This window comes from Erpetoichthys calabaricus, chromosome 11, assembly GCF_900747795.2.
Source record: "Erpetoichthys calabaricus chromosome 11, fErpCal1.3, whole genome shotgun sequence".
Taxonomy (NCBI): Eukaryota; Metazoa; Chordata; class Cladistia; order Polypteriformes; family Polypteridae; genus Erpetoichthys; species Erpetoichthys calabaricus.
The window spans coordinates 29,154,827-29,217,330 of record NC_041404.2 but is presented as its reverse complement, the minus strand read 5'-3'; the positions used below and the strand labels follow the sequence as shown (position 1 = coordinate 29,217,330).

Below are 62,504 nucleotides of genomic sequence, written 5' to 3'. Positions count from 1 at the left end.
GAGATGTCATAATGTAAAAGGTACTGGAACATTGGAGAAGTTTATTCTCAGCAATTCTTTTTCGTATTAATTTGTTTTGCTTCTTAAATAAAAGCACTAACAACAGTAAAACATTTGGGTGTGGTGTTTATCATTCTTGACATGGTGTGTATATATTTAGGGGGTGAGATGCAGGAGATAATAAATAGAAGGTTGAGGAGATCAGAAACTTGTGGTGACCCTGGTGACAAAATCAGAAAATGACATATTACATTTACATCATTTAGCAGACGCTCTTATCCAGAGCGACTTACAACAGTGTTTGTTAGTTTTTTTCGCATACCCCTTGGGGTCAGAGCGCAGGGTCAGCCATTGTACAGCACCCCCTGGAGCAATTACAGGTTAAGGGCCTTGCTCAAGGGCCCAGCAGAGTAGGATCTCTTTTGGCACTGACGGGGATTCGAACCGGCAACCTTCGGGATACCAGCGCAGATCCTTAGCCTCAGAGCCACCACTCCGCCCCTTATTTTGTATATTTTGTAAATACTTCGTGCATTCTTCCTGATGGCAGCCCTGTAATGACATCAACAGCTATCACTGTTACAAAGAGTATGATTTTCAGTAAAGTTGTTTCAGTATTGGGTACACATGGGTCAATTAATCATTTTATAAATGTCAGACAGATGGACCTTGTTAAAGAAATCTATGACAGCGACACATTCGATTTTTTAACATGGTTTGCTTTAATATCACGTTGTAGAGTTTTAAAGCTAGCTATCAATCAAACAAAATTCATGTTCATGGTACACATCCTTTAAAATTGTTTTAGTGTAAATATGGCAAATATGGCAAACTCGTGTCCGATTAAATTCTTCCAGCCAAACAATGCAGCAATTAATATGTACTGCTATTAAAATGTGCAGTTATGACATAGTGTAAATACTATAATAGCAAAAAAAACATTGTACTGCTTATTCACTGAGAAAGTTACAGTCCTCACAAAGCAAACACTCTTAATTTTTTACAGATAAAGTCTCATAGCAAACACTAAAACGATTCTGATGGAAACAGTCCATGCAGCCGTGACACCCCAGTGGGAATTGGGGACACCAGCCTGGACTCGAGTTGACTAGTGTGACCAGGATGATGGTGCATGACAGGGAGACACGGACACCAAAAGGGATGGGTTTTTGCAAAAATTAAGTGAAATCTTATTTACAGGCGCACATGCACTGGTTAAATGTACAAATTGCACTTGTTGACTGAAGGTCTATATTGCACATTGGGAGAATGATATGGAGCAGCTTTATTCTGAGTTCAGGGTCACGATTGCTTTTGGATAAAAGCTGTTTTTAAGGCGGTTTGTCCTGGTTTTCATTGCTCGGTATCTCTTGCCCTATGGCAAAAGCTGGAAGAGGCAATGACCGGGATGTGATGAATCCTGTGAAATGTCTATTGCTCTACATTGGGAGGTGCAGACTGCGCCTTCAATTTCGTTGTTCCTTTGTAAAAGTGACAATGACAATAAAGATATCTATCTATCTATCTATCTATCTATCTATCTATCTATCTATCTATCTATCTATCTATCTATCTATCTATCCATATTATCCATATTACTAACCGAGAATGCTAAACCGGATGATGGACGCAGGCACATCCGGCAATGGGCCGTAGCTGCAAAAAGACGTACTGCGCAGGCGCAAAAAGAGTCCGCGAGAGTCGGCTGAGGAGCCGAGAAAGGTGGACAAAAGAGGGCGAGAGAGGCGGATGGGGGGCCGCGAGAGGCGGACAAGACCACAGAAAAAAGGAGTGAGCACAGGAAAAATGGAGAAATGAGGCGCAAAGAGCACCGAAAACCATCTTAAATGACCTTACAAGTTCTGAGCTGGAATTACCTTTTACACTTAAACGGCGTGTACAAAGAAATTTTCAAATAAACCTTTACACTGTGCCACACACTTTATTGTTTGCTTTCTATTTGCATCATCTACACCTTCACACTATTCTATATCTCATTCATACATCACGCTCTTTGTCATTCCCAACACCAGGGGTTGGCGAGCGAAGCGAGCAGGGGGCGGAGCCCCCTAGTCTATCTATAAAGAAAACAAAAATAATGTCCTGCGGCAAATATCAGTCCAATACTGCAGAGGACACACAAAACAGTTATAAATGTTAAGTTATAAAATAAGAATCAACTCTCGGCAGCAGCCAGCTTCCCCTACCTCTTTATATCTTAAATCATTCTTGAGGCAGATTGAACACAAAGTGAAAAATTAAGAAAAATGTACAAAGTAATTGCAACACAAAAACCGACTTAATCAGTTTTAACGTGAAAAGATGCCGACGAAAGAAGAGAAGAAGCAGACCGCTAGGGTGGAGAAAAGACGAGCTGCTGAGGAAGCAACAAGCGCACCAACCTCTGAGCAAATGAATGCTAAACGTACGTATAAGTCTGGAGTATTCTCTGCACAAACCGTTACTGGTTATCATATAATACTGTTTACATTCTGAAGAAGAAGAAGAAAAAAGCTTATATGTTACACGAGTCTGAAGTTAGCTAATTATTTGCAGCTCCTTATTCAGTTCCAGTTAATTCTGACACTTTGTGCAAACTTTGTCAAGCTGCTGTTGAGCTTTTCCTGGTCCAACATGGGTACCTGGGCCAAAGGGACTGGGATGCACTGTGAAGTTTGAATGGCACTGTAAAATGAATAAAAGAAGATAACAGGAGATTTCATTGAAGGATGTTATGAAACACATGCTAGTAAATGGCATATATAATGATGTGAAAAAATCAGTCCATTCTTGTTCAGATTTATGCTTTTGTTAATCAGAACATAACTGACAGTGTCATCTAGTTTTCATCTTTAATTGGCAGGTTTCTTGCTTTAATAAAAGCAAGTCACGGCCAAAAATATTGGCACTCTTGCACTTGTTTTAGAAAATGCAAATGCTTTGATATTCACATGTTTACTTCTTTTCTTTGCATTAGAATGACGTAAAAATGCAAAGAAAAAAAAAAGGCTAATCTGAGATCCTTCCTTGCAGAACTCCAGAAGCTGACGGTGCGACATTATTGGCATCCTTAGTCTAATATCTGGCTGCACAGCCTTTGGAAACAATACATGAAATTAACCACTTCTTGTAAACATGAATGAGTTTCTTATACAATACAATTTATTTTTGTATAGCCCAAAATCACACAAAGAGTGCCGCAATGGGCTTTAACAGGACCTGCCTTTTGACAGCCCCCCAGCCTTGACTCTCATACTGTCTGAGAGGCGGAGTTCAGTCAGCAGGAGGACGGACTTAAATGCTGTCTTGTCTTCCGCTGAGCGAAGTACTGTGGGTAGCAGATACCAGTAGAATAATAAATAATAATTATTCTTTGCATTTATATAGCGCTTTTCTCACTACTCAAAGCGCTCAGCAATTGCAGGTTAAGGGCCTTGCTGAAGGGCCCAACAGAGCAGAGTTCCTTTTGGCATTTACGGGATTTGAACCGGCAACCTTCCGAATGCCGTGTATATCCCTAGCCTCAGAGCCACCAAAAGCATAGCCGTTTTCACTGTCTGTTGAAGTATTTGCAGTTCACAAAGTAAGAGAGTACCTTAGAAATAGTGTACGTCAAGCAACGTAAGTTCTGTTCATTTGTTTTTTGGTTTGTATTATAATAGTTACGCTTGTAATTTCATTAACACCAAAACGTTTCTCACCTAAAGGCACCTTGCCTTTAGTTATAAGGTGCCACCTAGTGGCCAACTTCAGTATTGCAACTTTAAGATTAATATTTGTGTAAGATTTGCAACGTGATTTTCCTTTATGTATAATTTGAGAACTAAAAATAGATCTACTTTATTTTTTATTGTAGACCACACACCCACACTGTCATATATACAGTTATATGTGCAAATTAAAGGTTTTGATTTGAAATTTACGTTCCAAGTGTTTTAATGGACACTACTGCGAATGCCAACTATTCCTGCACAACCAGAAGAAGTCCTTTAGTTGTTTCTCTATTTCAAATACCCTTGTAGAGGAAAAATGGAAGAAACTTTGGGAAATTCAGTTCAAGGAGAGACCCCTTTCCAGGTAGGTTGGGCGTGCAGTGGGTGTCAAAAAGAAGGGGGTCAATACAATACAATTTCTTATGCCTCTCTAATGCAATTTTCAGTGATATCAACAATTTTTTTATTCTTTTTGTTTGCTGTTCCAATGTAAACAAAATAAATAAACTTGACTACTAAAGCATCTTTACATTTCTAACATTTTCTGGGAAAACTGCAGGTGTGCTAATATTTTTGGCCATGACTGTATGAACTTGCAGAAACCATTTGTGAAAAAATAACAACATTAATTTATATAGCACATTTTCATACAAAAAAGTAGCTCAAAGTGCTTTACATAATGAAGAAAATAAAAATAAAAGACAAAATAAGAAATTAAAATAAGACAACATTAGTTAACCTGCGGTGGGATGGCACCCTGCCCGGGATTGGTTCCTGCCTTGTGCCCTGTGTTGGCTGGGATTGGCTTCAGCAGACCCCCGTGACCCTGTGTTCGGATTCAGCGGGTTGGAAAATGGATGGATGGAACATTAGTTAACATAGAAAAAAAGTAAGGTCTGATGGCCAGGGGGGACAGAAAAAACAAAAAAAAAACTCCAGACTGCTGAAGAAAAAAATAAAATCTGTAGGGGTACAACTACAAATCAGCAGCAAAATATGATCAACTCAATTGAAATAATGCAATGTGTTAGCATCCCTGAGTGATTAAACACACTAAATTAAAGAAAGGTTATTTTCATGTTTCTCCAAATTCTTTTGTGACACAGTCAACCAGAAATTATATTTATGTTTAGCCTAAAGCTGTCTGTCACATTCCCCATGCATTTTAAGGAAGCAACACTTTTAGAAGTTCAGGTCTGGACAGATTGTCGTGAATGACTAGTGTAAAGAGAGACGGAACGAATGAAAAAGGTTTGAGGTGACACCGTGACCCTGTATATTATATGAAAACAAGAATTAAATGGTTTTCAGAAAAAAAAGAATGTCTTTCATAACATGACACTAAGACAGGCTGGCAAAAATACCAACACTTCCTGTTAAGTGCAGGCCAGGCAGGAAGAGGAGGGTCCAGGAGAACAGACACCAGGAGTGATGTCAGAGGTGGTCAGGCTGTAAGTCATTTGGTCTGTAGAGGGAGGAAGAGAAGAGGAGTTAGTATACACCGCCACCTTGTGGATCGGTATTGAATTACTACCACCAGAGCCTTTAAGCTGTCCCTGAGGCTCACATGTGCGACACTACTTACTGTCATCTCAGTGAATCCGACGGATTTTCTACTGGTAATTTGCCATTTTATTCTTTAAATTGGTTATCCATCCTTCCTGTGAAGTATAACGCATTTGGAGCTTTCTTCTACCAAACCGGAGTGGTGGCTCTGAGGTTAAGAATCTGTGCTGGTATCCCAAAGGTTACCGGTTCGAGTCACTGCCAAAGGAGATCCTACTCTGCTGGCCCTTGAGCAAGGCCCTTAACCTGTAATTGCTCCAGGGGCACTGTACAATGGCTGACCCTGCGCTCTGACCCCAAGGGGTACGTGAAAACTAACCAATTCCTAATACAGGAAATTGTATAAGGTGAAATAAAAGAACAAAAAACAGAAGCTATCTTCTCTAATTCAGAGTCCTTTGGGTATACTATATAACAGTGTACTCTTTCTGTCAACTTATCTAAGACATACAGTACATTTTGATATCATTTATTAACTTTATTGACTTGATGAAGTCTCCTATTCACTGCACATCACTGCAGAATGAAGGCATTAAAAACTTGTTTGGCCACTGTTTAGCCATGGTAGGGCCCTGGGGTGACCTTATCCACCCCTTTCTCCTCTTTATTATATAGATCTTAACACAATGCCACAAATCCCATTCAGTTACCACACTGTCGGGATTAACTGCTGCTGTACTACAACACTTCCCCCATTCATTTATATTTTATAGTCTGAGGCAATTATATAAAAGTCTCAGAACTGGCTGCAGAGAAAGTTATAGATAATATTAATGCATTATATGGCCAAAATAACACAACCTAGACAACATTCAATTGATCATAATGAAACAGTCAGGTGGTGATCAGCCATAGTTGACTAGTCTCTGGTCCTGCTTGGTGTTTTAGTAAAGTGACAGAAACAGGCAGCCTTGGATGGAAAATGGCACACATGGGGCCTTTCAGCCTACATCACCCTCTTACTGTTACTCTGTATCGCCTGACTCACCTCCTAAATCACAGCCTCAGTTCCAGCCCAGTCCAATTGCAGCCTGTATTCCCCAGGCCAGCTGAGCTGGCAAGCATGTGCCTGCATTGGAGTTTCAGCTGGGGCACCCTGCATTCAATAGTCTTATCTTGATATGGTAAGTTGTAAATGTCCCCAAGCAAGGTCTGGCTTACACAGCTTCCGCGCACTTTAAAAACGAGATATTTGAAGGATGCACAAATGTAGTTTCAAATAATTAATTCATAGACTGGTGCAGATGGTGCTTTTCTTATCAATGAACACATGGTTGGAAGTAGCAAAAATAGTCTTTTTCAACTTCCTTGCACTTTAAACTTAGATAGTAAGACAATGGTTCAAACATTTATATAGTTAGAACTGAAAAATAAGAAAATAACATCAGCCTATATGCTAAATATCATTCTGTCTTACAGCCACTGATTATACCACCACCAAGATGGAGAAGGAGAAGATTGCTCTGAACCCAGCAATGTGGCCAAGGGAGGTCCATGACATGCTTGCAGTGTCCAGGATAAAGTTGGACAAACCAGCATCCACTCTTATTTTGATTAAAGCTATTTCTCCATGGAGCTTCATAGAAGTTTTGTCTGGGGGTAGCTCTGTGATATCATGGGAATTATAAAGTTGCTTGTTGAAATCGGGGTCTTCTTACTGAATGGCAAAACCCTTCAGTATTTATACTTTCTTACTGACTGACGCACTAGCAGATTGCAGTCTTTCGATGCTGCCGGTAAAGTGCATTCTGTGCTCCATTAGAATATTTATAACATCACACGTCGCAACACACCTGTTTCTTACTGTTTTTTCTAGCCTAAAATGCACAAAATATACATAAATGCTTTCAGAAATTATTTACATGTATATGTAAAATGTATGACTTCGTGGGGGTTACGAGGGCGTCCCCTAGCTGATGTAGTTGTATTCTTCTACTCTTTCTGTTCAAAATTTGTTAACACCTAGTTCCTTTTTTATTTATTCATTTCCCAGCACTGGACCTAATTCTTCTCTGTCTGTAGACGCTGTCGGCATGGACTTCCTTTGGATGACCCACTTTCTCTCGTTTCTATTTTCTGACTCACTTGGTGTAGTAGGCTGTGGGCATCAACATCAGCGCAGGAACCAGCACTGGACGGGACACGAGAACATGAAGGCGCTTGTATGGCACACTCCAAAAGGCACATCAATTATACACGCCATTATTATTATCTTTATTATTACTTGGCTGACGCTTTTATTGTAGCAATTTACAATATGTCAAATTGTGGCCCAGACAGGTGAAGTGACTTGCTTATGGTCGGACAGTGTCAGGGATTTAAACCCTAAAACTCTCAGGGTTTTGAGGTCCCAAGCCTTAACCACCATGCAACACTGCATGTCTAATATTTAATTATATTAACTTCTGGATCATTTACTCGTTTTTATTTAAATTTCCATGCTCCGTGAACAGCTGAATTATTTTGAAAAGCCAATTTATGCCTTAGGGGTATGCGGGGCCTAGGGCTGACCAACCCCACGCGGGGCCGGTTACGTCAAACGCTGTTACCGTCCGGTATGTGTGGACTTTATAAACCTATAAACCGCGCGAATTTAATAAAAAAATAAATAATGCTAATATACACCGTGTTCTCTCATTACAGTATTCAGCTATTTTGTTTTCAAGATAACAAGCGGACTTTATCAAAATGTATCTGGAGAATATAACTTGACAAATCTACTCGAACGGACCAGGCAGACCTCAAAAGATCCCCACCGCGGGGCCTGGGGCGGTCACCCCACTTGCCACCCCCAAACGCCGCTCATATTGGCAAGTACTGTTAAAGTGGAGACCTCAAATTGGAGAACTTGTCAGCAAGAGCGGGCGAAAACGCCTGTGTACCCTGTGATGGATTTGGATGGGTGGTGAAACGTTTCGACCATTGATCAGGGATGATTTGAACCGGTGAAAGCAAAGGCATATACAGCGCATCCGAAAAGTATTCACAGCGCATCACTGTTTCCACATTTTGTGAGGTTACAGCCTTATTCCAAAATGGATTAAATTCATTTTTTCCCTCAGAATTCTACACGCAACACCCCATAATGACAACGTGAAAAAAGTTTACCTCAGATTTTTGCAAGTCATTATGTGGTGTTACGTGTAGAATTCTGAGGAAAAAAATGAATTTAATCCATTTTGGAATAAGGCTGTAACATAACAAAATGTGGAAAAAGTGATGCGCTGTGAATACTTTCTGGATGCACTGTATTTCTAAATTAATGCCAGTAAAAGGAAACACCTCTTCTTTCTTAAACGTTGCAAGAACCTTACACAATGGGGATTTTCTTTGGCCTCTGGAGTGGTGACATAGTTCCCAGAATTGGACCAAATTGAAAACCGGTAATATTTTCTTAAGTTACTTAGCTTCCAATGACCGTTTACAAATATATGATGATGTCAGATGATCGTGACGGTTCTCCTGTACAATATATTAACAACAGCAAAGAGGAACAAGCATTTAGACAATCAACATCCGCCGAAGCTCTCCAAACGTGAAGGTAACGCTGCTTGAATTCTTCAATGCGATTTTCAGAGGACTTAAAATGTTACAGTGAAGATTGAGGTATTTGTGTAAAAGGCGCTATATAAAGGTGGTGCACTAAGTACCTTGGCAGCCTCCCAGTTCATAACACCTGGGTTTGTTTCCAGTCTGATCGCAGTGTTTGTCTTTGCTTCGTGTTTGCTCTCGGTTCTGCGGTTTACGCGTATTGTGCAGTCATCAGGTGTGTGTGTGCGAGCTTTGGGATGTCCGCACCCAGAATAATGCAAGGCTGGGAGAGTGAACCAGTACATAAAGACAGATTGATTCTTTGATTGATAACGTAAAAAAAAATGATAATCCAAAAAGAAATAACGTCCAACCTTACCGAAATATTTAAATTTTAAACTTACAGAAGCTGTTTTTATACTTTGGAAATACTATATAATTTAATCAATAGACAATATCTTTAATTTCCCTGTATATGAAGGCATGCTATACAATTGTAAGATGAAAGGCTGTATAATTGCGTTTAGAAGAAAAAAGCATTATTATTATTATTATTATTATTATTACGGAATTTGAATGTTGCATTACTTCGAATACAGAAAACAATAGGTCACATGTACATGGTAAATCAACTAAAAAGTCACGACTAACCCGAATTAAACGGATAAAGTGACGTATTCATCGTGCATGCGTTATTTCTGCATTTTGATTCACAGTTCATCTATCCGTCCATTTTGTAGCCCGCTCGTCCAGCTCAGTGCTGCCTGTTTCAGTTGCATCAGGTGCACTGCACTTCATCACACATTTGGGATGCCAATTAACATGAAGTTAACGTCCTTGGAATATAGGATTAAAACCGGAGATTGAGATGTCTTTTTGGTCATCGACTTTTCTCACTCCTTGTACTCCTAAATTACATAATAGCTATCCATTTACTAACGGGCTTAATCCAATAATCCATTCCTGGGTGCGGAGCAGCAGCATCGGGCGAAAGATGAGAACAAACCCTGGACGGGATGCAGGTCCGCTCCGGCCTCCCTCTCTTTGGGCCAGTTTAAAATCGCCAATTAAACGTGTCGTCCCCAGCATTTAGTGAGGTAAGTTAACTTTAGTGTGTTCATTGAGTAGGACAATATAAAAGAATTGATTGTGTTTAATTTATCTTAGCCGTCAAGCACTGAACGAGTTTCCTGAAAACACGAGTTCAGTTTCTCATATTTGAAATGACGAAATAATAGGGGTTTGACGTTGATGAGTTTCGTAATTCCCAGTATTAATGTATTGATTTCTAATTTTGCTTATTGTGGTATTTAAGGTAAATAGATCAATTGTATAACTACCAGACACAAGTCACAGATGGCATACAGTGAATCTCAGTATCCGGTTACTGACAACTCTAACTTCAACAATTTTATTATTGTGCTGAAATAACAAAGCTTAGAATGTCGTTAGCTTCACAAAGTTCATTGTGTAATCAACTTCCTCCTTTTATCCCATTTTGTTTTTACTGTGATTCACTCTTGAGTGGAAGCAGAACAACTGGTCTTTACTTTTGATTTGCCACTCTGCTTCCGCTGAGCGTTTGTACGCTTGGACCAAGTAATCTTTCTGATAACAATATTTACATTGAATGTATAATACAGCTCATAAATCAAAGGAATATCTCATTGGCTCATTTGCTGATTGGTTTTAAACTGTTTCCTAGTCACCAGTAACGTGTAGATGGCCGTTTATAGCACTACTGACCAAAGGGAATTGATTTTGTAGTGATACTGTATGATATATACATTATATGTGTGTGCATACTGTATATACACTAACATTCAAAAGACTGGAATCACCAGACTAGAAATTTTTATGTTTTTGATACTGCTCTTCTTTTTATTACAATGCCATTAAATTGACTTAAAAAATACAGGCAAGACATTCCTAATGTTGCAAATGGGTAATGGGCATGGTGGTGGCAGTGTTCTTCTGTGGGGTTGTGAAATGACTGATTGTGATAACTGCTATTTCTTCCACTTGCATATAACACTTTACCCTTGCCTATATTAAATTCTATATTGCTTTCCCCACTTTTCACAAACGTAAACAATGTCATTAATATGCATTATAGAAGCACCTGTCCAAACACAGTCACTGGATCAGGGTAAGTGCATTCAGGACTGAAGTCAGGAAGCAATTCTCTACATAAAGAGTTATGGAATACGAGAACAAACTACCGAGACATACAGGCAGAAACCTTGACAGCCTTTCAGATGTGTCGGGATGAGACTGGGACAGCTTAGCAACTAGATAAGTAAACAGGACTGAATGGTTTCCTCTTATTAGACACATTTCTTGTGCTCTTATAAATCACAATCTGTAAAACCTTTGCCCCCTAGTCTGGACCTGCATGTCCTTTACATGGTCACAAGGAGCCAGAGACCATCCTAGCGGGAACCACCCAAGAAAACAAGGTATACCCCCATTTGATAAAATCATCTAAATATAACAGTTAAACTAACCTGCATGTGTTTGACACAAGAAAGGAAGCTGAAGTACCCACATGAATGCAGAATGACCATGCAGACAGTGACCATGGTGGGAGTTGACCCCAGGCCCGGGAACTGCACAGTGCTTCTTAACTAACACCAAAGTGTTGTGAATTTCCCATTGGGATTAATAAAGTATCTATCTATCTATCTATCTATCTATCTATCTATCTATCTATCTATCTATCTATCTATCTATCTATCTATCTATCTATCTATCTATCTATCTATCTATCTAAAGTAATGAAAAGAAGCCCTTCAGCCTCTCTCTGCCTGCATATTCCCACAGGTATCCAGATTTTGTCTCTGCCTTTCAGAACTGTCTGTTTTAGGCACCCATCCTCCTCCTCCTCCTCTTCTAGTTGCTGGGTTATACTCCATATTATTTAGGACATGTTTTCTCTATAGGGTGGCACAGTGGCACGGTGGTAGCGTTGCTGCCTTGCAGTTAGGAGACCCAGGATCGCTTCCCGGGTCCTCCCTGTGTGGAGTTTGCATGTTCTCCCCGTGTCTGCATGGGTTTCCTCCCACAGTCCAAAGACATGCAGGTTAGGTACTTTGGCAATCCTAAATTGTGCTTGGTGTGTGTGTGTGTGCCCTGCGGTGGGCTGGCGCTTTGCCTGGGGTTTGTTCCTGCCTTGCATCCTGTGTTGGCTGGGATTGGCTCCAGCAGACCCCCATGACCCTCTGTAAGGATATAGCAGGTTGGATAATGACTGACTGACTGACTGTTGTCTCTATAGTGGCGTGCAAAAGTATTCAATCCCCTTGAAAGTCATCATCATTTTCTGCATGACAAAAGATGTGTTACACATATTTATTCATTCAGTATTTTTAATGTGAACTCAAAATAAACCATTCTCTATAGATATTTAACTATGGGTACGGGTACTTCAGCTTCCTTTCTTGTGTCAAACACATGCAGGTTAGTTTAACTGTTACATGCAGATGATTTTATCAAAAGTGAGTATGCCTTCTGAATGGATAAATGTGTACAAATATTTTGTCATGCAGACAATTATGATGACTGTCAAGAAGATGGGATTCTTTTATATGCAACTGTAAATGTCAACAAATTTCCCACTGGGATAATACTGTCTACCCAATCCTAAAACACTCGACTTTCTGAAGACTTTAGCTCCGTGGCGTAGCTAGGAGAGGGTGGAGGTGGCAGTCCGCCCCGGGTGGCACATTTTTGGGGGCGGCATTATTGGCCAAAAGGCTCAGTACAATTCGTCTGTAAGCAGCAGGGTTTGGAAAAATATCACTCATGAATGAAAAAAGTAAAAATCTCTGATTTTTATCCACAATTGCTTCAAAAATAATTTTCAGACTGTCCTTCTGTGACGGCAGCAGTTGAAATTTATGAGGCAATAACAAAAATATTAGTGTAATATAAACATTACACTGATAATAATTTCTAGGAAGATAAACAACTTATTAAAAATTTATAATTGCGTTTCGTCATCAATCCGATTGCGTTCTTGATCTGTGCAGAAGACATCCCCACCTAAAGTATCACTTGTACACTACACTGGTTCTGGTTAAAACTAATAATTAGAACACAGCTTATCAGTGCGTCTATACTATATTCTTGTCTAATTGTTGCTTATAAATAATTATATATGAAAAATTATTGCTGTTTCTCCATATATGAATAAATCTATGCAAAATTGAACTTAATTTGTCTCCAAGAAACTGTCAAGCAGAGGCCTGGTGTGTTCATTTTAATTTTCAATTTAAATAGGTTCACATATTCAGATATGTTGGAGGGCGGCAAATTGAAGCAGCACCCCACCCCGAGTGGCACAAACTCCAGCTATGCCACTGCTTTAGTTCTTATTCTTTGTTCTGTTTTCCACAAAAGCATCACATGGTAGCCACAAGTCACATCATAAAGAACCGATGACACTGAATAGTGCACCTTCATTTAGTGCAGCCCAAGTTAAAGTATGTCCATCCATCCATCCATCCATTATCCAACCCACTATATCCTAACTACAGGGTCACGAGGGTCTGCTGGAGCCAATCCCAGCCAACATAGGGCGCAAGGCAGGAAACAAACCCCGGGCAGGGCGCCAGCTCACCGCAGGGCACACACACACACACACACCCACACACCAAGCACACACTAGGGACAAATTAGGATCGCCAATGTACTTAACCTGCATGTCTTTGGACTGTGGAAGGAAACTGGAGTACCCGGAGGAAACCCACGCAGACACGGGGAGAAAAAGTAGGTACACCCTCTTTTAATTATTTTACATATCCGGATATAGCTAACAATCTTGTAGCTCTCACCAAGTGCTCAAGCCATATAAACTTCTCATCAGGTGACAAGCGACACCAAAAAGGTTTTACTTTCTCATTACTTATTCAACAAAAAGTAAACTAGCAAATAATCGGGTAAGTGAAAGAGATTATATCAAAATAATCAGGGCAACAGGTCAAGACCTGAGTCCCTGCTACATCCAGAAGATTGGGAAAAAACACTAAGGGTAGAGCAGCACAGGGACATTTGTATCCATATAACTCCATTATGGGGCTCCTGTAACTATCTGATTAGTTAGATTGTGTGGTTCTTGTAGAGGGCCATGATTTGAACACACCAGACCCCTACTTGAGAGTTTCTTGGAGAAATTGTTTATGGATAAGTCCAAAGTGTTGGCACCATTACCTAAGGGGGCTTAGTGGGTTGGATTCATGTCTGTTTCCCAGATGTCCATAGGTGACATTCTTTCTTGTAACTATGTTTCTTTCAGACGTTCAAATGCCACCTATTAACGAAATCCCGGCTGGGGACCCATGTGAGCCAAGCTCCAGGAGTCAGGTAAAGTTCGACCTTTCCCTACTGTGATAAGTTACAAAAAAGAATGAAGTTTTTCAAAAATTAACTTCCCTTTAATTGGTCTTTATGATCTGGCTCAGTATTAAGTGACACTCTTTCAGGCAATGCTGACTCCTAGCACAGGAGGAGTTGTGCTGGCCGAGGATGACACTTTGACCTGAACTTTGTTTTACACGACTCGTTTCATGAATCTCTTCTCTTTTTCATCTAGTAGTTACGCCCCACACCTCAGCTCCTCAGTTACAATTCTTTTTATAATATTATATTATTTTAAGGACCCCATTTAAATTAATACATTGCAACTCAATGAGTCCTAAATACTATTATGGATGTCTGCACTTTGTTAAATGTTTCTTGGGGTTAATACATTTTTCTTTGTGGACTTTCATTTTTATTTTTGAGACATTTATACCATGTAAAATTTAGCTTCACTTTTGTTTTGTTTTGAAACTTATTTTATCACTATATTTTGAATTTACTTTGACACCATTTTGTTTTTTTAGTGTGCGCTGCTATTTTGAGTACCTGTTACAAAGATGCGATGGTTCTTTGTCAGGAGTTATGGCCCTGTAAGTGTGACATCATAGATGCAACGATATTCAAGCCATCCAAGTTTGTGGATATTCTAAAAACAAATTGTTATTAAGTGATTCTTTGGTGTTGTGATTTCCACCTGCTCATTCAGTTTATAAAAGAGAAAGGTCTCAAAAATATAAGTTAGACCTGCAGTTCCACACAGTTCTGAGGCAAAAGTGTAGGCCTCACCAATCCACAGTAGCCATGCCCTAACAAAAGCTGAAGGCTTATGGCCTGTACAGACCCAATGATGGGGATAAGGCTTTCAAGTAAAGAAAAATCAAAAAGGGAGGAAGGAAAGCTGTCGAAACCTCTGACCTTCAACCTCCAAACAAAAGAAGATTTATTTAATGTTAAAAGATTTATTAAGAATTTGTTAAAAATTACAAAAGAAAGGCAATAATAAAGAACAAACAGGTTTTCAGTCCATTCAATATACTGTAAGTTCTTTGTTTCATTGATAATGAAATGCTGAGGCAGTGTCATGTCACTGTGTGTCTTCTTCTTCTTTTTCTTCTTTCGGCTGCTCCCATTAGGGGTCGCCACAGCGGATCATCTTCTTCCATATCTTTCTGTCCTCTGCATCTTGCTCTGTCACACCCATCACCTGCATGTCCTCTCTCACCACATCCATAAACCTTCGCTTAGGCCTTCCTATTTTCCTCTTCCCTGGCAGCTCTATCCTTAGCATCCTTCTCCCAATATACCCAGCATCTCTTCTCTGCACACGTCCAAACCAGCGCAATCTCGCCACTCTGACTTTGTCTCCCAACTGTCCAACTTGAGCTGACCCTCTAATGTCCTCATTTCTAATCCAGTCCATCCTTGTCACACCCAGTGCAAATCTTAGCATCTTTAACTCTGCTACCTCCAGCTCTGTCTCCTGCTTTCTCGTCAGTGCCACCGTCTCCAACCCATATAACATAGCTGGTCTCACTACCTTCCTGTAGACCTTCCTTTTCACTCTTGTTGATACCCATCTGTCACAAATCACTCCTGACACCCTTCTCCACCCATTCCACCCTGCCTGAACTCTCTCTTTCACCTCTCTTCCACAATACCCGTTACTCTGTACTGTTGATCCCAAGTATTTAAACTCATCCACCTTTGCCAATTCTACTTCTTGCATCCTCACCATTCCACTGACCTCCCCTTCATTTACACACACGTATTCTGTTTTGTTCCTACTGACCTTCATTCCTCTCCTCTCTAGAGCATATCTCCACCTCTTCAGGGTCTCCTCAACCTGCTCCCTACTATTGCTACAGATCACAATGCCATCAGTAAACATCATAGTCCACTGGGACTCCTGTCTAATCTCATCTGTCAACCTGTCCATCACCATTGCAAATAAGACTGCCACTCCCAACTTCCTCATACAATATCACAACTCCTCTCGAGGCACGCTGTGATATGCTTTCTCCAGGTCCATAAAGACGCAATGCAACTCCTTCTGGCTTTCTCTAAACTTCTCCATCAACACCCTCAGAGCAAACATTTCATCTGTGGTGCTCTTTCTTGGCATGAATCCATACTGCTCCTCACTAATCATCACCTCCCTTCTTAACCTAGCTTCCACTACTCTTTCCCATAACTTGATGCTGTGGCTCATCAATTTTATCCCCCTGTCGTTACTACAGTCCTGCACATCCCCCTTATTCTTAAATATCTGCACCAGTACACTTCTTCTCCACTCCTCAGACATTATCTCACTTTCCAAGATTCCATTAAACAATCTGGTTAAAAACTCCAATGCCATCTCTCCTAAACACCTCCATGCTTCCACAGGTATGTCACCTGGACCAACAGCTTTTCCATTTTTCATCCTCTTCATAGTGGTCACTTCATGATTCACTTTCTCCACATCATCCAACTTCTTCTCTCTCTCATTCTCTTCATTCATCAGCCTCTCAAAGTACTGTTTCCATCTGCTCAACAAACTCTCCTCACTTGTGAGTACGTTTTCATTTTTATCCTTTATTACCCTAACCTGCTGCACATCTTTCACAGCCTTAGTGTCCAACCTCTCATATAACTCATCATACAACTTTTCTTTAGCCTTTGCCACCTCTCTCTTCACCTTGTGCCTTATCTCTTTGTACTGTTGTCTACTTTCTGCATCTCTCTGACTACCCCACTTCTTCTTTGCCATCCTCTTCCTCTGTATACTCTCCTGTACTTCCCCATTCCACCACCAGGTTTCCTTTTCTTCCTTCCTCTTTCCAGATGTCACACCAAGCACCCTTCTTGCTGTCACCCTTACTACATCTGATGTAGTTTCCCAACTGTCTGGTAATTCTTCACTACCACCCAGTGTCTGTCTTACCTTCCCCCTAACCTCAACCTTGCAGTCCTCCTTTTTCAACTTCCACCATTTGATCCTTGGCTCTGCCCTCACTCTCTTCCTCTTCTTGATCTCCAACGTCATCCTAAAGACCACCATCCTATACTGCTCAACTAACACTTTCCCCTGCCACCACTTTGCAGTCTTCAATCTCCTTCAGATCAGCTCTTCTGCATAGGATGTAATCTACCTGTGTGCATCTTCCTCCACTCTTGTACGTAACCCTATGTTCCTCCCTCTTCTTAAAATACGTATTCACCACAGCCATGTCCATCCTTTTGGCAAAATCCACTATCCCCTGACCTTCTTCATTCCTCTCCTTGACACCATACCTACCCATCACCTCCTCGTCTCCTCTGTTCCCTTCACCAACATGTCCATTGAAATCTGCTCCAATCACCATTTTCTGTCCCTTGAGTACACTGTTCATCACTTCATCCAACTCACTCCAAAAATCTTCTTTCTCATCCATTGCACACCCAACGTGCGGAGCATATGCACTAACAACATTCATCATCACACCTCCAATTTCCAACTTCATAATCATCACTCTGTCTGACACTCTTTTCACCTTCAAAACACTTTTGACATACTGTTCCTTCAGAATAACTCCTACCCCATTTCTCCTCCTATCCACACCATGATAGAACAATTTCAATCCACCTCCGATCCACCTGGCTTTACTCCCCTTCCATTTAGTCTCTTGAATGCACAATATATCAACCTTCCTTCTCTCCATCATATCTGCTAACTCTGTCCCTTTACCAGTCATACTGCCAACATTCAAAGTTCCTACCCTCAGTTCCACTCTCTTTACCTTCTTCCTCTCCTCCTGCCTCTGGACACGTCTCCCCCTCTTCTTCTCCTTTTCTTCTTCTTCTTCGGCCAAATGTGTCACTGGGATTTAATCACCAAAGAGGAAATGAAACTTGATCTTGCAATTTTCTGAGTAAGACACTCCCACATCCACCATGACTACGTGACTGTTCCAATGTGCAACTACAGTTTTTCTCTGGTACTTTATCACAATGGTGGAAACAGTAACCACAATCTCTTGATAATTAAAAAAAAACTGCGAAATAATAAAGTATTTTACAAAACTCTTTGCATTTGTGAGTGTTGCAATGAAAACCATCAAAGGAAGAAGTACATGCTGCAAAACAGTATAGACCATTCAAACAGTAACACAAAGCAATACAACAGTAACACATTCAAGCATTCGCTGGACATTCACAAGCAAAACTCTAACAACACCACTCACTGAGGCAGAGCAGAATCCATGGTAAGTTTCATAGCACAATTCTTGTTTCATACATTTATTGTAATCCACCATAAACGTCACTGACTAAACCCATGTGTAGACACAGAAGGTCCAACATGTTGAATGAAAAAAGAGAAGACACATTCACTGAAATTAAATTTTACTGTATAGGGCATTTATTACTTGTTACACTTCCTTTATTTTTCTAAACACATTTAGTTATCATCTGAACGCCCCCTGCCACATGTAAGCTTTAAAAGTTGGAAGAAGTGGTTCAACTTTAGTTTTTGACAATTGGTTATATGCATTTCCCAATACAGGATTCACCTTTTTCAACTCATTACATGCTTTTCTTGCCCTCGTGCTGCTTAGCAAATCGGTTAATTTTGCCACCATAATGCACTAAAATCATCAAAATATTTCACATATACCTCAAACATTAGCAAAGCTGGTCATGTAACTAAATCACTTTGTCACTCATAACAAAATGACTGAAAAATCAGTGACCACAAATAGCATTCCAGAAAGTAGCATGATATGCTTGTAGTATCTTTCTTATACCTTAATCAAAGTCAATGCCAAAGCTAAGTCAATGTCAAAGATTTTAATCAGTAATGTAGTACTATAATTATTGTAAAAATATATATACAAGCTCATATAAAAAATAGAAAAAGGAAACCAAAAAATAAACCAGAGATATATTTAACACAGTGAAATCCTACTGAAATAATGAAACCTGTCCTCTGATCTGTATTTTCATCCACATCACATCTTATTTCCCCTCTTACCATACACCTAGGAAAAACCTTTTTGCATGCCAGGCCAATCCATCCTCACAGTCTTCTACAGATATGACCAAGCACCCAGCATTCATTGCATTCAAGAGGAACATATGATCACGTGAATGGTGATCATAGACCTTCCATCTCCAAGAGGCAAAGAACTCCTCTATGGGACTAAGGGATGGTGAGTAAGGTGGCAGAAATAGTAGCTTCATCTTAGCATCTGCTATTAACCAATCCATGATAGCAATGGAACGGTGCAATGCCATATTGTCACATATGATGACAAAACTGATGATTCTACCTCTCTTGCCTTATTTGATTAGCTATGGCAAGCCTAGCATAGAGCCCATCCAGGAAAATGTTGGATGGCACAATAACTGGTTTGTGTAGATACTGCTATACAAATTCTGATATTGGCTCTCATCTGACCAGGAACATTCATGGTTGTTCTTCTTCCAACCACATTCCTCCCTCAGCAGTATGTTTTGGTCAAGTTGAAGCCAGCCTAACCAAAAAAGACACATATGTGGGGGATGGTTGCCTGGTTTCAAGCTCCATAACTCTAAAATACAGAAAAAAACAAAACATAACACACAAGACAATTACCTACAGTCACATTATTCCTTAGTTGTTCAAATCAGTATTGTTATGTTATGGACATCTTACCTGAACATCTTGACATCTCAGTTCTTTTACATATTCAGAAATTCTTTCAATGGGGACATTGTACAACTGATTTATCATAGTAGTATCATAGATAGACTTTTGAGTTGTTATGTGTACATTTTGTAGTGTTCTCTACCAATAGTCTGTTATGAATTTCTCGTAGTATTGTGGCATTGTTGCCAATCACTATACCAACATAGACACATTCTCTTCAGCAGTGAAAATATTTCCTCTTCCTTCAGTGGGTGGTAGTTATTGGGTCCTACATTAAAGCAGAAACACGAAAACATACTATGGTAGGCATCGTGATTGATGTTCAGTCATAAGCTCCTGTAGAAAACACAACTAACCTGTTGGTATGCGGAAAATTCTTACTATGGATGCAACTATGGAGCATGATAGATTTGGCTATAGTCGCAGACCAGCCTCTCTCTTGGGTTAACTGTGATTTAAAATACGATCAATCACTGTTGCCCTAATCTCATCTGAGAGTACAGTTTTTGACCTTTTCTCTACCTTTCACCATGCTTGTGTACACCTCTCTCTCTGCCCTTGGTGTTCTTCTTCCTCTGTCACCCACTTGTCTGTCTCTGACAAGTCCATTTTTGTGGGTTAAAATCAGCTGAACAACGTCCTTGTTCACTTTCTCATGACTTGATTTGAACCTAGTTTTGTAAAATGTGACTTGCTTATATGGAATGTTGATTGTAAAGAAGATAAAGAAAGCTAAAACAACACACATGGCTACAGTAGGAGTAACCCAGGAAGGTCAATGGCTGAAATTCTTATTAGCTGAAGTTGATCTGCTTTTATATTTGTTTTACCATATTTCGTTTGTATTTTCAAAATTTACTATGGTGGTTTGATTGTGGAGTATTTTTGTATTTTGTAAATTCATGTAGAACTCAATGTTCTTTTGAAATTAAATTGATAAATTTTAAAAACAGAGGGTTGGCGTTTTCAAATGCTTTATGGATATTCAGTGTTTTTTGTGAAGGAGTTTGAATGAGATGTATTTTAGAATTTATGATCATCAACAACATTTTGTAGAGTAGGAATGAATAGTGATCTATGACTTTCTGCACACAAACTGAATGTTTTGTTTACTGGGTGAGGAGTTTTGAAAAGGTGGACCCTGTATTGAGCAATGTGTGTGCCAGTTGTCAAAAAATGTAATGTGTCGAGTGTCGGCCACTGTAGACTCAGAGGTTTCTCAAGTGTGAACTGTTGCATTCAATGATTTCATAATCACACAACATATCATTTCTCATACCTGCTTATTCTAGTTCAAGTTCATAGCTGGAGGGACTAGAGCCTATCCTGGTAACAGAACTGGACAGACTGTCAATCCATCATAGGGGCCACTGACACTCAAACCGGTTTGGCATTACCATCACCCTATCAGAACTTTGAGGATGTAGGAGGCAAACACACCACAGACACTAGGGAAACATGCAGACTTCACAAAGACAACACCTTGACATGGAATTCAGACAAAGAGCACAGGACCCATGAGGTGGTAACACCACCCGCTGCACCTCCATGACAATCTGATGGATATGTCAATAAAATTAATGCAAATATTTTAGAGTTCAGGAGGCTAATGAATTTCACACTTTTTCTTTCAAGTTGACAGAAATGTGTAATTCTCAACTTCACGAAATACAGTGGATTCAGAGAGTATTTAGACCCCTTCACTTTTTTCACATTTTATTATGATACAGTCTTGTGCAAAAATTGTTCAAATTCATATTTCTGTTCACCAAGCAACACTCAATACCCCAAATGACAAAGTAAAAACAGGATTTTAGATATTTTTGAAAATACAAAAATAAAAAAGGAAACATCACCCTGACATAAGTACTTAAACACTTTGTTATGACACTTGATATTTGGTTCAGTTTTATCGCATTTCATTGCTCATCGTTGAGTTATTACTAGACCTTGTTTGAAATCCACTTGTGGTTGATTCAATTGACTGGACATGACTGATAATGGCACACACCTGTCTATATAAGGTTGCACAGCTGAGCAAAAACCAAGCCATGAGGTCGAAAGAACTGATGCAGAGCACAGAGATGGGATAATGTCTAGGCACAGATCTAAGGAAGGCTACAGCAAATTCCTGCGGCATTGAAGAGAGTTCCAGAGTTGAGGTGCTATAGCACTGAAGGACCTGCCTCCCAAGGTGAAGAGTCTGGTGCGTGGGACAGTAAGGAGATTACTCCTCGAGGACCTGAGAGAGCGACAAGGAGTGCAAGGAGCTAGTAGCTGAGTGAGGTAGATGGGGGCAAGGTTATGTAGGGCTTTGAAGGTGAGAAACAGAATCTTGAATTTAATCCTTGATGGAACCGGTAACCAGTGAAGCTGGGAGAGAACAGAGGAGATGTGAGCAAAACGCTTTGTGTGGGTGAGGACTCTAGCTGCAGAGTACTCAATATATTGTAGCTTCTGTATAGATTTTGCAGGGAGACTAATGAAGAGGGAATTACAGTAATCAATACGAGACATTATGAAACAATGAACCAGAGTTTGAGCATCAGACAATGACAGAAATGGACGGAGGCGGGCAATGTTACAGAGATGATAGAATGAAATTTTGGAAAGAGACTTAATGTGTAACTCAAAGTTAAGTGATGAATCAAACAAAACACCAAGATTTCTGACAACAGGAGCAGGTTTGACAAGTGTACCATCAACAGAAATAGAGAAATTGGATGCCTTAGAAAGTTGGGATTTTGGACCTACCAGTAATACTTCTGTTTTATTGGCATTAAGTTTGAGAAAGTTATTTTCCATCCATAGTTTAAGATCAGTGATGCATTCCGTGAGTGTGCTGGGAGGTGAATCTGTAGGGGAGTCTGTACTAAGATATAACTGTATATCGTCTGCATAACAGTGGAAGTTAAGGCCATGTCTGCGAATAATCTGACCCAAAGGAAGGATATAAAGTAGAAAAAGTAATGGCCCAAGGACTGAACCCTGAGGGACACCATGCGACACAGGTGAGGTGGTGGATTTATATCGGCCGAGTGTGACAAACTGTTGCCTATTAGAAAGATAAGATGTGAGCCATTGAAGGGCTAAGCCAGAGATGCCTACAGCAGAGAGATGTGACAGGAGGATTTCATGGTTAACAGTGTCAAATGCTGCACTTAATTCAAGAAGGAGGAGGATATTAAGAGAACTGCAATCTGCAGACCGGAGAAGATCATTGACTACACAGAGAAGAGCTGTCTCAGTGCTGTGTTGTGTACGAAAGCCAGACTGAAAAGGCTCATAGAGTGTATTATCTACAAGAAAAGTATGGAATTGTGTAGCAACCACGCGTTCCATCACCTTAGCCAAAAAAGGAAGATTAGAGATAGACCTGTAACTGGAGAGAGAAGAAGGATCCAGGTCAGGTTTTTTAAGGATTGGGGTAACTGCAGAAATTTTGAGGGCAGTAGGGACAGAACCTGAACTGAAACTTGCATTTACCAATGAGGCAATAGGAATATTAATTATGGATGAGCATGTCTTAAGCAGAGAAGTGGGGGCAGGATCAAGCAGACAGGAGGAGGCATTAGACTTATTAATAAGTTCAGAGATGGCAAGAGAGTCAACAGGTGAGAAACAAGCGAGTCTTAATGATGGAGATGGCAGATCAGAATGAGTGAGTGACTGTGGTGTGGAGGGGAAACTGTGATAGATTTGATCAATTTTGGTATTAAAGAAATGTAAAAAAATACCTGACACTGTTCAGCTGTATTGGGGCATGCTAGAGGAGGGGGTTAGAGGAGTTTATTAACAGTTCTAAAAAGAGTTCTAGGCCTAGACTTAGCACCATTTATGACAGAGGAATAATAGTTGGAGCGAGCAGTGTTAAGGGCATCCTTATATTTAAGTATGTGCTCAGTGTAAAGCTGTGAATGAACTATGAGGCCCATTTTCTTATAAAGCTGTTCAAGACGCTGGCTAGTGGCTTTCATAGCTCTGAGCTCACCTGTGTACCAGGGACAAGAGCAGGAGGCTGGAACATGCCTAGTCCTTAAGGGAGCAAAGTTATCTAACAGTTGGGAAAAGCCAAGCAAAATGACACCTTTTATTTGCTATCTAAAAAGATTACAATATGCAAGCTTTTGAGGCAACTCAGGCCCCTTCTTCAGGCAAGATACACAGCTGTTATAAAGGGAAACCATGTTTTCAGGAGAGGGAAGACTATGCAATTCAGAAAGAGACGAAGACAGAAGGGGAACAGCAAACAAATCAGAATTAACAGGCCTAATGTTGCGATAGGAGACAGACTTTTTCTTGACAGATGTAGTGGTAATAATGCTAAAGTTACATGCAATAATCTTATGATCAGAAATACCAGAGACTGAACCGGAGACAGAGACGTTATTCAAGCCATTTGAACAAAGCAAGTCAAGAATATGACCCTGAGTATGAGTGGGGAAATCCACATGCTGTGTCAAGTCAAAACAATCCAAAGTTGAGATAAATTCAGCTGTAAGAGAACAGTTGATATCAACATAAATATTAAAATCACCAAGTAAAATTACAGCAGGGCAAAGAGATGAGATTACAGTGAGAAGTTCAATAATTCAGACAGAAAGTTCACCACAGATTTGGGACGGCGATAAACTAACAACAGCAGTACAGCAGGGGAGGAAACCATTTTAACAGCAATATATTCAAAAGATGTGACTTTAAAAAAGGAGAGTTCCTTCATTGTCAAGGTAGATCTATAAACCACAGCCAGGCCACCTCCTTTTCCTGTTAACCTGGGTTTAGATATGTGGCTATAGCCTGGAGGAGACAGCAAGTTTAAATGTAAATAGTTATCAGGTTGTTGCCAAGATGGTTATACTATCACACTGAGGGTTTTTTTTCAGTGGCAGGAACTAGGAGACTAGTCAGGCCTGTTTCCAAATCCTGCTTTGTAAGTCATCCGCCATCCCAGCCTGGGGAAAGTGGGATGGTTTGTTAGTCCTGACTGCAACAATTTCCAGGTGCATCTTTCAAAAAACAAAAAGGCAGCCCAAGCAAATATTTTGTTGCGCTTTATTTTACCAGTAGACACATGTGCCTGCTAAGATTTGGTTTCATGGATGGATACATGGAGGAACAAGTGGATGGACTGCTCATTTTCTACAGTAACACTAAATAAATATAAAAGACAATGTCAACGTCAATGTCAACTTTATTTATATAGCACATTTAAAACAACATCGGAATGCTGTGGCCAAAGTTCTTTACAATAATAGAATTAAAGAAAAACATACAATTAACATGAATAACATAAATTGAAATAAAATAAATGAACATAAATAAAATAAATAGAAGTAATGTTACATAATCACAATGAGGAAACCATCAGTATTACTGAAGGTCACGGAATGCAAGTGAATATAAATAAGTCTTTATTCTTGTTTTAAACAGTTCAGTATCTTGAGATCTCCTTTTCTTCAAACTCAATGTTACATGGTCAAAAGTACAGTATATGCAATGTTCAACATTTATTTCTGTAGCACATTTTCATTAAAGAATGTACAGTAGTTCAAAATTCTTTAGAAAATGTCAAAGAAAAAGTTGCAAGAAAAGAAATACAAATCAGAAATAAGAAGAAGCATGAATAAAGTATGTGAGGGTGGTGCAGGATATTTATGAGTACAGTGTGACTTCAGCAAGGGTGCAATAGGAATGACAGCCTAGTTCAAGGTGAGAGTGGGATTACATATATCAAGGATCGGCTTGGAGCCTTTTCCTCTTTGCAGTGGTGATGGGTAAGTTGACAGATGCTGTCAAACTGGATTCCCCGTGGACTATAATGTTCGCAGATGACATTGTGATCAGTAGTGAGAGTGGATAGCAGGTTGAGGTGTACCTGAAGAGGTGGACTAGAGAGAAGGAGAATGAGAATCAGTAAGAGTAAGATGGATCACATGTACATAAATGAGATGGAAGATGGTGGAAGGGTGGGACTGCAGGGAGAAGAGGTAGTGGAGGTAGACAAATTTAAATACTTGAGTTCAATAGTCCAAAGTAAAGCAAAATGCAGCAGAGAGGTGAAGAAGAGAGTGCAGGCAGGGTGGACTGGGTGAGAAAGAGTGATTTGTGATAGAAGAATATCTGCAAGAGTGAAAGGGAAGGTCCATAAAATGGTAGTGAGACCAGCTATGCTGTATGGTTTGGAGGCAGTGGCACTGACGAAAAGGCAGGAGGCAGGGGTGGAAAAGACAGAGTTAAAAATACTATGATTTTCTCTCAGAGTAACAAGGGCAGAGAGGATTTGGAATGAGTTTATTAAAAGGACAACACAAGTACGACAGTTTGGTGACTGAGTGAGAGAGGCTAGATTGAAATGGCTTGGGCATGTGCAGAAGAGAAATGAGGGGTACATCGGGAAAAGAATGTTAAGGATGGAACTGCCAGGCAAGAGGAAAAGAGGAAGGCCAAAGAAGAGGTTTATGAATGTGGTGAAGGAGGATATGAAGGCAGTCCGCGTGGCAGAAAAAGATGTAAAAGGCAGGGATAGATGAACGGAGTATCCGCTGTGATGACCCCTAAACTGGAGCAGCCGAAAGTTAATGAAGAATTATGATACCAAAAATAGTAAATGAGAACAAATGAATACACACTTAAATGTTCTTAAGTAGTGTCCTATTACTACTTAAATGGGTCTTGCCAGTCAGAGACGACTGCACAGTATTTTGATCAGGTGGCGTTGGTACAAAACACCATTACAGAAAAAAATGGAAAAGAAAGAGGAGAAAAGTAGAGATTAATAATAATTATAAATCCATGAAGTACATGATGTTTCCTTATATATTTAATCTATTAGAAGCAGAACTATAATATAGCTATGAAAAAGCTAAATTAAAAAATGGGTTTTTAGGAGTTTTTTTTTAAATGTTCTACAGTATTTGCCTGTCATATCTCTGTGTCACGTCCGGCACCAAATAAATAATATTGCTGAGGCCATGGAAGCAAAACATAAAATTCTGCAACCACATCAAAGCCAAAAAACAAGATGGTATCACAAAAGTAAAAATGATAAACAACCAGAAAAACAAGTGCAATAAGTTTAGAATTGATATGAACTAGTATAAGGATAGATTCATCACAGAGGGTGCATAGCCTAGCACGTGTAGAAATGACTGACCCTCTAACAACAAAACAAGTGAAACTATGCCACAGCACGTTATTCTAAATATGGGAAACGGAGGCCATGTTGTCCATTTTGGGGAAATGAGGCCAGTGCTCTTCTCCTGGCTCCTTAAGAGGGGTGTTACACACAGTTTCTAACAGGGGCAACCTCACACAATTAAAGTTTTAAGGTCTACACCAGGTTCATGGATGCCTTGGGTCTCTAATTACAGCTCTAGAATTGTGTTGCAGATGCCAAAAGGGCCAGCCCTCACCTCAAAAGTGATTCAATTTAATTTTTGAACATATTATTTACTTTCCTGTACATAATTACACTTGTTAACACTTTTATTCTGTGTTTCTATGCATTCTTGTTTGTTTTTTTCCCATTCTCCAGAAGGTCAAAGAATGTTTGAATCCTTTCAAGTTGTCCACACAAGATCTGAACTCGGTCTCAGAGCGTCTCTTAAAAGAAATGGAAAAAGGACTTAAGAAGAAAACACATGATAGTGCAACAGTGAAGATGCTGCCCACCTATGTGAGACACACACCAGATGGCACAGGTATGAAAGTATTCATGAAATTGGAGCTTTGTTGTTGGCTAAGAAACAACCTAGGCTGTAAAGTCCAAGTCACTCATATGGCCTAGGACCAACCCAAATAAAAACATATCAGTTGCCTCTGTGTAAGTGAGTAATATTCACAAGACACATAAAGGTCAACTAAGTTACCTTTCTGTGCTGTTCTCATTTCTTTTGATGACAATTTCTGTTTTGAATTGTTTCACTGAAGGAACTAATGTGTCTGATTCACATTGTAATGTGATGTACAGAGTCTACAGGTCTTTCCCATTGTTTAGTAATTTTAAGGTTAGTTGCCATTTTCCAAAGCTGCAACCATGTTGTTTACTGGTTTGCAATGCCAATCGTTACAGTGGCCATGCAACAGTGTGCATCATCTTACTCCCCCTATTAAAGATGGAGGCACATATTTCCTAGTTAAACAAGTGCTCTATTAAATTTTCAAAGCAAATAGTTTACAAATGGCTCTTCTAGATCAAGTTTGGAGACTGTGATATCTGTTTTGTATTCTGGTTTTGACACACAGTTTATATGATATTTTGGCTCTGATCTCTGCAGGATTATTGACTGTGACTAGAACACAATTATAGCAACATTAGAACAATTGTGCCGAGAACTGGGTGATAGCCTATCAATCAGTTTATCTCCCTTTAGAATTTAGTTCCATCTCCTAGTTAGTATTTAGCTCTTAATAAAATAATATAAACACAGCTGTTTAACACAGCTTAAATTTAACTTGTGAAAATAAATTTGAACTGAAATTTGAACTGTGTTCAGGTATGTCTGCATTTGTACTAAATGTTTGGTTAGCAGCATTCTCTCCCTCTACTTTTTTGAAGAAACTTTTTCACTTCTTGCTCCATAATCTGATATTTTAATTAAAGTGCTTTAATTACTGATTTTTATTTAAGAAAAAAATTATTTCACATAATTTTGAATATGTCAACTCCTCAATAAAATGTGACAGCATTAAAGGTTAAATCCATAGATTTTCTGCGCCTGCTTTATCTGGGTCAGCATCTCAGAAGTATCTTCCTGTCACAACCAAAAGACACACAACACACAGGTTTTATATAAAGCCAAATATGCAGCCGAGGTGCCAAGAACTATTGCAGCAACAAGGGGACAAGCAAAAAAAGAGATTTCATCCTGTTAGGCTATCTCACTCACCTATAAAATATGGGTCTCAAGTGAAGGTCTTAAGAATGAATTCACAAGGTTGTTTCATTCACCTTAATGTGAACATATGTGAGTGCTGGTCAACTACTGACTAGCTCCTAAAGAGAAAAAAAAGCACAATGGGCTTAAAAAAGGCACAAGAATATTCAAACAAGACTGCAAAAATGTAAAACATGATGGCAATACAAGGAAATTAATAAGCAAAATGTATTGGCACTGTTGGGAAACGTTTTTTAAAATAAGTATGCTAAGGAGGTATCAAAAGACATAAACTGTCATTTACAAAAAGATCAGCAGAGCTGACAATCTTATCATTTTGGAAAAAAAGTCATCACCATGAAATCTTAAATCTTCGATAGTTAGGACACTGCAAGACGACCAAGGAAATAATACAGAATTAAAAATAAAAGATGCACAATAAAATACAAAATCAAATTTGACCAAATGACACGCCTGACAGAAATTCATCCATTAGACAAATGCTATCCAACAAAAATATGCTGATGATAACAATCACATTTTGTGTTTTTATTATGAAGAAGATCGTGTCAGACTTACTCATCTGAATGTTTAAAGCATTTGGATTGTTGATTTACATGTTGTCTGCATCAATATCCTCACCTATGGTCACAAGCTCTGGGTAATGACTTGCAAGATGAGATTGTAAGTACAATACTGAAGTGAGGTTCCTAGATTGCTTGCTGGGCTCACTTTCTGTTAATGGGAGGTGCTTGGAAATGTTGTGCTTTGCAGTAAAGCATAAAGGATTTTAAAAGGTAACTAACCAAGAGAAAAGAAGTGGCCAAAAGACAGAAACAGGTCAAATACCAGGAGGTGAAGTTACAGCCACCAAAAAACAGAATGCAATGCAAGAATCAGAGTTGAAAAAACAAGAGCAAAGGTATTAAGCCAGATATCATTAATCAAAGTAATAGCAAAGAAAGATTCATAACTTCAGAGAACATATCCTTAACAATAGAGGCTCAAAATGGTAGTGAAAATTATCCAAAAAAATCATAAAACACAATCATCACATGAATCATTAATGTCACTAACAAAATACATGATGAAGAAAATCCCCAAATTGAGTGCAAATTCATACCAAAAAATGCAAAAGATGAACTAAGTCAAAATACCCAAGAGGAAACATGGGAGGACCTCAGAGTAGAGCAACTGCTCCTTTGAATTGAAGAGTCAGTTGAGGTGGTTTAGGGATTAGTTAGGATGCCGACTGAGTGTTTCCTATGGGTCCAAGACATGCCACAAAGATTATATTTCTTGATTGTCGTAGGAATTTCAGAGTATTACCCAAGAAGGTCTGGAGAAAATAGTTTGAGAAGGAGAAAAATGGCTGAGCCCAGCAAAGCAATTGGCTACTATGACCCTTAGCAGGGAAAGTAGAAAGAAAATAATAATAATGATATCTGACTCTCCACTCACTGGAGACAATGAGAGAAATAAAAAGGATAGAAAATTGGGATTTATCATGACTAATATTGCCCATTTATCCCTGTGATGTGCTGGCAAAGAGTAACCTTAGCCACCTGCTCATTTGACAATGGTGTGGTAAATATGCTATTGGTGCTTTTTCGGCCTGCAGTCATCAGACTGTGTAGTGTCTCTTCTCATTGTGTCTGTCTTCACTACAACCTGTTACAGCAAATACATGGGTATAGGGGCAATGTTTCTTTAGTATCATAATGATGATGATGTACTTTATTAACTCCCAAAGGGAAACTGTCTTTTCGCATGACCTTTGGGATTCAGAGAGCAGAGTCAGCCATTGTACAATGCCCCGGGAGCAATTTTCAGGTTATCTATCTATCGTACCAGTTTGCTTAAGAAATTAGCTCTGTGCTAAAAGCAGTAAAATGTCAGTTCTCCTAATTCTCAGTTCCGAGTGCTATATGCAATAATGTTCATGTATTTCTTCTTGTGTGTACCCACAGAGACAGGAGATTTTCTGGCACTAGATCTGGGTGGTACAAACTTCCGAGTTCTTCTTGTTAAAGTGAATGCAGATGGTAAAAGTACTGTGAAGCTGGAAAGTGAAATCTGTGCAATTCCTCAGGAAATCATGGAGGGCACAGGCGAGGAGGTACATGTTTCCTTTGTTGTTTATTCCATTCTCAGTGAGTCATCTTTGATCCGAAGTATGGAACTGCTTGTCAGAATCAGAAAAGAAATTACATATTTTCCAGTACTTAATGTACAGGAATTTAATGTGGTAGCTTTGGAGCTACTTATAATACAACACAACAATATGTATAGTATACCGTATGTGACATAAATTAAACAAGATTTTAAACAGTTGCAGAATACTTCAGCTATAAAGGAGATGTACAAATGATGTGCAAATAAAAGCAAGTGTCTGTATAGTTTATGCAAACGCACACTCACACACACATGCCAACACCTTCATATATGAAAGAACATGCAAATAAGCAAGGAAAACAGGCTAAATAACTGATTTACAAGGGTTATGGCTTTGGGGAAAAAAACAGTTTAGGCATCCATTAGTTTTAGTTTTAATTGACCTAATTGACTAGACAATGTTATTTTAGAAGAATTAAGTGGATAGGACTGGCAAGCTTTGTTGGGCTGAATGGTCTGTTCTCATCTATATTGTTGTAATGTTCTAATGTTCTGTAAAAGTGTTTACCAGAGGGACCTAGAGCATTTATATTTTGGATCAAGTGATGACCTAGGTGACATGAGTCTGTGGTGGTCCTTTTGACAATTATTTTCTCTGCGGACCTCACAAAATATAATCATTTATTTTCAGAGCAGGCTGTTGCTGAACCAAACCAGACAACATAATGTGATCACACTTTCAATGTCCAAGGAAGATTTTGAATCTGTGCAACCATCCTGCTCATGATATATACACTAGTGAAACTCCACTATGATATTTGATCATTTTCCTTTATTTGTTTGCAAGTAGTAAGCCTCATTCAGAAGGTAACTGCACTACGTATTAGTGCATGGCATCTGACACTGAATTGAATTAAGAGGGTTTAAAAGTGGTTTGGTGACTGTATTAAGGGTTGTCTTATATGCCGGTAGTGTGACATAGCAGAGCTGTGCAAAGGTAATTGTGTTATGACCCAGCCTGACTATCTCCATGCAAAGTATGACTCAATCCAAACCTCCAACCAGAAAAGCATATGAACAAAGCAAAGTGGGAATGTTTGGTGCCACAAATGGTAGCTTCAACAATCCCTATTGCAAGTAAATGCTGCAATTCTTTATCCACTTGGAAGAATAAAGTGAGATTGTTTCAGAAAAAGCAACAAGTGTCTGCTTCATGCAGAGGCTTTGTACCATGCTGCTCTCATCCCAACTAGGTGAACCTTCTTTACGTGCCTGAGTGCAATATGTCTGGTGACTTGTGACATGGCAATGAAGGCCATTGCATTCAGGTAAGATCACATTCAGAAGGTTTAAGGAACTTGCAACCTGGGATTCTCCACCATTGGCTGCTGTCTGTTTCAGTTCTCCAGTCAGAGGAAACATTTAGCTTTATATGGAAAAATTAACCTCATAACATTAAACTTTTCACATCACAGTTGAAGTGTTACACGTTTTCTTAAGCATGTCATTCAGTCTGGTCCCATATATTTAATAAAATGTAATCACTGCAGACTCAATCTGATTAGTGTATTGGTTTATGTATTTGGATGAAATGATCACGAGCGCTCAATAAACACACAAAGCTCTAGCGTGTGGTGGTCAAGCTCCTAAAATTGTCCAGAGTTTGTTTCCACATGAAGTAAGTCTTGGATTGTATTAATTTGAAATAATTTGTCACTTTCTTTTCGCAGCTCTTCAACCACATTGCAGACTGCTTGGCTCAATTTCTAGACTCAAGAAATATCAAGGACAAGAAGCTACCTTTGGGTTTCACTTTCTCCTTCCCTTGTAAGCAAATCGACTTGGACAAGGTTAGCATCTATTATCCCGGCTGAGCCTGTGTGCCCAGTGTTTTCAAAATCACAAAGTATTATTTAAAGTGAAAGGACTGGAGTCAGGGACGCATTACTTTGAATTGGAGCTGAAGGTACTGACAGAACACTCCAATTGACAGTGCGCTAAATCCATGACTTAGTGTCTGTCCAAGCTGGAGCACGATGGAAACAGCTCAAGAGTTTGACAATTGCAATGCTTATTAAAGCATAACAGTTTTTGTCCAGTTCAAAAATGTCTGTTGAATTAAATATAAACTGGGGTTAGAGATTTGGTGATATTTGGGGACACTAAATTGTATTCTAGAAGGACAAATTTAGAACTTTCAGAGGTGTTCCCCATCCCTAAAATGTTACTCTGAAGGTCTAAAGCAAAACCTGCTGAGCTTGAACTCAGAGAATGAGCCGCTGACTGGGTCGTAGTGTGTCCAGAGGTGTAGGTGAAGAAGAATAACTGAGTGGTGACTTACGAGTGGGAGACATTAGCACAGTACTGCGATTTTGAATGTTGGGCAAGTGGGTAAGCCATGGCACCTGACAGACTTAAATCTGCAAAACTCAGCAGCAGTAAGAGTTTGTTTTGTCCTTTGTTTATTTCATACTTTCATTTGCTTCCTTTTATTGTCCACTTCTGTGTATTACATATAATAAAATTATTATTTTTGTTAAACTTTTGGAGCTTTTTTATCCAGTGTTCTAGATTATGTTGGCACTCAAGGTTGCTCCTTTCACTGCACCCATGCATTTTTTTCTTAAAGGTCCCTATATTATAAATGCTGTGAATTTTATCTCTTTCAGAGTGTGCTGATACGCTGGACAAAGGGGTTCCAGTGTAGTGGAGTAGTTGGCAAAGATGTAGTGCAGTTGTTAATAGAAGCCATTCAAAGAAGAGGGGTGAGTTTTCACTTTTTTAAAATAGTAAATAAGTTGTATAATACTTGTCTAAGAAAGACAAGAAAATAATTCCCAAACAAAAATATGCAGGAAAAAAATGGAAGAAATTTTGGGAAGGGCAATTCAGAGAGAGACCCCCCCCCCCACCACCTTCCAGGTAGTTTGGGCATACAATGGGTGTGAACAAATTTGATAAATACATAAGACAGAATACAACTACTCCTCTTCACAGAGCTAGATTGCCAATCTATCCTTTCCACCTCAGAAATACAATACAACAATACAAAACACTAACAGATATGGATACAGATTTGGTAAAATTCATCCAAACAAAGTAGAAACAAATTTACATTAAAGAAAAACAATATCAGTCAATTAGCTAATTGCAGAACTGCTGCCAGGAATCAGAGACAAGCCAGACACAGTCAGAGTCCTGCAGACCTCGACCAGCAAGCCGCCTCACCCCATTGGCCATTCTACAGCTCAGTCAGTGCTGGGCCAGCCAATCTGATGAAAGGACTCCTTCATTTAAGATAACTTTTAAAACATACTCTCTAACCTAACATCCTGTTAGCCTTCTTGCTTGCTTCTGTATGTTGTCTTGTTGTAGACGGTGATGAATCCACTATGCCCCCCAGATGCTTCTTATAATGTGTACTTTTAAGTTTCAGACTCCCATTGTGAATTACAATTTAACATTTTTACCTCCTACTTTACATTTACTTATAATAAATTTCTCTATAACAATTTAGCTGATTTTATATTATCTGCCCTTCCTCCAAGTTTAGTATAATCTGTAAACTTAACCAGCTTATTGATTATATTATTCTTGTCCAAATTGTGTATTTATATTAAAAAGAACAGCAGCCCCAGCACTGATCTCTGAGGGACCAAATTCTGATAAGGTTCCTCACCCCATAACCTTTTGCTTCCAGTGTTTGAGCTCATTTTTCATCCATCTATATGCTACTCCCTGAATTCCAAATTCTTTAAATTTGATGCCTGACCTCCCATGTGGAACCTTATCAAATGTCTTCTGAAAATCAAGATAAATAATATCACATGTATCTCTCTGATGATATGGTTTTGTTACTTCCTAACATAATTCAAACATATTAGTGAAACATGACCTTTCCTGTCTGAACCCATGTTAACTATTTGTTAACACTCATCTTCTAGACATATGCTTTTCAGTCTTTTCCATAATAATTCCTTCCATTAATGTATCTGTGATACACTTTAGACTTACTGGCCTATCATTACTTGTTGTTATGTGGTCAGTCTCCATCACTTGCACTTTGTGAACTTTGGTAAGCCCATTAAACTGCCTAAGCTTACATTCTATAGGGGCCACTTCTCTAAGGGTGACAGGGCTTTCAGCTGTATAGTACCCAGACTTTGAAATGACCTCCCAAAATTAATTAGATCAGCCGACTCTGTTCATTCTTTTAAAATCAGTTTATAACTCTGTAACGGCTGACCCCTTACTCAGCCGGCATCTACACCTCCAAGACCTGTGGCCTGGATTATTTACTGAGAATGAATCTAACTATCAAGCTGTACCTCTAACAAAGTACACTTTTCCTCACAATCGACGGTGTAAATATAAACTCACAAAAGCAGATATGTAAAATTATACTGATTAAATGTATTAAATGAAACAACAAGATAAATGCAAAAATAGAAAGAAATATGTAAATATAAATATCCCTCCACCACATCAACAACGAGACACCACCATATATAAATACAACAAAACTCTCCCTTGCCCCTGTAACATATAACAAAGAACACGAATAACAAAAAATGAATGAGATATGGAAATGATCATGAACTTGAGTCCGGTTATAAAAACTGTCCTGAATTCAGTTGACTGAACTAATGATAAATGAGTCATTTGATTTTCCTGGAACAAAATGGAACAGCCTCACCGTGAATCCTCGGTGCATGGTGGATGATGAATTCTGACCCTGGGGTCTCCCGTGATGAGGGTATTGAAATAAATCCGTCGGACTGAAAAACAAACTGGATGAAAATGCGCGATGTGGAAATACTGCAGGTAAAGATTGCTCATGGTCGTGAAAATGAAAAAGTCTCCTTCCCTTCCCTTCTCTTCTCTTCTTTCGGCTATTCCCCCCTGATGGCTTAAATAGTTCTGTGATGGCTGTAATTGATTAATAGTGAACAGGTGTTTTCCAGGTTTGAGGCTGTGGTCTTCTTCCATCATCCATTTACTGATACACACACATAAACAGCAAACGGGACAATGGAAACGAGACGCACTCAGTACTGACATTTGACAACACTAACTATGTAGCCCCGCTACAACTCCATTCAGGAAGGCTTTTAACTTAACCTAACATTCTGACGCTTCCTTCAGTTTACTTCTCTGTCCAGGTGATGAGGATAATTTGTTTGTTTGTGTTATATCATAGATTATTTTATTTTTTCAGGAATTTCTTTTAGTAATGAATTTACTATTTTACTCTGGTTTATTTATTTATTATTCTATTTAAAGCTTTGTATATCCTGTATTTATCTGGCTAGTGTTCTATACAGAAAATATTTCTGTCCAATGGTACATACACTCTGCTGTTTAAATAAGCACCTTGAGCATGGGAAAAGCACTATATCAAAATTGTATTATTACTACTATTATTGTTATCCATCCATCCATCCATCCATCCATTTTCCAACCCGCTGAATCCGAACACAGGGTCACGGGGGTCTGCTGGAGCCAATCCCAGCCAACACAGGGCACAAGGCAGGGAACCAATCCTGGGCAGGGTGCCAACCCACCGCAGGATATTATTGTTATTATTATTATTAATAATAATAATAATAATAATTAAGCTACTACATAAATCCTTTAGGATAGTTCTCAAAATTTAACAACAATATATGAAATAAGGATGTTTTTCATACCAAACAATACAGATTACCTTGGTAGGGATTTAATTAGCATGGGGCATCATGTTTGCAGAATTCATTGTCACATGCCAGATATAAATGATAGGTTGAGGAAGATGGAGATTGAGCAGCACATTGCTCAGTAGTTACTGCTGCTGTCTCAACACTTCAGAAAAATACAATCCCAGCCTAGCCATTATTTACAAGGATTTGGCAGATGTATGTTCATACAAGCTTTCTCAAGATGATTCTGTTTTCCTGTCATATATCAAAGGCATGCAGGCTGGGTTAAAGTATAAATTAAGTATTTTTCAAGTCAAAGTTATTTCTTTACAATTATAGTATATTATATAATATGGATATTGTTGTGGAAGAGAGGTGAAAAAGAGAGTGCAGGCAGGGTGGAATGGGTGGAGAAGAGTGTCAGACAGTTATCAGCAAGAGTGAAAGGGAAGGTCTACAGGACAGTAGTGAGACCAGCTATGTTATATGAGTTGGAGACGGTGGCACTGACTAGAAAGCAGGAGACAGAGCTGGAGGTGGCAGAGTTAAAGATGCTAAGATTTGCATTGGGTGTGACGAGGATGGATAGGATTAGACATGAGTACATTAGAGGGTCAGCTCAAGCTGGATGGTTGGGAGACAAAGTCAGAGAGGTGAGATTGCGCTGGTTTGGACATGTGCAGAGGAGAGATGCTGGGTATATTGGGAGAAGGATGCTAAGGATAGAGCTGTCAGGCAAGAGAAAAAGAGGAAGACCTAAGAGAAGGTTTATGGATGAAGTGAGAGAGAACATGCAGGTGATGGTCTAACAAAACAAGATGCAGAGGACAGAAAGATATGGAAGAGGATGATCCGCTGTGGCAACCCCTAACGGGAGTGGCTGGAAGACGAAGAAGTATAATATGGATATTGTGGGCTGTGTGCCAGGTTTGTAATTTGTAAAATGCTGCTGAGATTGGCTGTGGCCCGGTGTAACTCCATATTTGGATTAAGAGGGTTCCAGTGAAAGATAAATGGATGGATGTTTCTTTGTCATTTTAGTTCATTCAACACTGTACTGTGTTTACAATTACTTTAGTTGATTTGAACTTACAACTTAATGTTCTTGACATGTTTATTTCACTGCAGTGTCTCAGAGCCCATGTCATCATCATAGGATACCAGCTATACCCCACAGAGATAATTTAGACACACAAAGCATTAATGTATTTAGTATATGAAATTATTAGTATTTAGGAAGTAAAATACAGGTAAAAGTCCGTTACAATAAACTAAAAAATATTTCGTTGTAACGAATTTTTGTTGTACTGAGATTCTGTATTTGTTACTATAGTGCTTTCTCTAACTTGTATCCAGGCATTTGCAATCATTTCAATAGCTTCTTTCGCGTTAATTTTAATCTTCTCCTGTCTTCAAGTTATGCTGATGAGAATTTTTCTCAGCATTTCCTTGTGATGATACACTTTCAGGGTGCGAATGATGCCCAAACCCAATGGCTAAAGCGCTGCCGTACAATTGGGTTGGAGGAATTATCATTATCTGAAATGAAAGCATGTTGTGGGCAGCACAGTTATCAGTCAGGAGCCAAATCATTATTTCTTCTTCATATTGTGAGGTTTCTGAACTCTTTTGAGACCCCCCACTCCCCACCCAACGATGCTGAAGTGCGTCCTAAAGCATGATTATAGCGTCTGTGGAAGATTGTTTGTCCATTGCTGGGGCAGGGCAATAGGAGGCTCACAGCGCTGCAGTGAAGCGCCACAGAAGCAAATCATAAAAGATCAGGTCGTGCTATAAGTCCCTGTCTTGCACCCCAAAACACGAGAGCAGCTTTATTCAGCTTGAAACAGGAACGGCACAGTTATTTATTGTAGCGTGATCTGCCACTCTGCTATACACAGACATAACAGTCAGGCAGGATTGTGGCCAGGTCAGTGATCAAGTAATCCTGTTACAGTATCTGCATTTACAATTTACATGCTCCTAACCTTGCATCACCCATCAAGATCTTTTCTGTTTACTTTGGTGGAGAGACGCAGCATATCTGTGAGCCTGCTATTGCCCCGTACAGACAGATCGGACTTCTGGACGCTCTTCACTTGCTGTCTGGTTGTGGGAGATCCCAAGAGAGTTTACAAACCTGACATTTTCTTGAATGAGTGGCGCATCAATAGGAATGTTTCTTGAACAAGCATCACTGAGCCACATAAAAACGGCTTTTTCAACGTCTTCAAATGCAGCAGTTCACATATGTTTGCAACCTGAGATTTTTCTTCTTTTTTTTGCTCTGTCTTTCAAGAAAGTTGACAGTGTCGATGGCGAAATTCCGAATTCACTGGCAACGTCTTTTTTTCTTTTTGCCGCAATCGAGAGCTGCAAAAAATTAAAGTTTTTTTTTCTAATATGAACTGTTATCGTTTTTTCGTGCCTGCCGTTTCTATAGGAGGGTGACAATTAGTTAAATTCCAATGGATGTTTTTCAAATGTTGATGAGCAATAAGTAAAAGGTATCACTGAAAACCACCGAAAACAAAAACCAAAAAAAAAAAACAGTACAAGAAAAGTTCGAAGAAAGAAAAAAAAAATTATAGTGTTTTTGTTTGGGGATCGTTGTGCACAACTGAGCTGCGGCCACAGAACTAACTGCTCTGTGGATGATTCGTTCAGGCATTTCAAGGTCTTTTGTGCACTTCGTTATAATGAAAGTATCTGCTGAATGTACTTCGTGGTAACGAGATTTCTATAGACTTGTGTCATATGGGGAAGCTGTCGGGACTATAAACATACTTCGTTGTAATGAAAATTTCGTTGTAAAGATATTCGTTGTAGTGGAATTTTCCCTGTATTTGTCGTTGAGTATTGGGCCAGTTTAGACCCTACCTTGAACCAAGACTGCTTGATTTTGAAATGTAGATGGAAATCTAGTATTCTTGGGAGAAAACACAAACATGGATGCAGGAACATCATGCAGTCTACACACAGCCTACTTAACTCTACGCTCACTTCAGGTTGGATGTGTCCTGCTGACATATTTCCTCATTGTTGTTTCTGTTTGTCTTTGCCTAAGGATTTTGATATTGGTTCAGTCGCTGTGGTGAATGACACAGTCGGGACAATGATGAGCTGTGGATACAAAGATCCTGAGTGTCAGATTGGTTTGATCATTGGTGAGTATGTACACTGGGGATTGAACTGTTGGGTTTCCATTTCCAAATCATATCATTTTGCCAGCCTACAGGATAGCAGTTGCTTGGAAAGGAAACGGTAGTTTGTTAGAAACAGAACATGAACACGGCACAAGTGGTTAGTGTGGACTTCATTTACAGCCTGCTAGTTCTGTACTTATGAAGTATAAGACATTAACATGTGCAAGGGGTAGTTCAAAGGCAGGGATGTTCTCCACCACAAAGTAGTATAGTAGTTAATTTGAGAAATTAAAAATCAACATGAAGATATTTAAAAATTTTAAATGAGTAAGGATTGATGAGCTATGCTAGGCTAAATGACTGTTTCTTGTTAGAAGTGTCATGATCTTAATCACTCATAATAAATTTAAACCAAATTGCACTCAAATATTTTATCTCTATTGTTTGGCATCCCTCCTTCATCCCCCTAATCAAAATCTCACCAGAGAACTTTTAAAAAACATTGTTGCTTAAACCCTGGCATTAACTTTGTGAAATGGCTGCTGCCGCCTGTTGGTGGGCTTCAATTCTTTTTTCCCTAACCTATTTTACACATATTGGAAGCTATGGGAGCTTTAATTTTTCTCACATACAGATATTGCATGTTTGTTGATATTTGTTAAATAAACAATTGCAAAATACTTTTCGTTCCTCTTTATAAGATGAGTTACTTCCATCCATCCATTATCCAACCCGCTATATCCTAACTACAGGGTCACGGGGGTCTGCTGGAGCCAATCCCAGCCAACACAGGGTGCAAGGCAGGAAACAAACCCCGGGCAGGGCGCCAGCCCACCGCAGAGATGAGTTGCTTTAATCTATTAATTGCACTTTTATCTATTAATCGAAATGAGGAGCAAATGAGTAAAGTGAGGGGAGACTTTCTATATCCATTGTACATGCAAATCTACTTTTAATTGCATGGTATATAACAAAATAATCTAAAATTTTTAAATCCACTTAACCCAATTCATGGCCATGAGGTTTGAGCAGTGCTGGGTGCGAGGAAGGAACCAGTTCAAAAAAAGGCACCAGTCTATTACAGGATCCACTCTCACAGTTAATTTGGAGTACCTGTTCGCCTAATACTCATATGTTTGGAAGAAAAGCCACATGAACAATGTGAGAACATGCAGACTCAGTGAGGCTGCAGCAGCCCTGCTCTCTCCACCACCCTACACCTTATAAGAGTTTAACTGATCTGCCAAGAGATGGAAACAGTAGGCATAGAATAAGATTCATGTTGGATAGGAGAGCATTTTGGATTTTCAAAGTACGTAGGAGAAAAGACGTGGTCAAAAATAAGAGATTATCATGATAACAAAACTCAAAGTGGAAAAAAACAAAAGTAAAAAATCTAAACAAGAAAGATTGTTAGGAAAAAAAATTAATAAAGGCAAAGGTTCTGAACTGAATCTGTGAACTCATATGAGGAAATGAGATTTGAAGGTAAACTTTTATACTGTCACATCATGACTGACAGTTCACAAAACACACCGACAACGATCCAAGGACTGCCCTGACAAGGGAAGTTCAAAATGATGCCACTAGCAAATAATTAAAATAGCAGCTGAAATGACCCAAATAAAATTACAAAGCAAAGCTTTAAGATAAGAAGCTAATGTTAAAACTAGAATTCTTAAGGTGGAAAACCTCTAATTCCAGAGAAAAACCACAGAAATTGAGCAAAGAAAAGGTATATGAGCACAAGTCCCTAAATTAAGGGTCCAGGAGATGAAGCACAAAACTAAATGGACAGATAAGATCAAAACCAGAAAGACAAAGATCAATCATTACAACAAAACTCAAAGTCAGAATTAACTCTAAATCAATTAGAAGAACTGTTTTTGAAAAATATTCATATTCTTGGAGAGCACAACGGTGGTTTAAATATCATTGCATTAGATACGTCATGCATCACAAGCTTGTGTAATGCTACCAACCAACTTACAGAATGGTAGCATCCAAAAAAACCTGATTAAGTTGTCTAGAACTAAACAGAGACATGAAATGAACACGGGATTAGATTCAGGAGGTAATGCCAAGAAGTTGCAAGTAGTGCCCACAAGGGTAGAGAAACATGGACTGGAAGATGGGGGGGTAAATAAATAAGTGTGCCGAAATCAAAAGCTGAAACTCAATCATATGTAAACCAAAACATAACCCAAATTCAAAGTTAGAAACACAGTCATTGGAGTAAAATCTAAACCAAAAACACACACAAGGCTTTTTAGCGAACGTATCCACAATCTTGGACAATGGTAAATGTGCACTGCCAGCTATATTTTGCTGCATCGAACACGTCACTCTACACGACTTCCAGGCAACATCACCCAAAAACTGGACAGTGATTCCTAAATCCCAATACGGTCAAGCTTCAGACCTCCACAGCTTCTCCCTGTTGACAAGCCAATCAGTTGTTTAGCTGTCTTTCCATTACAAGACACTCAGCCATTTGCATCTTTTAAAACACCCCTATTTCAAGGCATATCTGTCATAATTTGATTTTATTTTTATTTTTTGTAGTTATTTCTTGGCCTCAAAAAATTGCTAAGCTGTCGTTTAGGGAGTTCCTGAGGTCAAGGAATCTGGTGGTTTCATTTATTTTTTGCTCTGATGCGTTTTCATCAATGTTTCTTTTAAAATTCTTTTTCTTACAATGCCATTTTGTTTTTGCATAAACACCACCATTATTATTACAATCAGAGGTGCACGTCACTTAACGTCATTTTCGCAACAGGATAAAAGGTCAGGATTACACATTTCCAAATTGTCTCAATATTCAGATTACTTCAAAGAACTTGGTTTGAAACATACTTTATTAATTTGATCTCGTTTTTGATTTATTTTGGAGTCCTGACTTTGATTCTTGCCTTTCATATTGGTTATTAAATAATACACAACCTCCTGGATCCCAATTCTCTTGCTATGTCCTTTTTGACCCAGATTACTGATTCACGTTTTTGGGCTCTGTTTGAAATACCAATTTTCTTACTCACTGGCATCAACCTTAGCTTGCTTTTCTGACTTCATCTCCAGAATCTTAATTTAAAACCATCAATGACTGTTTCTTTCTGCACAGTAACTATAATACTTTGCACATCAGTCTCTTAAAGCCATGGTTTTCAAACTTTTTTGAACAAGAACCACTCCGCGAGGACCAGTAAACTGAAGTACCACTGTCAATGAATCGTTAATTTACACCCGTGTTGTTTTGAAGAAAAAGTCACTATAATCACTATAATGACTATAATTAATTAAGTGATATTAATCTAATTAAGGAAATGGGTGCCCGCGCTAATAAAAGCCAGCTTGGAGTCTTCCACGCATTTACAGTAGTATACTTATACTATATATGATTATATGCAACATATTGGCATTCTAGCAACATTGATTCGTGGAAAATAAAGGACCACACGAGTACCACTTGGCATGACTTAAAGTACCACCAGTGGTACGCGTACCACAGTTTGAAAACCGTGGTCTTAAAGCATCCTTCGAAGGGTTATTTTACTCATGAGGCATGTCTTGCAGTAAGAGTTTTGAGTAGTGCTGGGGGCTGCAAGCAGACCCTTCTTGGGGTTTTGCTGTATAAATCATGTGACACAAACATGCACTTCAATTGGCTGGTCAGCAGTGTTCCTGAATTGCAAAGCTCCAGAGGTCTGCAGCTACTGTAGACACTTTTTCTTTAAGCACAGGGGCTCAACAAAGCAGCAGTCAACATGAAAACAAAAACAGTGCTGCCAGAATTTCAATACATATCAAAAATACATTCTATAATGTTAAAGCCCAAATTAAAAATAACAATAAGCACATATACAAAATCCTAATGTTTTAGGGCCTAAGCGATACAAAAGTTAACGCAAAAAATTCATTACCTTAGAAGAAAAAAAATTATAACCATAGAAAAATCATAACACAGGATACTTCTACATGACTCAGAAATTCCATAATGTTCAGAAAAAAACAACAAAAATCCAAAAACATATATAAAATTAGATGTCCACATTATGCAGTTTTGGTATTTTCAGTGATTTTGGAATTGGGAAGAAATTGTGCATTACATGCAGCTCACTTCTACATGCTTTGTATCGCTTATTGCTTATACCTCCTGCCGTATGCCAGATGTTGTTAGAATTGAATAAAGCAGGTTTGAAAATGGATTGGTGAATGGGTGCACAATCTCAATCAGGATGTTATGTTTATATTTTACTTTTGTAATTTCTACAGTGACCATAGCTGACTCACTTTCTGCATCTTTTTTGAAAAGGTACTGGGACAAATGCCTGCTATATGGAAGAGCTGCAAAACGTAGAGCTAGTGGAGGGAACTGAGGGGCTCATGTGTATCAACATGGAGTGGGGTGCTTTTGGGGATGATGGGGTGCTTGATGAATACCGGACCAAGTTTGACAAAGAGGTAGATGCTCAGTCAGTCAATCAAGGGAAGCAGATGTAAGTGCTGGTTCTTGACTTCTGAATGTTGCGCATCTTACTGGCAAGCACTCACTCATTCAGTGTTGTCTAAGATGATGTCCGTCTGCTTAAGAGTTCTGTGCTTTCTCACTATCATTAATAGATTTGAGAAGATGATCAGCGGGATGTACATGGGAGAAATTGTTCGCCTCATCCTGATAGACCTGGCTAAAGAGAATGTCCTGTTCAATGGAATGGTACCCGCTGCCTTGCAGATGAAAAACAGCTTTGAAACCCGACATATCTCCGAAATTGAAGCGTAAGTGCTGAAGGGTCTGTTGGCTGCTTGATTTGCATTTAAAATGTTATTTTGTCCATCTCTGACAGGTAAAGGCAGGTAGGAAATCTTGTAAGGTCAGTAACTAAAAGTTAAAGAATATAGCACATTTTTAAACATAACATGAAAGACAAAAATTATAAAAATAAATGATCAAGCTCTACTACACAGGGGCGTAGCCAGAAATAGGATTTTAGAGTGGGCCTGTGTAAAAACACATCAATTCATACTATGGTACATTCACATAACTGAATTATTAGGACTATGCAGCAGTTGAGCAAAAATGATCAAGGCAATCAAACGTTGTTGTGCCCCAGCAGATACACACACAAAATCAGTTCTAACCTTTCATGTCAGTTTTATGCCAGACGTACGCATCAGGGCTTTAGATTGAACTGGTCGATGATTTTGTCACAATCTACATTTTCAGCATGATCAAGTTTAAATGATAAGATAGTCAAGTTGCTGAGACGAACTGATGACACTTATGATTTCAAACACGTCTTGCTCCAATTTACATATGAAAAAACTCAGCACTACAAGTTGTATTTGGAAGTGTGACTATCACTCGCAACAAAGCATTAACATTAGGGAAAATGTCCACAGGGCAGTTGTCAAGCATCGCCAAAAGACATGACAATTTTGTTGTCTTGTTTCTACTTTTCTGTTACTTTTTTGGACAAACGCTGTGTATTCTGCATCCTGGATATTTATTCCAAATAACTGACATGGTGATTTCAGTATCTCTTTTTTGCCAAAAGAGTTGGATACTGTGTGAAAGGCAGCTGCAGCACACATAATGCCAGATGTGCCATCTTTAAACTTGCTCTGCAGTTCCATAATCTGTCTATCTGGAGCAGTGCTTCCTAAACTCAATCCTGGGGTTCCACTGTGGCTGCAGGTTTTTGTTCCAACCAACTTCCATTTTTCGCTGAACTCTTAGCCTAATTACAGTAAGTGAGTCATTATTTCCTAGTTGCTGTGTTTTGGAGTCAATGTGGAAATTACAAACTAAGTTTGGTAGATTTTTATTAAAATGGAGTAAGCAGTTATTTGGGGAAAATGTTGGGTTTTTTTTAAGTCGTTAACAGTATTTTCAACCGAATTTTCATTCTGCTTTTCTAGGTGTTTTGGTTATTTAATTGATTATTTACTAATTAGCGGGTCTGACACTGAAGTTGTTGCTGCTTTTATCATCTCGGGTGTCTGCTGTGCTGGTTGTTAATTGTCACTATCAGGGTTAAATGAAGGGAGCAAACTACAATAGGAAAACAACAAAAGAGAGTTAAGTATTTATGTCTTAATAGCGCATTTTGTTGTTTTCCTAGAAAAAAAATAGAAATATTTCTAAATGTCTTATAAATGTAAAAACCATACTATTGTGTTTTTCTGAATGCAGAATAAGAGAAGAGTAAAAAAGACCAGCTAATTAAATGAGATCAGTTGTTATCTATTATTATCGCCAATTGTGAATCTGTTTGGAACAAAAACCTGCAGCCACCGTGGGTCCCCAGGATCGAGTTTGGGAACCACTGGTCTAAACCATCATTCCAAATGTGTCTTAGATCTGTAATGCTCTGAACACAAGATGATTTACTCAGTGTTGAAGTTAACAAAGTGTCCGCCAACTTTGCAGGCAGCTTTGTCTTCCATGAGAGAGTGACATCCCATTGAGTAATCTTGTGTTTGTCCATTAACTTCTCTGTTAACTGTAGCAGACACCAGTTATATTAAATCAACATGCAGAGAGTCCCAGACTGAGGCCTTACTTACTTCTCAAATTTTATTTGTTTATTAATGTTGTTATACCATCCTGAGCACTGTGAAAACTATAAATGAAAATATTAACATACATTTTTAACATTTTACAAAGAAACAGAATAAATGAAACAATATGTAATTAAATTGCATACCTCGCTCTGCTTACCAACAATTTTAAAGATTGGAGAGATCAGTGTTTTCCTTCCATTATCTCAGCACTTTCAGACAATACAGCAAAGAAACCAAAACGACAAGTAAATTACCTTGTGCATCAAAGTGAAAAAAGAACAGTTGAAGAAAAATACACACTTCATAATTCAAGAACTTCATTAAACATAAACGTAACAATTGGGTTCAAGGAAAAAAAGTCGCTACCAATTCTTCCAAACTTCTGGCATTCTGCATCATTACATCCCCTATGTGCAAAAAGATTTTGCAGTCTTTTACATTAATTTTATCACTTTATCAAATCCGCCATCAGAATTTTCTCTGAATTTGGCAATACTCGCCTTCACAGTCTTAATTAGATCGATAAAGTCTAAAACTGACAAGGCTAAACTCTGCAAACCCTTAGTTGCAAAATCACTAGTCTCGAAAAGTTTGTCTGGATGTATAATAAAGAATCTCCCTCTAATTTAGTTTGGAATATTCAGGAAGTGTTTCCAATATTACGTCTAGCAATACCAGCACTTTATTTACAGCTCATTCTGTATCTCTGGGCTCATACAAGTAGCATTTTTAGGAAGCTGTCTAAGCCTCTGGTTTTAATTTCTGGATGTTGCCATCTCTATTTTACATTAAGGGTGGAATAATTGGTTTATATAAATAATTTAATATAAATGTAAAGGTGGATGAAAAACAACATGTACACAAAAAAAAAAAAAAAAACGTTATTTACATTTCAATTATTAACACATATACAGTACACCCCTAAAATTCATGGGGGTTACGTTCCTAGAGCACCCACGAATAGTGAAAAACCGCAAATTTTGGATGTGGTTAAAAAAATGCCTATTTTCATAGTTTAAACCCTAAATATGCCCCCAAAACACTTTAAATTAATTTCAAACTGCGCTTAACACATTACCTACAAATAAAGAATGTAAACGTAAACCTGTATACTGTACTGCTATGTCTCCCGCAGTGCTAGAATGTAAAATACAGATGTTTTGTTCTTCTTATAAAATTTCTTGTATTAGGAATTTGTTAGTTTTCACATACCCTTTGGGGTCAGCCGTTGTACAGCACCCCTGGAGCAATTACAGGTTAAGGGTCTTGCTCAAGGGCCCAGAAGAGTAGGATCTTTTTTGGCAGTGACAGGGATTCAAACCAGCAATCTTCTGGATACCAGCACAGATCCTTAGCCTCAGAGCCACTCTCCACCCTGTTATCGCTATATGTACAGTACTGTAATTCATGCAAGCACATTTTCATTGCCAGAAGCCTTAGACGGTGCAGCTCGTTTTGACAGCATCTTGGGGCTTTAACCCTTAAACTGCCACATACTTGCGGGTTAATACATCCCTGGATGCCAAATACTTTTTTGCTGCACTTTAAGTAAACGTCACAATTAACAAAGAAAAAGTGAAATGTTAATGGAACACTTTTTTTCATGCAAACAGCATCACAATTACTGCAACACTAATCATTTTACACACTGATAATGAACTGTATAAAGTATTTTAAAAAACTACTGGAACAATATGTACAAAGTGCAACTGACACCATGTATGTAAATCACTGAGCCAACTGCGCTTTAAGTGGCTGTACGCAAGCACACAGAGGTAAGTGCTGACGCTGGCAGGCTAGTCTTAGTGTGGCTGCAGTACTGCAGGGTGTCACGCTTGGGTCACAGAAACACAGAAGATTGTAGAGACAGGAACTTTATTTAAACACTTGAAACAAACATGTCTCTTTCAGAAGAGAAACAAGCTCAGTATGCAGTTAGTTCTCGATTAAACAATAGACAAACATCGTAGGGGAGCACAGCCCCCAACAGGAGCAGAGAACGTCTGGGGGAGGAGAGAGAAACAAAGCAATCAACCAAAAAGGACAGGAACAAGAACACTCAGCTGGAGATGTATCACAGTCAATCAACAGCAAGGAGAAATGAACAACGCTGTAGCGGTCCGGTGCCGCTAAGATTCACACCATTGACAAGACGGTGATTTATTTATTTTTATGGTGGAGATTCCACCCAGCCTTGACCTGACGAGCGCGCACTCACAAACAAAAACAAAGCAAACTGGTAATCAAACAGCAAATAAAGAATGTAATGAAAACAAATGAAATAAGAAAGCAGCGATACCACCCCTGTTCCCCTTATGGCGATTACACATTAAATACAACAAAGCACAAAACCAAACACACACACTAAATCATGAAAAAGTTCATGAAAAATGGCAATGGATGAAATGTAATGATGAAAATAGATAGTCCAGAGATCTGTACGTTGAATGGGAATGTAAAGATAGTCCTACCGGTAGTTCCTGAAATGGTGAAGACGGGTTCAGGATTGTTCCTTTCTTTGCAGGATGGCCATGAATCCACTTACAGTCCTCATGTACACAGGCAGATGGCAGACAATCCAGATGCACGAAACGATCCAAGACAAAATGAATAAGTACAGGTAACCCAACAGAAGGCAGACAGACAGGAACTTGAAACACAAATTACAAAAACTTTTTTTTTGCTTTTGGTCACCGGCCCCCTTTTTAAAAGCCGCACTGACACCCTTTGACCTCAACAGCCCCAGCACCCTCAGCAGAAGACCAATCAGATCCACTGCAGGGACTGCTGCGAGTTGCAGTTTCAAATTCTATTGGCTACTTTCACCATCCCAAGCCGTGGTTCTCTCTACAGTACAGTATTGCCACAAAAATAGCCATAAAAATTGCGGAAGATATTTGCGGTTTCCACTAACAATTATTAGTTAGGTTCTAAGGAAAAATCTGCAAATGACTGAGGCCGCGAACTCTGAACCGCGACTTCGCGGGGGTCTACTGTATTACATCACCATGGGAGTACAAAGCCCCATTCTATACTACCACAGAAAAAACTCCAACCAATACCTTAACACCCTCACTTGCTCTCATGTTTCATATACTGCACGATGTTTCTTTACATTTTTAACATATTCATACATTACCACTTTACATGCCAAAACATAAAACTCAACATAAAGTTCATTGCAGGTTTAGTCATAAACATCTGCTACTGTTTTATCTGTTGGATGATACTCAAGAACTATTTTACCTTCATTGACTACATATCGAATGAAGTGATATTTGATATCAACATGTGTACGTCTCTGAGAAGAATGCTTTTTCTTGTGTTTAGCAAGTGAGGTTCGCGTTTGAAAAGTTTTGTTGCAGGAATCACACTGGAAGAATGTGTTACTGGACTGGGAGGCAGGTAATTTTTCAACGGAGTGAATTTTTGTGTGTTTGTGAAGATAGTTCTGCATTGTGAAATGTTTTGTGCAAGTGTGACACTGAAACAATTTGCCGTTGCAGTGAATTTTCTTGTGTTTGGCAAGGCTGGGTTTTGTTTTGAAAAGTTTACTACAAATGTCGCAGAGGAAGGTTGTACCAGTAGACGAAACTGTAGTGTTTTGTGGAAGAGAAGAATGACTGAGGACTGATGTGTTGGTGTTATCAGACATTATATGCTGCTGTGCAGACATGATCGGAATCGGTAGGAGGGCTTCATAGTGGCCATTGTCCAGTTGTCCTGAGTACATAATGTAAATGAAGAGAGTATTTCCAGAATTGTAAATGCAAGGTGGGATGTTGGGGTTGTGTTTGAAGTAAATAACAATGGTAGCATGGAGAATCTCTGAAAGAGCTTGAATTTTAGCTTCACCACCATAAACTCCAGATGTTGCCATGTATTGATAGTACTTTTGACTTGTTGTGATAACTTGATTTGCATTGGAAAGAACAACAGGAAGAAAGTCTCCAAATCTGTCCCAATGTGATGCAATGAAATCTACTGCCCTATGTCGTAGTGTGAGTGCATTGCCTTTGTCAACCGTTTGTGTCAAGAAATAACCCACTGATAGGAACAGGCAGTTGCCGGATCCTGAAATAAAGATGACGTTGTACAAAAACCTGTCGACAGAGAAGATACTGACGTTCATTTTATAACAAAGGCTTAGTAAACAACTGTCGCAGTATAACGAAACTAGCAAGGTGTATGGGAAGCCACAGGCAGCGTGGGGAAGGGTTTGGAAGAGAACGAATAGGAATCGAGAAATGCCGTGTCGGCTGCGTGTGGGCAGGACCGGTTTTGAAGTGGAAGCAGGACGAACCAGAAGAGAAATAGATATAAGAGATGTGTATTGTGATGAAAATGTTGTTCAACATAAACTTGTAATTCTTTTTCAGAGGTTGCCCCCTGTAGGACAGTGTCTCACATCTTGTATTTATAATTGAAGTTAGTTTGGCCTATGTGTAGCATTTTGCACTTTTCTATTTTAAACTGAAGTGTTCAACCAGTTCTGAAGCTTGTCCAGGTCTTTCTTAAGTGTTTTTCATAATTGTATCTGCCATTACTCCAATTTTAGTGTCATCTGTGAATCTCGCAACTTTACTAACTATAAAGGAACCCTGAAGGACTCTACTGATGACCTCACCCCACAAAGGATTCTTGTCTTATCTGCACTGTTTGTCTCCTGATGGTTAACCAACTTGAGATACAGTTTTGTAGGTTACCTCTGATGCCTACAGCTTCTACTGTTTCACCTTCTAGTGAATGTTTGATGTTGATGTTGAGATTTTTTTTAATGCACTGATTTGATGGATAAACTGTATGATAATCAGTTAATAGGTTTTATTTCATGATATTTTCCTTTATGGTATTATATGGCTGACATTTTATAATCACTGGTGCTGATAGCTTAATACATTGCAAAACACAATGTCTCTCCCTTGCTGCTTCACATGGGTTTTGCTTTATTTTCCAGCTGTTATATGTTTTATTTAAGCATATATATGTTTTATGTCAGTTAGCGAATCTAAATTGCAATGGTGTAGGCGCGCATGTGTCCTAAAATAGATTGGTGATTCATCAAGAGTAGACTTCTTTTTTGCAACCCATTGCTGTCCCAGCTCTACATTACCCCAACAATGGAAGTTCTAGCTTGAAAAGACATAAATGGTTGGATGACAAACTGCAGCTCAGAGAGAGATATCATACATCCTGATGACGTTAGGGAAGAGTTGCATTAGCATGCCTTTACAAACAAAAAAAAAAAAAAACAAGTAAACCATACCCTTGATGAAGACCATACATTTAAAATGTCATGTCTCTTACCTTCTTAACATGTTTTCCTTGTAGAGATAATTGCATAAAGTATATCTTTTACATTGTCTCTCAATTGATTGCTATCTCCTGCATGTTCTTCTCTGTTTATAGGGACACCAATAGCCTGGCTGAAGCTCACAAGATTCTTACCAGTCTGGGTCTGGAACCCAGTGACGATGACTGTGAATTGGTTAGGAGTGTTTGCAGTGCCGTGTCCACCCGCTCTGCAGACCTCTGTGCAGCTGCCCTTACAGCAGTCTCCAATCGCATCCGTCAAAACCGTGATGTGGACTGCCTTAAAATCACAGTGGGTGTGGATGGCACTGTGTACAGGAAGCATCCCAAGTAAGCAGTTCTTTCACTTAGAATAAATAAAGTGGTAAACTATTCTGATATTTTCATCTCACTGGCTGTCTGCCCACCCATTCATGTTCTGAAACCACATTTTCCATTGCATGTTTGGAACAGTAACTGGAAGCCAGTCTGTAAAATGTCTTTTTACAGGAGTCAGGAGTTTTTAAAGGGGTCATTTAGCAGTGTACATCATAAACAGGACATTTAGCAGCGTACATCATAAACAGGAAAACACATTTCCACAATTCTGCACTTTTGAATTAAAGACACTACTCTTGACCAATGAATGAGGGGGAGAGGCGGGTCTTCAGTTCAAAAGCACAGCATTATGGAAATATGTTTTCCTGTTTATGATGTACACTGCTTTTTCTGAAAGTTAATGTTAATAATATTTTAGCAAAAACTGTAGGTGTTTTGTATGTTTTAAGCACACATCTGGATAATGGACATCTGGATTATGTAATGTGAATAAGGTGAGATTTTTTTATGTTTTATCCACAGACGTTTTTCACATTATTTACAGTTGTACAGCATGGATTGCCATTAGGTTCTATTATGTAATATTATTTGTTGATAGAAAACTGAAGTAAAATTTTACTTTTCTTTTTTAATTGTACTTATTGGTAAATGAAGGTGTGAGAAATGTTGAAACAGTGGTTAGCTCTGCTACCTCATAGCACCCATCTTGTAATTCCACACCAGGATGGTTTTCCTGTTATATCCCTTAGACAAGCAGGTTATGTTCATTTGTGACTCTATAACTGGCCCCATGTTGGACAGTGTCATAGTTAGTGTGAGTGTGTGCTGCGATGTCCTCGTACATAGTGCTGCTGGGACAGGCACTGGTTCCCTACAACTCTGGGCTGGATAACCACATTTGAATAGGCGATAAAGAAAACACATTTGACCAGAGGTTCTGGATACTAAATCTGTTAAAACTAGGGGTCTCTGCCCCCTGCTCGCTTCACTCGCCAACCCCTGGCGTTGGGGCATGACAAAGAGTGAGATGTATGAATGAGATATAGAATAGTGTGGAGGTGTGGATGATGCATATAGAAAGCAAAAAATACAGTGTTTGGCACAGAGTAATGGTTTATTGGAATATTTGTTTGTACACAACATTAGTAGTAAAGATGGTGTCCTGTCCTTGAATGTGTCTTCCTTGGCATGGAGCATTTATAACTTTAACTTTAACGTCAGATGAACGTCGAACACGTGAGAAGGCAACATAAAGTTGTCCATGTCCAAAAACGGGCTCAGAGAGGTAGATGCCAACCTTGTCCATGGTTTGTCCTTGTGATTTGTTGATGGTCATGGCAAATGCAGGTTTAATGGGGAACTGTCGGCGTTTCAATGTAAAAGGTAATTCTAGGTCAGAACTCGTCAGGTCAATTCTAGGAATGAGAACAGTATTGTTAGCATGTGATCCTGTAAGAACTGTTGCTTGAATAACATTGTGTGTCATGGTGTTGACGACTAAACGTGTGCCATTGCATAAACCCTGTTTAGTGTTAAGGTTTCTTAATAGCATGATTATTGTTCCGTTTTTAAGGCTAAGATTGTGTTGTGGTAATCCAGCCGGGTTAATAGTGTTCAAATATTCTAAGGGGAAATTCAGATGTTCATTGTCGTCATCAGAGTCAACTTTGTCAGAGCTTACAAAGAGCCGTGCCTCTCCAGGAAGTAATGAAATGACCTGGTTATTAATGTGATCAACATTAATATTTTTTGGACATAATATAGTGCATTGTGTTAAAAGGGGTATTTGGTCCAATGAGATTGCTGTTCCAAATATCTCTGTAACTAAGTCGTCGCAGATAAAGGATTGGGGAATTGTAATAATATTTGGGTGAAGTCCATCTGTATTGGTGAGTGTACCATTTCCCAGTTGTAATAGCCAATTGTTATATTCTGGATCTGGACATCGCATGTTTTGTACTAACTGTATTGTTTGAAAGCAATGCCAATTGTCTGTGTATTTTAAGGTGGACTGAACAATAGCTGAGCGCATAGCATGTGGAACAATAGCCAAGCATTGTCTAAAATCACCTCCTAATAAAAGTACTTTTCCTCCAAAGGGAATATTATTATTCATCAACGTTTGTAGAAGTTTATCAATGGTGTTGAGTAAGTGACTGGATGCCATTGTACATTCATCAATAATTAACAGTTTCACAAGACGGATGTCATATTTGTCCACATATGCGAAAGCAGTATGGGCCATTGCCTTTTGGTAGCCTGATATGTACTCCGGTAGATGCAAAAGCAAATGAACTATTGTAGGATCTAATGCAGTTCATAAAGTTTTTACTTTCAGGCACATCGTTAGTTAGAAGCTTCTGTAGATATTCAGGATATGAATGTAAAGGAGGCAGTCTAATCTGACCCTTTTGACAACAACGTGTAAATTCATTATTTGTATTGCCAGTTGTTTCTTCAGGGAAGTTAAGTGAATGACAATGATTGCAAATGACATTCATTAATCCCAATGAATTTTCCTCAATAGTGCACTCATTATTGAACGCGTTGTCAGCCAAGTGGCGCAAGCGTTTAGCAGGTGTCTGGCGTTGATGTCCGCGACAGGCAGGTTTTGCTTGTGGCGTTTGAGAGGCGCGTTGTTGCATGTCCAGTATTTGGGACGCGCTATTTTGGAGGTGTAATCGATTCGCCTGTGCTGTGCGAAAAGTCCGTTTCAGTCTACGTCGTGCATTGTTTGTATCGAGCCTTGTCCGTTTTTGTATGTCGGTCAGTTGAGCTTTCTGTTTTTGGAGCCTTGCTTGCTTGTTTTCTGGCAGTTCATATGCGCGTTGTAGACGTCTGCGTTCATTTATGCTGTCTCTTCGCTCCCGTTTTTGTATGTCTGAGACGCGAGGTCTTTCGGTTTGAACTCGTGTCTGTTTCGATGCAGCACTTTGAGACGCGCGCTGTATGCGTCTACGTTCATTGTGTCTGTCCATTTGGGCACGTCTCTGTAACGGGGTTAGTTGAGCTTTGCGTTTTTGGAGCCGAGACATTTTTTCTCCCGGAGTTTCAGAAGCGCGTTGTATGCGCCGCCGTGTATTTTGTTGTTTCATGCGGGTTCGTGTGTTTGGTCCCGTTATCCAAGCCGAATCGTTTTGTACCCATGAGCGTGTATTCATGACTTGTTTGTTCCTCAGCGTGCGAAATATGGATAAGTAATAAGGAGGATCGCACTCACTGTTAATATGGAGCCTTTTCTGCAGTTGAACGGTTAATAATGGTTTATTGTAAGGAGATCCACCTATGCTGCATAGTGTGAAGGTGTTGAGATGACGTATGTTTAATATGGACGGTTCCTTTAGAAATGGGGCTTTGGGTGCCACTTCTTATTGATGTTAGTGTGTTTGTGGGTCTGATTCGTCGTTGTTGTGAACGTTTCGTGTGCCATGTCTCGTCTCTAATGGGCTTGGCGTGGCGGTCACGGCTTCTTTTTTTTGGTGCGTTAGGAGCTTGTTAAATCCTCCTCTTTGTGTGGGTCCCGTTTCGTGTGCAATGGGATTCGTGCGGCGCTGTGTGCTTTTCCGGCGTCTGGGGGGGGGGGGGATTGGTGGGGCGCGAGCGTCTTCTTTCTTTTTGTGTGCCAGGGGCTTGTTGAATCCTCCTCTTTGTGTGTGTCCCATCCCTTGCTTGTAGGGTGGGTGGGGTGGTTTTGGGTTCTTTTTTTTTGTGTGCCAGGGGCTTGTTGAATCGTCCTCTTTGCGTGTGTCCCATCCGGTGCTTGTAGGGGGGGTGGGTGCTTGCAGGTGGTCGCGAGCGGCTTCTTTTTTTTTGTGTGCTTGTTTCGTGTGCAATGGGTTTCGTGCGGCGCTGTGTGCGTCGCCTGCGTGTGACTCCTTTTTTCTGTGCTGACTCCTTTTTTCTGTGCTGACTCCTTTTTTCTGTGGTCGCGGCGCCTCATTTCTTTGACTCCTTTTTTCTGTGGTCGCGGCCGCCTCTCGCGGCGCCTCATTTCTTGGGGCGCCTGCGCAGTACGTCTTTTTGCGGCTACGGCCCATGGCCGGATGTCCCTGCGTCCATCCGGTTTAGCATTCTTGGTTAGTAATATGGATTCTGCTCCCACGATTGGAGTGGAATCACATGAAAGTGTGATAATAGACTCTGTCACCATCTTGCATTTATCTAATGTCATTCTCTAGTTAGTGAGGTCTAAAGCAATTGAGTAAGTCAGTTAAGCTGGCTTTGCTTCAGTTGTGAAAATAAAAGAAAAAATTCAGCGTGGAATGGCCCATACCGTATTTCCGTGTAAGTTACACTTTAGTGATACTGTAAGAAATTATTCAATGGAAGATTTTAATCAATTGTACTGTGCAATAATAATGAATAAAATAATGTGCCTTAACTTATATAACATTTATGTACGCAAATAAATTTAGAATAAAATTAACAGAAAATTAAATCAAGTGAACACATTTTATAATATTTTATTTGAAACTAAATACATTGGGTCAAATGAAGTAAGCAAGCGACATAGATTTACAGGTTGGTGCAGGGGTAGCTTAATGCCTCTGTGCACCTTGACCTTTACACATCTATTATGCTTGTTTGTTCATTTCTTTCTCGTCATCATCCAGCATGTGCTCACTTAAGGCAGGCAAGCTGTCAGCTACCTTCACTTATAAAATTCTTTGAGTGTGTGTATGTGCGTGCCTGTATGGGCCTTATTGTGTGAATACATTTATTTTTAATTAAATTATGCATCTCAAAAACTAACCATGCAGAATTTTAACAAATTAATAGTTCTGGTCCCATGATTAAATGGAGCAGACAGCAAAAATCTTGGTTAAATGAAAAAATGTCTATGTCAGTTATCATTGGACATAGGATTAGTACTGGCCACAAAGGACAAAAACAATAGGCCTGGAGCCTGTAACAAGACAAACACAATGCAACTTGTTTGAAGAAGATAAGTCACTTTTTGGTAGGTACTGCTGTACATAGATTTAAGGTGAACAGCTCAGAGAGTGCTTTAATGTCTTGTTTTTTTATCTTTGCTAGGATGTACTCATGCAGGTACTCTATACAAGACAAAAACTGCACAATTCTACAACAAATATTGCAATATTAAGACATGAAACTCAGTCTCTATTTTCCACAGGGACACACATACAGACACCATGCTAAAATCAACATTTTTCAATGAATATCGTAGAATCGGAATCTGAACTTAATTCAATAGAGAATTTTTGATCTCTTCACCACATTCCTATTTACATGGAAGTAAAAAAGTAAATATTTGCAAGTTTCCTAAGGTAAAGGTGTCTGTTAAATAATAAGTATAGATGATTGCAGAGCTGGGAATCAGACCCTGGAAAGCTGAGGTTGTAAGGCAGCAGTGGCTCACCTGTTCATTTATTTATGATTTTTGATGTTTCTCTCTGCAGGTTTGGCTCACATCTGCAATGCAGAATCAAGTCACTGGCCCCACAGTGTGACGTCACCTTCATGCTTTCAGAGGATGGCAGTGGCAAGGGAGCTGCCCTGGTTGCAGCAGTGGTGCAAAACAAAAACATGTGCAGCTAGAAGATGGAGTACATCTAGCAGATATAATTAAAAAAAGTTACTGAAAGCAAAAAATTACAGCTATTTATTATTTATTGCGCTGGTAATATACAGTATTTGGAGTAGTTGCAGTTTCAGCTGAAACATCTGCTCCTCTCAAATTGAATTTTCTTCTTTAAGTGGAATTATGGCGAAGCATTTTCAATGTGCAATTAACAGTATTAATTAAAGTAAATAAAAGTTATTGTTTGATCATTTTGTTTATTCTTACTCTAAGCTGGAAGCAATGGAAAAGTAACAGGAATGTCACTTGCCCCAAAATGCTTTACAGTTCTTAACAGGTACATATGAAAGACTGAGTAGTGTCTACTGCAGAGTCCTGCTGGTATCATCCAAGTGAATAAAGTTTATACAGGCTGGTCATGTATGTACCACCCTGCGACGCTCATAAAGGTGGAAGTGTGCACTGAGCAACCCATTGATGTCAAGATATCTGAAGAAAAAAAAAACAAGAAGCAGGACTGCAGTGTGGTGTGCCTCCCCGTTATACTGACTCGGGAAAGGGAGACAGTATTTTTTGTGAGAAGGATAAGCAAAAAGAGACGCAGTTAAAAAATACACACAGTTTGTAGCCAAAAAATCAAATTGCACTTTCCCCAAGCCCAAACAAAAAACAAAATTTTGGTGAAGTCCCATTGTAAGAGATCTGAAAACTAAACAGAATAGAAACATAAATCGCACAGAGGTCTTTTAGGATATTATCCACAAAATCGGATGAGAGATGGACGCCAATGAAAACCTTGCAAAAATGGATATCAACAGTGATGGCTTTGCAGTTGCCCCATGGAGTTACAATGGTTGCCAAAGAGTTGTTATTTTGCAGGACATTTCATGTGAATGGCACAGAGTCCAGAGTATATCTGCCCCTGTAACTTATGAAAAAAAATACTCATAAAGGACATATGCTAATTAACCAAAAAGCAGTATTATTTCTATTAGCCAAGTTATACGTTGAATAAATCAGATCTCTCAGTAACAGACTGGCCCTATTGCTTTATATACTAAAAGGAATGCACTACGTTTCATGTCTTGGCCTACATATTCTATTTAAAAAGAGACTTCTGATAGGGTTGTTAAACAAACAGGACTTCATAAGACAAACATTTTTTAACAGATAAGAGTGTTAAGGATAACTTGGGTTTCACTCTCCTTACAGTTAACTAGCAGAAAAGCTGAATGTGAATAAAAATAAATATAAATATGAAGCTCTAAAGGAAGTGGAAGGCTGACCTTCCTGGTCACAACTTGAGTTAATCTTGGCAGTTTCGCACTAGCTTTTTGCTGTTACCATGAACTCACAGTTCTCTTGTAAAACTCACCTAAAATTATTTCAAGACTACCCATAATTAACAACGTGGCAGGAATGAATACCTGCAGCCACTGAGGCACTCCAGGATCTGAGTTTGTCACCCCAAGGTATGAAAGGCACATGGCCATTTAAAAGAAACATAAATAGCTATACAGACATGAAGGGTTAGCAGTTACCTTTGGGTGAGTTGTAGCCTGACGTCCCTGACTTAAAAGTGACTCCATGGCTTGAATATATTTAATCTTGGGTTACTGGGTAGGGGACGGCATTATGAAGCCAGTACTACAAACGAGTTTATAGTTGAGAGGAAAGCTGGAGCAACAGATGGGTTGGCTTGGCAGCACATATGTCACCTGAGAGGTGAGGAGCTGGCAGGAGATGGAATATGAAGGTGGAAGCAAGAAGAACGATGATGTTTGGCAGACAATCAGTGGACACAGAAGAAAGAAGTCATTGAGTGATCAGTTGTACATCTCATGATAATTGCAAAAATCTTTTTGAAGGCTGCTGAACAATAACTTGACATTGGAGGATTGTCTTTAGAGATAATAAGGTTGACATTTACTCCCATAATGGTGCTTAAAATTTTACAGTGGAATGCTAGGAGTTGGAAATCGAGTGCTCAGGAATTTAGAACATTTATGAAGGACATGCCTTCACCCCCAGATGTTATTTGTATTCAAGAGACTTGGTTAAAACCTGTTGGCTTTGCCATAGCATGAATAGAGGTGCTGGGGTTGGTGCAGCTACTTTAATCAAAAATGGAATAAAGTACAATTTAGATCAGGTTAGCAAATTATATGAATTTGTGGTGGCAGAAAATATACTGTAAGACATTAAGTTTTATAATCTACTAGCAAAATACCCGCGCTTCGCAGCGGAGAAGTAGTGTGTTAAAGAGGTTATGTAACCATATATATACACAAACATATATACATATATATACATATCTACATATACACATATCTACATATATATATATACATATACACATCCACATATATATACATATATATATATACACATATCAACATATATATACACATACATATACACACATACATAAACACACACATATAAATATATACATACATACATAGTGCGTTGTAACACGGGCTGTGATTGTTACATGGGAGGGAGACGACAAATCACAGCTTCCCGCTTTCTAATCGGGCCTGTGATTGGTGCTTTGACTGATGCCTAGATCCCACAGTATGTCCCCTTAGGAGAGGCGTTAGGCAAGTGTAATTGAATAGCGGTGCTGAAAGTTTAGCTTTACACCTGTTTTTAAGGCTTATTTACTGAAAGGGCCTTTCATGAAAAAACTTAGGGCTTTGCTACAGGATACACCCTCCACAAGTTAAGGAAGTAAAAATAAAGGTATATATTTCTGTTTTATTTAAACCTTTTAAGTTTGTATGCGGGCAGTATGGTGGTGCAGTGAAAGGTGCCAGTTAGGAGACCCGTGTTCGCTTCCCTGCGTGGAGTTTGAATGTTCTCCCCGTGTCTGTCTGGGTTTCCTCCAGGTACTCCGGTTTCCTCCCACAGTCCAAAGACATGCAGGTTAGGTGCATTGGCGATTCTAAATTGTCCCTGGTGTGTGGGTGTGTGTGGGTGTGTGCGCCCTGCGGTGGGCTGGCACCTTGCCCGGGGTTTGTTTCCTGCCTTGTGCCCTGTGTTGGCAGGGATTGGCTCATGTATTTAGGATATAGCGGGTTGGATAATGGATGGATGGACATTTGTATGCATAGCCCCATTTCCCGTTTTCGTTTTTTTTCATTCTTCAGTAATATTTCAGCAAACCCGGAGCTTGTCAGTTCAAATCCTGGTACTGACACCACTGTGTGACCCTGAGGAAGTCACTTCACCTGCCTGTGCTGCAAAAAACAAAAGTAATGTAACAAATTGTACCTCAGATGTTGCAAGTTGCTGGAATAAAGGCATAAGTCAAATAGATAAATATGTATTATACACATAGGAACTATTCATTTATTTTCAGTTAAGTCATCTGCAGCAAACCTTTATAAATGAGGGTTTCTCCTTTTTAGATAGTGCAAACTGTTTCTTCTTCATTGAGGTTTTCTCTTGGAGAGCTTTTTTCATTTCATTGAAAATTAAAGCAGCAGCTGCCAAAATATGTAGCTTTCTTATTAATTTTTCAACATTGTGTAAAATAACTTTATAAAGTAACATAAAAGGTTTAAATACTCGTTATCCTTTTACACTAAAATATTACTAAAGAGATACAAAAAAAGTAAAATGCATATGTTGTTTTTCTTTAAGGAGATTAAATATTACTGAAGAAAAAAAAAAAACATAAAACAGCCAAATGGGGCTGTGCATACGAACTTAAAAGGTTTAAATGAAACAGAAATATATACCTTTTATTTTTACTTCCTTAACTTGTGGAGGGTGTATCTTGTAGCAAAGCCCTAAGTTTTTTCATGAAAGCCCGTTTCAGTCAATAAGTCTTAAAAAGAGAGAGGTGTAAAGATATTGACAATAAGCTATGCACACCCACCAAGACATGCAATTGTTTAAATCAAGGCGCGAGTCGAAAAACACCATCCGATACTATTAGTTAACGATTAACACATTTCTATATGTATTGTAAGCATACAATAAAACTGATAATATGTTGCGCTTATTTATCTGGTGTACCGACATTTTTGCGTGTTTAACGGCTGAAATCTAACGTGGTTTGTGCCCTTCAAAATGAAAACAGTTTGCATTCACCTTTTTAATAAAAAGCGAGCTTTTAAGCCTGAGAAATCACTCCGTAAATGCACACGTTTAATTCTTTATCACTTCAAACAACTGAACTATCCAGAACATTTCAGGCATACATCCAGCATTCAAACTATGTATAAAAAGCACAACTGTTAAAGGAATTTAGCATTTCTTAATTGAAAATGTTCCTTTAATCCTCAACATGTCTCAATGAGTCGTTCTGGTGGTTTTACTTGACATTTTGATATTCTGGTTAATTGTGTTTGCAGTTGAGATGTTCTTTCCTGATTTATACTTGTTTCCTTGTTAATATTTGTTTCGCTGGTGTTAGTGTTCTGATTAGAGGTTATTGGTCCTTTGATGTCTTGACGGTTTCTTCTTAGAACAGCTCCTATTACGCAATTCCGTCACATACTGGTCTATTGTTTCTCCGCTTTTCTGGAAACATGTAAAAAAACTTGTGCCGCTCAAACGTCACATTGCGCTTTGGGTTGCAATACGTTTCGAATTTTTCAACTATTTTGTTCAATTTCATATTGTCTCCATCTTCTTCAAACTGAAAATTGTTATACACCTCTAGCGCCTCTTCGCCAATTACATGTAGAAGCATAGACGCTTTCATTTTTTCACTTTTCCTATCTGCTTCAATCGCAGCAAGATACAACTCGAATCTCTGTTTAAATCTTTTCCAATTTTCAGCTACATTTCCCTTTAACTGGAGATGTGGTGGGGGCTGTAATCCTAACATATTTTTTTTTCTCTTTTGCTAGAACGTCTTAGCGCTTTCTGATCACGTTTTCGGGTTACTCACAGACACGCGACTCGTTCAAAAGCTGAACCTCTTCTTCAGATTCCTCTTCCAATCCGCCACTTCTGACACCATGTAGTGATCTTGTTAGGTTCGTAGTTTAATCAATACACAGGATTGAAAGATATAATAACTTTTTAATAGACAGACTTTAGAGTCATTTACTGTACAAGTTACTAATCGTTCTTTAGTTCACGCCCATTCTCCTACTTGCATCGGCATTCACAG

At 39.0% G+C, this 62,504-nt stretch overlaps 1 protein-coding gene across 2 annotated transcripts; it reads left to right on the top strand.

Moving 5' to 3' along the window:
• Nucleotides 1-8,708: 8,708 nt before the first annotated feature.
• Nucleotides 8,709-57,624, top strand: LOC114660278 (hexokinase-2-like). Of its 2 annotated transcripts, none has more exons than XM_028812877.2 (11): nucleotides 8,709-8,820; nucleotides 14,107-14,174; nucleotides 27,353-27,518; nucleotides 30,665-30,813; nucleotides 32,540-32,659; nucleotides 33,479-33,574; nucleotides 39,555-39,654; nucleotides 43,946-44,129; nucleotides 44,254-44,409; nucleotides 51,607-51,840; nucleotides 57,252-57,624. In XM_028812877.2, exons 1-11 carry the CDS (start codon nucleotides 8,724-8,726, stop codon nucleotides 57,388-57,390), a joined length of 1,509 nt encoding a protein of 502 aa, XP_028668710.2. In that variant the 5' UTR covers nucleotides 8,709-8,723; the 3' UTR covers nucleotides 57,391-57,624. The 2 variants fall into 2 exon arrangements, with proteins under 2 accessions (XP_028668710.2, XP_028668709.2); XM_028812876.2 differs by having other exon boundaries at nucleotides 8,770-8,885.
• The last annotated feature ends 4,880 nt before the right edge of the window (nucleotides 57,625-62,504 follow it).

What these genes read in the sequence shown, in the direction of transcription:
- LOC114660278 (XM_028812877.2), top strand. Translation starts at nt 8,724, where the DNA reads ATGATCGTGACGGTTCTCCTGTACAATATATTAACAACAGCAAAGAGG. An exon ending in AGCAAATCGACTTGGACAAG is followed by an intron (nt 32,660 to 33,478) that starts GTTAGCATCTAT and finishes TATCTCTTTCAG; the next exon opens with AGTGTGCTGATACGCTGGAC. An exon ending in AAGCCATTCAAAGAAGAGGG is followed by an intron (nt 33,575 to 39,554) that starts GTGAGTTTTCAC and finishes TCTTTGCCTAAG; the next exon opens with GATTTTGATATTGGTTCAGT.